The sequence below is a fragment of the Corythoichthys intestinalis genome, chromosome 2, assembly GCF_030265065.1.
Source record: "Corythoichthys intestinalis isolate RoL2023-P3 chromosome 2, ASM3026506v1, whole genome shotgun sequence".
In the NCBI taxonomy this organism is placed as follows: Eukaryota; Metazoa; Chordata; class Actinopteri; order Syngnathiformes; family Syngnathidae; genus Corythoichthys; species Corythoichthys intestinalis.
In genome coordinates, this window is record NC_080396.1 from 52,871,441 (window position 1) to 52,942,678 (window position 71,238).

At 40.2% G+C, this 71,238-nt stretch overlaps 4 protein-coding genes and 1 non-coding gene across 12 annotated transcripts; 2 read left to right on the top strand and 3 right to left on the bottom strand.

The window, feature by feature from the left end:
• Positions 1-4,672: 4,672 nt before the first annotated feature.
• ncoa6 (nuclear receptor coactivator 6) lies at positions 4,673-28,706 on the bottom strand. Of its 2 annotated transcripts, XM_057829388.1 has the most exons (17): positions 28,603-28,706; positions 26,496-26,814; positions 26,023-26,178; positions 24,143-24,265; positions 20,896-21,015; positions 19,984-20,784; positions 19,706-19,837; positions 11,206-12,502; positions 10,986-11,104; positions 10,104-10,456; positions 9,763-9,996; positions 6,155-9,080; positions 5,970-6,020; positions 5,844-5,874; positions 5,352-5,393; positions 4,987-5,123; positions 4,673-4,902 (listed from the first exon to the last, which is right to left on the bottom strand). In XM_057829388.1, the coding sequence occupies exons 2-17, from the start codon at positions 26,773-26,775 to the stop codon at positions 4,856-4,858; spliced, it is 6,849 nt and encodes a 2,282-aa protein (XP_057685371.1). In that variant the 5' UTR covers positions 26,776-26,814; positions 28,603-28,706; the 3' UTR covers positions 4,673-4,855. The 2 variants fall into 2 exon arrangements, with proteins under 2 accessions (XP_057685371.1, XP_057685372.1); XM_057829389.1 differs by lacking the exon at positions 5,352-5,393.
• Positions 28,707-29,255: 549 nt separating this feature from the next.
• Positions 29,256-43,733, bottom strand: LOC130912110 (glutathione hydrolase 7). Of its 6 annotated transcripts, none has more exons than XM_057829943.1 (17): positions 39,399-43,733; positions 39,226-39,288; positions 38,216-38,702; positions 37,864-38,090; positions 37,599-37,750; positions 37,411-37,528; positions 37,148-37,215; positions 36,668-36,741; positions 36,389-36,582; positions 34,707-34,794; positions 34,471-34,598; positions 34,307-34,395; positions 34,081-34,233; positions 30,990-31,104; positions 30,768-30,905; positions 30,530-30,629; positions 29,256-30,326 (listed from the first exon to the last, which is right to left on the bottom strand). In XM_057829943.1, the coding sequence occupies exons 3-17, from the start codon at positions 38,430-38,432 to the stop codon at positions 30,157-30,159; spliced, it is 2,031 nt and encodes a 676-aa protein (XP_057685926.1). In that variant the 5' UTR covers positions 38,433-38,702; positions 39,226-39,288; positions 39,399-43,733; the 3' UTR covers positions 29,256-30,156. The 6 variants fall into 6 exon arrangements, with proteins under 6 accessions (XP_057685926.1, XP_057685925.1, XP_057685929.1 ...); XM_057829942.1 differs by having other exon boundaries at positions 39,386-43,733; XM_057829946.1 differs by lacking the exon at positions 39,226-39,288.
• Positions 43,734-44,534: 801 nt separating this feature from the next.
• On the bottom strand, positions 44,535-49,602 carry LOC130911132 (tumor protein p53-inducible nuclear protein 2). 2 transcript variants are annotated; one of them, XM_057828880.1, is made up of 4 exons: positions 49,337-49,602; positions 46,477-46,826; positions 45,080-45,236; positions 44,535-44,998 (listed from the first exon to the last, which is right to left on the bottom strand). In XM_057828880.1, exons 2-4 carry the CDS (start codon positions 46,598-46,600, stop codon positions 44,743-44,745), a joined length of 537 nt encoding a protein of 178 aa, XP_057684863.1. In that variant the 5' UTR covers positions 46,601-46,826; positions 49,337-49,602; the 3' UTR covers positions 44,535-44,742. The 2 variants fall into 2 exon arrangements, with proteins under 2 accessions (XP_057684863.1, XP_057684855.1); XM_057828872.1 differs by having other exon boundaries at positions 45,080-45,605.
• A 6,683-nt stretch (positions 49,603-56,285) lies between these two features.
• Positions 56,286-56,357, top strand: trnaa-ugc (transfer RNA alanine (anticodon UGC)). Its single transcript has one exon. It is a non-coding gene; the product is annotated as a tRNA-Ala (tRNA).
• A 10,537-nt stretch (positions 56,358-66,894) lies between these two features.
• On the top strand, positions 66,895-68,747 carry snai1b (snail family zinc finger 1b). The gene is made up of 3 exons (XM_057829677.1): positions 66,895-67,232; positions 67,444-67,959; positions 68,037-68,747. The coding sequence occupies exons 1-3, from the start codon at positions 67,151-67,153 to the stop codon at positions 68,219-68,221; spliced, it is 783 nt and encodes a 260-aa protein (XP_057685660.1). The 5' UTR covers positions 66,895-67,150; the 3' UTR covers positions 68,222-68,747.
• Positions 68,748-71,238: the final 2,491 nt, after the last annotated feature.

The following is a 71,238-nucleotide window of genomic DNA, read 5'->3' on the forward strand; positions in this document are numbered from 1 at the left end:
ACTAAATACTTATTTGCCCCACTGCATGCTTTTTACTCAGACACTCCTTGGTCAGCCTGGCTGTGTGCTTCGGTTCATTGACGTGTTGCCAGATCCAGCCACGACTCATCTTCAAGTCTCTTAGTGAAGGAAGAATTGAAATTTCAGACCTCTACCTATTTTCTAAGTGGGTGAACTTGCAAAATTACAAGGGGTAAAAATACTTCTGTTCCTCACTAGGAGTGGGAACCTCTTGGTACCTCACGATATGATACGATTTGCAATACAAAGCTCACGATAATAATGATCTCACGATATGGCTGTACAACGATTTTTGATACGTCGGTCAGGAAATCATTCTAGGATATTCGACAAAACAACTAATGACAGAAAAACAACATCCTTCTGCTGTACGTTTATTAATCCATTTGACCTGGGAAGGTGGCAGCAAATGAACCCATACCTCTTCAAACGGTCTCCACCCAATTCCATGGTCGTGAGTGGCAGCCAATGCCAGGCAACGAGGTAATTTTCGGCCATTTCAGGTAATTACCTTTTGATTTTTGGTCACTTCATGTTGATTTTGGGGCATTGTACGGGTAACTTCCTGTTGATTTTGGAGAACAGGAAGTGGCCTGTAAAGTCCCCGAAAATCGGAAGGAGAGACTGTAAATGTTCTGGTTTTGAATAAGCATTCATTCGACCTTCCCAGTCCCAGTGGATTGGGCGTTGGGCGCTGTCAATGGCAGCCATAGAGTTAAATGAGACACTATCATGGTGGAAGATTTTGGTTGCAACTTGCTGGTTCCTTATTTATTTATTACAAAAAAAAATACTTTTTTGTAATATGTTGATTCTTGGCATGAGCGTATCGATAACCTTTTGGAATGCAAAGTTTACGATATGTCACCATTTTGATATTTTGTCACACTCCGACCTCACTGTATATCCATCTTTGGTGACGTTGAGCTAGAACATCAAAGAGGCTTGCAAATGCAAAATTACCTGTTTTTTTCTTCCTCTCGCTCCCCTGCTTGTGTGCGTTCTTTCTCCCTCTCTTTCCATTTTATTTTCTTCTTTTTCTATATATATATATATATATATATATATATATATATATATATATATATATATATATATATATATATACTTTGTAATGGAAGTGTTTTAAAATGTAATGGAATAAATTGATTCCAACAAAATTTGCATAAGTGCTGATTTAAAAAAATACTCCCAAAATTACAAGTTATACAAAAAAGTAATTCACAATCATAAGACAAGTTTTTTAATTTCCACCTCTGGTCCCGTGTCTTGTTGACCTCTTTTATTTTGATTCGCACATGCTCAGCTACATTACACACCAGTTTCCTTTGCACCACCCTGAAAGGTGAAAGCCTTACGACCGGGCAATACACAGAACATTCCTTTATCCATTGTGCTACAGGAGGAGGTTCTCCATAAATAGCAGTGGGTCATCGGTTAGGGAGGGTGGACCACCTGACCCTGCAAACACCAAACAGGCAGCTTCACACTGACTTCCCACATGGAGGATGGAGCGTAGTTTGGTGAGTGGATGTTCCCTGGCCCCGTAAAACTATACAGGTATTTGCTTCAGTCAGTTTTCCTCCAGCAATCAGCAGCTGTTCTCATCACATGTACTGACCCTTTTGGGAACTATCCTTCCCTCTGGTCACCTAAATAAATGTTGTACAACATGCAGTGAACATTGGTAGATCCAAACAGGTATGTAGAGTGGGGCTTCAAGGTTGGTTTCCACAAGAACAACTGCATCAACCTCAAGTGACAACTTGACAGGCCTTCAATTGGTAATAATATAAAGTGACCAATTTGCCATATGAGGTTTTGGCTGTGTGGCACTGATTTGTGACAGATAGGGATATATGAACACTGGCTGATTGTTCTGAGCAAACTGTGACTAACACTTTGTGCTTATTTATGACGATTCCTTACTTTTTGCTTTTCTCATTATGGGAAACCTAGTGATCAGCCTTAGTAGCCTACAGCTGCTTCCTGGCTGCGGAAAGTTGATTCTGTTCATCAAAACATTGAACAATATTGGGCCTAGTCATTACCTCTTGTTGAGGAAAAGTAAAATCAACAGACAATGGCACTGGGAGGAAACAGTGAAAAACAAAACTGTGAACCTTATGTGCTGAGGTTTTGCATGGACTTGACAAATGCTTTTTGTGTTGCTCGCTGATGGTTAGAGGATGGCCACTGTTCAACTGACTCAGTTGTACGACAGGATTTTTTTTCTGACATGTCTCCCAGACAATGGTGTCATCTTGAATCTGTCCACAATGAGAGGTGAAGATGAAGTGCTTGATATTTGCTTCTTAATCAAAAAGAACTTGTGACCAAAAATCTAAATATTGACTGAGTCGAAGTACAGTAATTGTAAACTGCACCTAATCAATGTTTAACTACTTCTGTATTAATGCATTCATTTCTCTGCTGTACCTTTGCTTTCTTACCCCCATCTCCAGGCACTTTATTATTTACCTTATTTACATTTACCTGCAACTCATCAAATAAATGCTCATCATAAAACTGTTTGATCTTCATCTCCTTTGATTCCCAGTCCTCTTCGTACCGGTTGGATCTGATAGTTATTTGAAACTGGCCGTGTATTATCATATATTGTTGTTTGCCAGTTCTCCCTCTGTGCAGACACATTGCTGAGATACTGTAACTTTCACGGGGTCAGTTTGAATGATTGTTTTGAGAAAAAGATGCAAACTTCTAAATGATTCAAATTGTATGGTCAGTATAGCAGGGTAAAAAAAAAATTTTTTTTCAGAGAATGTAATCTGTGGTTTAAAAAAATAGAATGTTTTGCTTTTCATGAAAATATTGATGTTTGTGTTAGTACAACAAAACTTTTGAGCATACCAATATGATGAATAAAAACAAATGAATTCCAAAAATCAAGGAAATGCAGTATATATATATATATATATATATTTTTTTTTTTTTTAAACACAACTAAATCCTCATGGTCAGGTTTGTTTTGGCGAGTAAAACAGGTTAATTTATCACCAATGGACATTATATATACTGTGTGTGTATTAATACTGTGTGTGTGTGTATGTAATATATACACACTCACCGGCCACTTTATTAAGTACACCTGTCCAACTGCTTGTTAACAATTTTTAATCGGCCAATCAAATGGCGGCAACTCAATGCATTTAGGCATGTAGACATTGTTTAAGACAATCTCCTGCAGTTCAAACAGAGCATCAGTACGGGGAAGAATGGTGATTTGAGTGACTTTGATTGTGGCATGGTTGTTGGTGCCAGAAGGGCTGGTCTGAGTATTTCAGAAACTGCTGATCTACTAGGATTTTCACGCACAACCATCTCTAGGGTTTACAGAGAATGGTCCGAAAAAGAAAAAATATCCAGTGAGCGGCAGTTCTGTGGGCGGAAATCCCTTGTTGATGCCAGAGGTCAGAGGAGAATGGCCAGACTGGTTCGAACTGATAGAAAGGCAACAGTGACTCAAATAACCACCCGTTACAACCAAGGTAGGCAGAAGAGCATCTATGAACGCACAGTATGTCGAACTTTGAGGCAGATGGGCTACATCAGCAGAAGACCACGCCGGGTGCAACTCCTTTCAGCTAAGAACAGGAAACTGACGCTATAATTTGCACAAGCTCATCGAAATTGGACAATAGTAGATTGGAAAAACGTTGCCTGGTCTGATGAGTCTCGATTTCTGCTGCGTCTCGATTTTTGCTGCGACATTCGGATGGTAGGGTCAGAATTTGGCGTCAACAACATGAAAGCATGGATCCATCCTACCTTGTATCAACGGTTCAGGCTGGTGGTGGTGGTGTAACGGTGTGGGGAATATTTTCTTGGCACTCTTTGGGCCCCTTGATACCAATTGAGCATCGTTTGAATGCCACAGCCTACCTGAGTATTGTTGCTGACCATGTCCATCCCTTTATGACCACAATGTACCCAACTTCTGATGGCTACTTTCAGCAGGATAATGCGCCATGTCATAAAGCTGGAATCATCTCAGACTGGTTTCTTGAACATGACAATGAGTTCATTGTGCTCAAATGGCCTCCATAGTCACCATATCTCAATCCAATAGAGAATCTTTGGGATGCGGTGGAACGGGAGATTCGCATCATGGATGTGCAGCCGACAAATCTGCACCATTTGTGTGATGCTATCATATCAATATGGACCAAACTCTCTGAGGAATGCTACCAGCACCTTGTTGAATCTATGCCACGAATTGAGGTAGTTCTGAAGGCAGAAGGGGGTCCAACCCGTTACTAGCATGGTGTACCTAATAAAGTGGCCGGTGAATGTACAGTATGTCACTAGATGCGCGTCAACAACTACAGGAATGAGTTTTTCAAACATTGCTGAACTGACACTTTGGATGAAAGTAATTCTATATGGTACTGACAAATTCAAAACAGCACCTTTTCTAATAGGAGTCAAGATGGCGGTTAGTCCATCGAATGTAGATTCTATGGAGAAGTGCGTTAGTTGCCTTTGATGTACAGTTCGCTGAATATCCATTTGATAAACTGGTTAAAGCCGTAGAAAATTTTATTCGGTTTCAACATCATTTTGCAAACATGACAAGCTTCATTATCAGTCTAAACATGATTAAAATCCAGCATGTCACAAAAAGACAACATATTATATGCGCCTTTTAACTACAATCTCACATTACAGGATAACAATACATTATTATTTTTAAAACAGTCTGTACATGATTTCTTGGGGGCGGGGAGTGGCACAGAGAAACTGAAATCAAGTCATTCACAGCAGAAAACAAACAAAACAGGATCGTTCATAAGTGGTCAAGAGACATTTGCTCCTATTTTGACTTCCTTCGCTTGGCCTGGGTGGGGCTGGCTCCAGTTTCTGGTAGATAAAACATGCCAAGTAGTTTAATTGTAGTGTGGCTGCCAACATTCATATATAATGGTAATTTATGGTATTTATTACCTTTGACTGCAGCAGCAGTTGTTCCAGGTCTCACTGATCTCTTCCTAACGCTGCTTTCTGCTGCTGGCTCTTCCTCCACCTCTTTGTCTGCTCGGGAGCTGCGCCTACTGGGCCCCTTGGGTTTCTCTACAGGAACTCTGGGAATTGTAGATGAGAAAAAAAACGAGAAAGAAAACAACAAAAAAGTCTTATTAAAGCGAAGGTTAGTTCATCTCTGCACTACCAAGGAAGACAAAATACCACACAGGACTCTGCTGTTTTTCCTCATCTACCACAGATACTGTCCATCTTCATCCCGACAGCTCCACTATGTCAACATGACCACTGCTTGTGTTTTTGCAGCGTAAGCATGTTAAAATACATACCTTGGAACTAAGTTGATGGGCGTCTTTCTTTTCTTTGCCCATCTATGATAGAAGTGGAAAAACAGCTGTAAACTATCAACTGTGCTGAACAAACATGGCTTCACTTCCAAACCATATTAATACATTCCCCAGAAAAGAGATGAGGCCATGTAAGTCAGCGGAGTTGTACAACTCTGTTGGCGATCCACTGTAATTGGGTTTAAACTGATACATGCATTACTCTTTGTTAGTAGATTGTTACATGCTCATCATACATACCAAGTGTTGAGACCACGAGGTTCAGTGATTTTCACCATGTACCCCCTTGGCCAACCACATGACCTCCCTGAGTTTCAGTAGAGTTAGAAATGTCTAAGCATTTCTTCTTCAAGGCTTAGGCCAATTTATATAATAAATCATAAGGATTATTTTGGTTAATCCCAATGCCTTCAGTAATCAGTTGGCTATCTATTTATAAAGCAAAGACGACATTAAACATATGAGGAATCTTACCCCTGATCAGGACTTGTCAAGACCTCTTCGGCTGAAAAAGGACAGAAAAACAAATGACACCTAATTCCAAAGAGTTCACATAGAATGAATATCTGAATAGGAACGGACATATAAAATGACACTCACTCATCTTCTCACCAACAGCAGGCTCTTGAGAAGCATCTTGCTGGGCAAGTTCTAAGGAAAGACCGACAGAGTCCTAGCTTATTCATATATACAAATGAGTTACAATTAGACCAAAATGTGGGCTACAATTTCAGGGCGTAGATGTACATAGGATCTCGTACAATATATGCAAGACTTGTGCTTACCTGACATGGTCCCAATATTTTCAGCGGGAGCCATTGTTTGTGTTATGGCAGGCTCAAAAGACACAGGTCCAGTCTGAGAAAGAGTAACTCTGCTGGTGTTAGCAATAGATGCATTTGTGGTTATAGAGTCTTGGATTGGTGAAGGCATGGCAACAATTGGAACCACAGATGCTACTGGATTTTGAACTGGACTGACTGTAGAGAGTAAGGTTGCAGAGGAGACTGCAGTAGTAGTACAAACTTCACCAGAAATGGGATTTTGAGACGTTGCAGCCTGGGTGAAGATTGACAATGAAGCTGTAGGCAGCAATGGAGCCTGGGTGGGAGCAGCAATCTGACCAGGAGCTGTGATAAAGGAGGAGACCGCAGGTGTAGTAAGGTTCACATTGGCTATAGTTGAGTGGGCCACCGCTGCTTCATTTAGAACACCAGGACAAGCAGAAGGATTGACATGTGGTGGAACGGCTACACTGGATGTATGAGCGGGTATCTGGTTATCGGTTGTTGTAGAGCGAGCTATGGTAACCTGCATCGGCTTACTTTTTAACTGAGCAGCGGGAGCAGGAGACATGAGGCCCTTTCCAAGTGTGTTCATACTGCTGGGACTTGAGCACGGTGGAGGCGCAATGGAGGAAGGGTGAAAGGGAGAGGATGTTGAAGGGCTTGGATGAGATGGCTGGCTGACCTGGGGACTTGAATTCTTAGCTTCAATTTTATTTTCTATTTTAACAGCACTTTTGTTGATTTGGTGAGGAGCTGAATTAACACTTATTGGTTTGGAAGTTGACACACTGGTGACAGTTTGAAGATGTCCAACAGTGCTTCGAGCAAGTTGAGATGTGCTTATGTTCACCCCTGAGGACTGGGTGGAACTCAAGGCAGTAGAAAGCTGTATATTTGTAGTTGATACCTGAATCGGTCCCATCATAGTCACTGACTGAGATACTACTGTGGTATTAGGTGACACAGTTGTATTTGGGACCTGAAAAATTGGATTGATAAAAACAGGGGTGGTGGTGATAAACTGAGGCGGTCGAGTGATTGGTGTTTGATGCCGGATTTCCTGTGTCCGAATATTCTTGTTTGGAAGATTCACCATTGTGGATGCCATAGAAGCAGGGACTTGAGATGTGGGTCCAGATGTCACTGGGTTAGGTGAGACAAATACTGTGATCTGGTTGGGAGATATTGAACTAGAAGAAGCAGGAATCTGTATGACTGAGTGAACACTAGTTATTGGTTTTGGTCCCATGCCAGGTTTGAGTGTCACATTGGCTTGGCTTGAACTACAGCTCGTATTATTAGAACTGCTGCTAACAGCTAAAGAATGACTTCCCTGAGTGGAAGTTACTAGGTTAGGACTTGCACTCTGGACAACAGTAGTAGTAAAAGCAGAACCATGGGCACTAGTTGTACTTGGACTACAACTGATACCTGGAGAGGGTAGGCGGTTTTGGTTATTGTTGGGAGTAGTATTAAAGGTCACGTTCAGATGTGTGCTGTGACTGCTAATAGGCGTTGCAACAGGAGGCTTGGGGTTAGCTTCTGATTCATTAGCAGTGGTAGAAGTAGCAATAGGGGTTGACATATCTGTATTCTGAGAATTAAAATGATGTTGTCTCTCTGGATCCATAGTCGACTTGGGGCTGTCTTTTCCCATGACATCCTTAACCATATTACCATGCACAGGCCGAAGAGGCTTGTTCGGGACGTCCAGGAGCTGGTTAAGGGAAGTGGGAGCAGCCCTGACAGGAACTGGTCCCCCAGAGTCCTGCAGCGAAGCTTTGTGTGTTGGCTGCCTATTTACAGTTGCAGTTTGCAAATCTAAGTCCGATTTCGGCTGATGAGGAGTAGGGAGACGAGGACTTGTAATTCTTGGAGTGGCTAACTCCCGCAAAGCCTGAGGATTTTGCTCTGCTGCCATCATTACCTGGCTTTCTCTGATGCCCTCAGGAGGATTACCTTGTAAACCATGGAAGGGATTCTGGGTCTGTTGTGTCTCTATGCTCCCTCCTATCTGTGGTCCTAAAGAGACTGGATTTGATGTTACTGAAGTGGGGCTTAGGATCATAGTTTGCCCCTGAGCACTGACAATCTGTTGAGGTTGGGGAGGGCTCGTGATGGCCAGTTTTGCCCCTTTTTGTCTTCCAGGACTCGGTGTGGTTGATTTGCGACTTGAAGCTGGGCTTGACCGACGACTATTGCTTGGGCTTACCCTTTTATTCTGTCCTCCAGTTTGCTTGTCCAGTTTATTGCCTCCCCCTCCAGTACCAGTAGTGAAAGGTTGTTGACTGTTGCTAGTGTTACTTCCACTATTTCCGCTGTTGTTGCTGCCTGGTAAAGTTAAGTTTGGAGGTGCCTGCCCAATGGCTTTCAAAGTTGTGGGGTTAAGGCCCTGTTGGTCAAATCCTCTGTTTAAGTTAGCCTGTCTCGGAGGCAGAGGAATGTTGATTTTAGGTGGAAATAACCCTGCAATAGAAGCATTGAGCCTTTCTGGTGAAAGGTTGATTTCTGAGGGCTCGGTGCTGGGTGGACGATTAGTTGGTGTGAGAGGGTGATGGTATGGCCTGGGGCTGGCCCTGTTGGGAGTTTTTGGTCTGGAACTCTGTGATGTGGTGGGGACGTTTGGAAAATGAATGCCGGACATGGATCCTCCTTGTTGTGGTTGAGTTGACAACTGTTGTTGGGGACTAGCTCCAGTGTGCTGGGCCACTGAAGGTGGACCAGGGCCTTGCTTCATCAAATGCGTCGTAGAACTCTGATTGCCCATCATCTGTTGGGAGCCATTTCCAGTCTGCATGCTCATTTCTGCACCACTTGGCCTATCCTGCTTTGGGTGGATAACTGAAGCTGTCTCATCAGATCCAGAGCCTTGGGGACCTTGCCCTGAATCAGGAAGTGACATTCGTCTTGCAGCACTTGCAAGCTAAAAGGCAAGACACAGCAGAGTTGATCGAGTTAGTATTATTTTTGAACACTTTAAAGGTGACCAGGAATAATTATTTTTCTTTACATTATTTTTCATAAGCTATGATGTCATTTTTCCTCCAGGATTGTAAGACAATTTGTATTGATTTATTAAAATTTGTTTTTTAAAACTATTTCAGTATGTCATTTTGCTTCCCTCTGGAAATATCTGAATTCTTAGTACTATGTGGCTGATTGGATCAAATTAGGATACTTTACTGTATATTTACTTTTAAACGTACTCTTCACTCCAACTGGCCATTGTTCTTCACTCTAATTGGTCATTTTCAAGTCGGTGTGGAGGAAGCACAAAGTGGGCCATTACTTACTCAATAAGGTGCAGTGTGACATCAACATTGTCACCAATTTCAAATCTGCTTGTTTGCTGTTGACTAACAAAGCAATCACAATCAAATCAAAAACCACAAATGATAAAACTCAACCAGGTCACACACTCATTTTGATCCATCTTATGAATGAAACAGGAAAAGAATTCTATCCAAGGTCACCTTTAATATAATTAGCTCTTAAAGTTAAAATGGTGTTTTTTTTTTTAAATATGATGACACAGGGTGAAGCTTTTTTCATCTAGGCATTTTTTTTCTTACAGAAATTCTCATCAATTTACCACTTGTCCTCACCTGAGGGTTTATGATCAGTGGCATCCCCCGAGCTTTGTCAGATGGATGTGCTAAACCTGCATGTCCTTGAAGACTGATCATCACTGGCATGTTCCCTTGCTGAGAGACTGGCAGTCTCTGTGCTTCAGGTGGATTGCCAACGACACGAGGAGGAAGTTGACCTCCTGTAGTGACGGACATGCGATTTTTCTGCTCTTGCTGCATCTTAAGCATCATCAACATCTGCTGCTGTTGCTGTAGTTTGGGGTTTAAATTGAGCATAGTTAGTTAAATGGATATTAATTCATTATTACATTATTATACATAGATTACAAAATGTCCTGGTACTTTTCTAAAATTACCTGATGTTGTAGATGTTGCTGCTGTCCCTGCTGTTGTTGCAGCTGATGGGGGACTTGCGGTTGGCTTTGACCTGTGGTCTGTTGACCTGTCATGCCCTGTTGCCCTTGAGGATTCTGGAGACCTTGCATCTGCAACTGTTGCATCTGCTGTTGCATGTGCTGTTGTTGCATCTGCTGCTGTTGTAATTGTTGCTGCATTTGTTGTTGCTGCTGCTGCTGCTGTTGCTGCTGCTGCTGAATTTGCTGCTGTTGTTGCATGTGCTGAATTTGTTGTTGCTGCTGTTGTTGTTGCTGCATGAACTGCATTGGTACCTGCTGCAGTATCCTTTGATCACCGGGTTGACCTGGGAATACTAGCAGCCAGCAGATACCAAAAAGAAACATGTCAACATTCGTAAAAACTGAGAAAGTTGCTTCAACTGCACAAAGTTAGAAACTTATCATAGGCTACATAAAGCGTAAAAAACCTTTTGGTTATCTTAATAAAAGCATAAGTGTATTTACTGTAACTGTGCATAACTAGCATTTGCTACACACTCACTCATCCCAAAAATGCATTATTCCTAACATCAAAATAATAAATATATCAGAAATCGGACCAGAGCGTATAATACATCAGGACAAGCATATTAAGAAAATCAAGCAAATGTCATACTGCCGAGACAGTTACTGGTGCCAATAGCTTCTGAAAAAAGGTCTACTTTCATTCATATTTGATAGGATTTGGATGTATTCATAACGACATTTAATCATAAATTATCTGATAGTGTTTTAAAGGTAATCAGGAAATATAATTGTAAGCCAGTATTTTCATTTGAATATTGACTTCATTTAATTACTTTAACAATGCCACAATTCAAACGAAAAAGAATTCCCAAATACCTGCAGGCCTATTGGTAAAGTCTGCAAGCTTTGAGCCCGAGTTATCAAGGCCCAAACTCTGATCGCCACCAAAATTCTGCAGTTCCGATTCCTCCATAGTACCAGTCACATCCAGACCACTAAAAACATAACAATAAATGAATACACTTGCATGAGAATTTTAATATACTGGACAACTTGCTTTGAAAACTGGCTTTTTGCTTCCAGTAAAATTGGTTACCCAGGTCCCTCAACTTGCTGTGGGCCTTCTCCATCTTTTGGTTTCTTCTTTCGTGGGGGTTTCTTCTTTTTGGGTTTGACTTGATTACCCGCACCTGCTTGCTTTCCTCCTGGTCCAAACTGGCTGGCTGAGATATCACTCTGCAGCAGATTTACCAGCAAGGGGCTTGTCAATGTTACATCTTTACTGACAGGAAACCCACCTGCCTGTGCACACTGTCCCCCCATTGGAACCTGAGCCGGGAATTGTGAGTTAAAGTTCATGCCGTGACCTGCAAAGTGTCCATTTCCCATTTGCATGTGCTGAGGGCCCCCCATAATTCCTTGTGCCTGCTGTACCTGCATATCAGGGACCATCTGTTGGCCCCCCAAATCTCCTGCCCCGCTATTGGAATCTCCCAATTGATGTGGGTGTGGTTGAACTGTCTGTTGTTGTTGTTGCTGCTGCAACATGACTTGCTGCTGTTGCTGTTTCTGCTGCTGTTGTTGCAATTGTTGTTGGATAAGTGGGTGACCAGCAGGGAGTCTCAACTGTTGCCCATGCATGCTAATGTTCTGATTGGGATTGCTAGGAAGTGGAACCTGTTGAGGCTGCTGCTGATTTATCTGCTGGTGGTGTTGTTGCTGCTGCTGCTGCTGAAGCTGTTGTTGCTGTTGAAGCTGCTGTTGTAGCTGTTGTTGTTGCTGAAGGTGAGCCATTTGTTGCTGCTGTTGTGGCGTCATCTGCTGTGGGCCGACCTGGCCCTGAAACTGAGCCATGTTACCTGGAACGTTTGGAGAAGGTCCACGCATCATCTGGCCAGGCACGATCCCGGGAGGAATTTTTCCTCCAAATGGCTGTTTGTTGCCTTGCAGCTGGTTTACAACTATTTGTTCCATCATGGTATTTTGCTGCTGTTGTTGTTGCTGCTGCTGCTGCAGGAGCATTGCCTGATGCCCTTGACCTCCAACCATCTGACCCTGCCCATGAATCACCCCCTGGCCTTGCTGAGGCATCATTTGCTTGGGTGGGGTCATCCCTCCTCTCTGCCCTTGACTGAGGGGCCTTGAGAGGACAGTCTGACCGCCACCCTGGCCTTGAACCATCTGGCTGGGGGAGGAGGACACGGGTTGGGCCTGATGCTGGAGGCCCATCATTGGGGTCTGAAGGCTTGGCTGCTGCTGCTGCTGTTGCTGCTGATGGGGCATGCTAGGCCCAGTAGTTGTGCTAGGGGACTGACTTGGCATGCCACTTTGTGCACCCATAACATTGGGTTGCGTATGGATTGAATTTGGTGTGGAAGATGACTGTTGGACTCCTGATGCAAACAGAGAAGGAAAATATGCAGTTTATGCACATGAAGTTAACCGGCATTGAGCACACTGCCTCTGCGTACCTTAATGTTGAATTATGTGTTTGAACATGTGAACAGCCGAGTGGCCACAATGATTAAAAATACATTTCAAAACAAGAATAGTTTAATAATATTAATGGCTTGGGCTGTCAGAATAATTACTACATCGACTTGTCTGATATATAACATTGCCAATAAGTGTTTTGTTTTTTTTTCAGCCTAATTTTCTTTCAGCATAAATTACATGTCATCAACTTTCATTTGTGCTGCTTTGTTCTCTCTCCACCTCTAACCTCTTTAAGTGAAGTAGCTCCCTGCTGGAGCCGGGATTCACTCATACATTACCACAACACGCACCCCGACAGACGGTATGGAGAATAATGGTGTGTGATACTACATGTTTTAGCACCTATTTGGTCCAATTGACGGCAGAACCAGTATTACAGATACAGATACTATTTAACGGTCCAGCAAAACCCTAATCGAATTTTTCATGACCTTCAAATGTTTCTGTGTTCATGATATTTTGTCAGGGGGGGTGATATATCGGTGACGCTATCATTTATTGCGACGGATAATATATCGTCTCATAAATTTTTTTTGTAGTAACAGCCACTGACAGGCCTAATAAAAGTAATAATAATTATATAAAAATAATAATAAGTAATATAATAGCATACAGCCTTTATGCATTAGATAGCTGATGCAAAGGGTGTACTTAAATACCAGGTATGTACTGAAATGGCATTTCTTGTCCCAAACTGAAAAGTAAATATGATAAAACCAAGGCCAAAAATTGAAAACAATTATTATTCAAAATATTTTTTTATATTAAAAAAAAAACACACAATTAAGCCAATTATTCAAATGATTAAAAAAAAAAAACCTAAAGAATTCTTAATGCTTACAATTTTTTGAGGTACTGACATTACAACATTGCATAACATGATATAAGATTTAATACCAAAATTAAATGTTGTACTTACCGTATTTTCCGCACTATAAAAGCGCACCTAAAATCCTTAAATTTTCTCAAAAGCCGATATTGCGCTTTATATATTATACATTAATCATGGTATGACATTCCCTTTAATACAGCTTCATCTAGTGCACAGGTGTCAAACCGATTCCAGAAAGGGCCAAGTGGGTGCTGGATTTTGTTCCAACCGATAACGCGCAGAGAGTTTAACCAATGAACTTCCTGCTGAAACAAGAAGCACCTGACAATGTTTAACTGATTACACATGTAAAAGATCTAATTGGTGAAAAGGTGTCCTCTTCATTGGTTGGAAAGCAAACCTGCACCCACTCGGCCCTTTCTGGAATTGGTTTGACACCTGTGATCTAATGGATGCATAATGCAACCCAAACAACTACTACTACTGCCTTACAATGCAGTGTGCCCTATATATGTAATCAGTTTTCAAATAGGTCATTCATTGAAGGTGCGCCTTATATTCCGATGTTCCTTATAGTGCAGAAAGTACGGTAATCGACAATACAATAAATAATAATCTATATGTATTTGACCTGCTGAGAAGCCAATTGTACTTTATGAGGTTAAGTGTCAGTTCCCCCCACCCCAAATGAATAGCAGATTTATCAAACAGTTCCTCCATTCATCAAGAATATTAACTGCAGCACTGAAACAGAACAGTCACTAGCAATGGTACTTTGTCCCACATCCAAGTAATGCTCTTAATAGCAGGATCTTTGTTGACATATTTTCAGCGCATGTGCAGTTGGTTGGGTGGTAAAATGTCACTAACATGATGGCAGGCAGTGGAAATGGGACAAACAGCGGGCAAAATCTCTAATATACGTATAAACACTTTAAGACTGGAAGAGGTTTAGAGAGAAGCTTAAAAGTTTATTGGCAACATTTATTGTAAGTAGTTTAAAGCTAATATGAGATCTAGGATAATGGAAAATTGTTTGTCCAACTCACCTAGATCTTTGCCATAAATCTGCTAGGGAGACATTCCTTCCCATTTAAGAGAAAAAGCCCTGGACCCTTCACTCGAGAAAAACAAAAGGTTTTCACAAGTCTGAGTGTCTGCGATTATGTAGTTTTAAGGAAAATAGGGCCATTATCTTCTGTGAAGCACAAAGCTGTGATCGTTCTGAAAGTGGATCGTATACTATGCTTTTTTTTTTTTAAATAATAAATCTTCTCTGAATACCAGATAAATATTCACTAAAACTTACCCTGAACAAAGTGAGCCTCACAAATCCTGTCAGTATCAACAGGTATCCAGGCTTTCTTCGAAGCATCCAGTGTTCAGTAAGTAGCACGCTTTGTCAGAATAGCATACCCATATTCATAACTAGCGCTGTTGCTCAAAGCGCTTTGTAATACTTAAAACACTTGTTAAATTATAGATGTAGTTGTGCAGTAACCCCATGTGGCGTACACTGCACTGCATTTGATAAAGCTGAGTGGCCTCCACTTATTTCCGTATTAAAATGCAGAACATTGATGTTGTCATAATATGCTATATACTTAACACAATGAGAGTCATCAAATTTATTTTTTATTTTTTTTACAAAAAAAGTGTCTGCATATTAAATCAGAAAAGATGGCGGCCACGCAACTTTATACTGTATGTACAGCACTCTAAAGCACTTTGAGCTACAGTTAATGTGGAAAACCTATATAATAATATTGGTATGCTAATCTGACAGAACACCAGATTTAATCTCCTGATCGCCCGCAGTTATCTCATTCATTTTACACATTCCTTTTCAGAAGGAATTTCGAAAAAACCTATCAGCCCCAAAATTGACTACACAGTAAGAATGAATCATCTGCCTTGCTAAATCTTCCTCACCGGCCAATTTATTAGGTTCACCTGTCCAACTGCTCGTTAACACTTAATTTTTAATCAGCCAATCACATGGCGGCAACTCAGTGCATTTAGGCATGTAGACATGGTTTAAGACAATCTCCTGCAGTTCAAACAGAGTATCTGTATGGGGAAGAAAGGTGATTCGAGTGACTTTGAACGTGGCATGGTTGTTGGTGCCAGAAGGGCTGGTCTGAGTATTTCAGAAACTGCTGATCGACTGGGATTATCACGCACAACCATTTCTAGGGTTTACAGAGAATGGTCCAAAAAAGAAAAAAATATCCAGTGAGCGGCAGTTCTGTGGGCGGAAATGCCTTGTTGATGCCAGAGGTCAGAGGAGAATGGCCAGACTGGTTTGAGCTAATATAAAGGCAACAGTGACTCAAATAACCACCCGTTACAACCAAGGTAGGCAGAAGAGCATCTATGAACGCACAGTATGTCGAACTTTGAGGCAGATGGGCTACAGCAGCAGAAGACCAGGCCGGGTGCCACTCCTTTCAACTAAGAACAGGAAACCGAGGCTACAATTTGCACAAGCTCATCGAAATTGGACAATAGAAGATTGGAAAAACGTTGCCTGGTCTGATGAGTCTCGATTTCTGCTGCGACATTCGGATGGTAGGGTCAGAATTTGGCGTCAACAACATGAAAGCATGGATCCATCCTGCCTTGTATCAACGGTTCAGGCTGGTGGTGGTGGTGTAATGGTGTGGGGAATATTTTCTTGGCACTCTTTGGGCCCCTTGGTACCAATTGAGCATCGTTGAAACGCCATAGCCTACCTATTGTTGCTGACCCTGTCAATCCCTTTATGACCACAATGTAGTCAACTTCTGATGGCTACTTTCAGCAGGACAATGCGCCATGTCATATAGCTGGAATAATCTCAGACTGGTTTTTTGAACATGACAATGGGTTCACTGTACTCATATGGCCTCCACAGTCACCAGATCTCCATCCAATAGAGCATCTTTGGGATGTGGTGGAACGGGAGATTCGCATCATGGATGTGCAGCCGACAAATCTGCACCAACCGTGTGACGCCATCATGTCAATATGGCCCAAACTCTCTGAGGAATGCTTCCAGCACCTTATTGAATCTATGCCACGAAGAATTGAGGCAGTTCTGAAGGCAAAAGGGGGTCCAACCCATTACTAGCATGGTGTACCTAATAAAGTGGCCCGTGAGTATATATACATATATACAGTGATACCTCAGCTCACGAACATAATTGGTTCCCAGAAAGTGTGTGTAAGGCGAAAAGTTCGTCTTCCGAACATTTATTTCCCATAAGAAACCATTAAAATGAGAATAATCCGTTCCCAGGCCCCATAAAACATAATTTTCTACTAAATAAGCCTTAAAACTACACAAAAATATACCTTATTTTCTTTAATGTCTTCTTAGGCTTAACACTAGCCTGTGGTGGTCTTTTTCGGTCCCATAATAGCAAAAGTACACTCAATATGGTCCAAAATGTCTATCAAACACAAACCACGTCCGCACTCAACGAAAGGGAGGGGACGAACTGGGACGCCGTGAGCGTGCGTCAACTTCTCGTGGCGCTGTTCGACCGCGTGGTTTGGTTCGTCCGCCGAAAACTAGTTCGTCAGCAGAGACTATATGCTCGCGAATGTAATGTTCTTGAGGCGAAAAGTTCGTGAGCTTAAGCGTTCGTGAGCTGAGGTATCACTGTATATAAATATATATATATATATTAGGGCTGTCAAAATTATCACATTAACGCGCGGTAATTTTTTTACTTAATCACGTTAAAATATTTAACGCAATTAACGCACATGTCCCGCTCAGACAGTATTCTGCCATTTGGTAAGTTTTACAGCAAGGCTTTTTGTGCTGTCTAACAGCGAACTCTTGTGGTCGCTTCGCGACATGGTTTATTGTTTTCTTACCAGTTCAATATGGCTGCACGGCGTCTCGGGCTGACGCCTACGTTGTAATGTTGTGCTTATATGATCCTTGGACAAGATTTGTCCGTAAGTATGGTTGTTGTAAAGAATGTACATATTATGTTAGTAAGCAAAATGTTATATTTTTTCTATGAGACGCTTTTTGTTTATGTTTAGTGAACCTGTATAGCGTGCTAAGCTAACGTTGTTGCTAATGCAATGCTTGTGTACTTTTTTTTGTAGTTTTACGACTGTCTAAAGAGGACAATGGTTTGAGGCCATTTTATTAATAAATCAGATGAAAAAGGACGAAGTCTGATTATTAAGGCATCGTTCACTAGCTGTCTAGCTTTGGAAAAAGTAGACGCTTCGGAGTGAGGACAGCATAGACAGATTTAAATGACAGTAGAGTGAAATGCCCACTACAGCCCTTATGTACCATATGTTGACTGTATATATCCATCTTGTGTCTTATCTTTACATTCCAACAATTTATTTTACAGAATATATATATAATTCACAGAAAAATATGGCATATTTTATAGATGGTTTGAATTGCGATTACTTACGATTAATTAATTTTTAAGCTGTAATTAACTCGATTAAAAATTTTAATAGTTTGACAGCCCTAGTATATATATATATTAGGGCTGTCAAAATTATCGCGTTAACGAGCGGTAAATAATTTTTTAAATTAATCCCGTTAAAATATTTGACGCAATTAACGCACAAATGCCCCGCTCAGATTAAAATGGCAGCATAGTGAAAGGTGTACTTGTGTTTTTCGGAGTTTTGCCGCCCTCTGTTGGCACTTGGGTGCGACTGATTTTATAGGCTTCAGCACCTATGAGCATTGTGTAAGTAATTATTGACATCAACAATGGCGGGCTACTAGTTTATTTTTTGATTGAAAATTTTACAAATTTTATTTAAACGAAAACATGAAGAGGGGTTTTAATATAAAATTTCTATAACTTGTACTAAAATTTATCTTTTAAGAACTACAAGTCTTTCTATCCATGGATCGCTTTCACAGAATGTTAATAATGGTAATGCCATCTTGTTGATTTATTGTTATAATAAAGAAATACAGTACTTATGTACCGTATGTTGAATGTATATATCCATCTTGTGTCTTATCTTTCCATTCCAACAATAATTTACAGAAAAATATGGCATATTTTATAGATGGTTTGAATTGCGGTTAATTGCGATTAATTACGATTAATTAATTTTTAAGCTGTAATTAACTCGATTAAAAATTTTAATCGTTTGACACCCCTAATATATATATATATATATATATATATATATATATAAATCGAACAACAAGTAAAATATGTTGTTTCTTGTCACACGATGCAACGTGAGAAATATAAAAATGACATTACAAAAGATCCTCCTATAATACTGTTCATTTGAGGTCGCAAGCCAAAACTGTTGGAAAGTTGTTATTTTTAACTAAAATAGAATAGTTATTCCGACAGCACTTGTTGCAGTTTGTTCATATAGTCACACAAGCACATTTATATAATTTTCTCAAACAAATAGCCATAGATTTCTCAACATTGTTCACTTTTTGGGCTTTAGGAGCAACTGATAACGCCAAAGAGCAAATGAACTACCATGAAGCTTTGCAGCCAATTGTTTTAAAGTTTCATCACATCTTTCTCTTCTCTTGGAAAAGACAGACAAGCTCTGCTGCCACCTGCTGTGAACAACGTTGTTGTTCAACATGCCTCCCATCATGCATTGTAGCGCAACAGAGTTAAATAACATTCAAAGTTCATGTTCTGTGCTAATTATTTCTTCACTGTTCCAGGTGTATCATTAATTGCTAGTTATCGTATTTAGTTTTTTTTTATTTGATCAATTTTAGTTTCATTTTGAAACCATGAGTTTGAATAACCTTTGATTTGATGACATGCTACTACTTCTCACTGCTTGTCTAGTGGATTGAAGCACATTTGAGCGAGAATTATTCGTTCCTCTCTCAGGGGCACTACAAAGTGAATGACGGCTACTCGTGGTAAAAAAAAAATTACAGGCTATCTATTACTCAACTCATGTAACAGTCATTTGCAATTATTTGTTTACAAACTTGAATTGTACAGCTCTAGTCACCTTCTGACAACACAGTCCGCTAAGGCCAGGCAGCATACTAGTATATATAGGCTACATAGATTGTCAAATTTGGGAAACATATGGTTTCCCCCCCCAGAATTTCACTTAAATATATCTTTCATTCATTCATTTTCCATGCCGCCTTTCCTCACGAGGGTCGCGGAGGTGCTGCAGCCTATCCCAGCTAACTACGGGCAGAAGGCCTTATTATCTATAATTCAGACTCAAAACATTGTTTTTTTTTTTTTTTTTTTTAGTTATCTGCTTGAGAGCATTATACCTGTGTGAGACAATGTTTGGCTGCTCTGGAGCTGCTGACTGGATCCTCCACCAGGGGCTCCTGGGGCTGTGGTACCCACCTGACCTTGGGCAAAGTTTGGGGTTGGAAAGCCCATTGACCGCTTTGGCATCCCTGTAGTGAAGATTCATGGACCTATCATCTCATACTGTGTATATACCAATGTAAATAATTTCTTATTGTAAACAGTAGTGTACTGTATACAGTAGCTTTATGTATAGCCTACATGAAATTACACCCACAGAAAAGGGGTTACTGACCTGGATGAACTTGTGTGCCAGGTTGTCCATGTTGGGGCATTCCTATGAATCCTTGTTGAATATTACCTTGTTGGCTGAGTGCTGCTCTTCCCGGTGAGCCAACACCCTGTGGAAAACCCTGTGGAGTTGTGGGTCTCTGAGCCATCACTGGGGGAGTTCCAGGTGAACCCTGCTGAAAAGGGGATGATGAGGACCCTGGGGACTTGGCAGTGAGGTTTCCCTGCGGGCCAGTTGTCTGTGGCATAGGTGGAGGAGGTCGAGGTGGCCCGACTACACCACTAGGGCCAACCTGTGGACCTTTTGGCTGGGGTGCAGCAAACTGTCCCATTCCTGTCTGTTGCTGCTGCAACTGTCCTTGTCCCATTGCATTGAATACCTGACCTGCCTGCTGACTACCAAATGGATAAGGCGGTGGAGGATGACTGGGTGTAGCAAGGGATGGAGGGCGTTGAACCATTTGGCCTTGAGGTGGAGGTTTCCTCCAGGCAGGGCCTCCTTGGGCAGGCGGTGTCTGGAGAACTCCAGAGGGGGTCCAGCCAGGAGGAATTGCCATCTGGCTTGGTGGGTTGAATGGAGGTCTGGGTCCAAGATGAGAGAGCTGGGCTTGCTGTTGGGCTTGTTGCTGTTGGTGATGTTGTTGTTGAAGCTGCTGTAAAGCGACAGGGTTGATTGGTCTACCAGCCTGCAAAGCCTGCATGTGATGGGCACTCTGGGGAGGAATTGGGCCATGGGGACCAGCCTGTTGGTGTTGAAGTTGCTGCTGCTGAACTGACAGGCTTGTCATCATAGGATCCATTACATCTTAAAGAAAATGTATAATTTTGCTAATTTTATATCCGTTTTATAGCCGTATAATTCAAAAACATTTCAGTTTCATTCAGCACCTATTTACAGTATGTAAAGCTTATACACCTGTTTGTGAAGATGGTCTTGCAACACGTGGATGCATCTGTCCACTATTGCCTGGCACTAGCGCTTGGCCTGTCATGGCTGAGCCTGGGGGAACCATTGAAGGATTTGCCATCCTTACTCCTAAATGTGGAAAAGCACGTATATTAAACCTCAGTATATATGAAAAGTTTGCATGCCCTTGTGCAAATTTTAGCTTTTTGTGAAATTGAAAATGAGGAAATTTAAAAACTTCTATTAATATGACATGTAACTTACACATCTTATCAGAAAAAGAAAATCTTTTTGAAAGGGATTAAAAATTAACAATCACAAGATCATGTGTTTGCACAAGTGTGCGCTCCATTTTAGTCTTTGAAAATGGAGGCATCCTGAATGAGCAATTTACATCCTAACCAAAGTTAAGTTGAAGTCAATACGTACCTATTGTATAAGCATATAAAGGGCCACTGATTAACACCTTTAGGCAGTGATTCTCAATTATTTTCTTATTTGGCAAATACTGGCTGCTTTCTTCATGTGAAAACAATTTCCCATCTTGTGGGCAAATGTGTTATGGTGATAAAATTATGAAAATATGTTTGAAAAACTGGCCATAATTCCAAAAGGTATTTTTGGAGTTAAATGCTAATGTGAAGTATGATGGTGGCAGCATCATGCCTTTGGACCAGTTTTCAGATGGAACTGGGGCCTTTGTCAACGTATGGTCACAGTAAGAGCAGATACAAAGCAGTGTTTCCCACCAATGAACGAGACTGTGGCGGCTCGCCACAGTCTTGTTTGGGCCCGCCACAGTCTCGTTTGCGCCCCCCCCCCCCCGCCGGAAAAAAAAAAAAAAAAAAAAAAAATCAGATGCGTCAGTCAGCCGATTACACAGCTGTAGCCCACTCCACTCTACTACCCATGTGAGCGAGAGCGCGCGCGTGCGTGCACACACACAGACACACGCGCCAACAGGTCAACAGGCCATTTTTTTGTGCGTGTTCAATGCATTTATTCAGATTTTACATTGGAAAAAAGATACATATATATAAGACATGTTTTTTTCACTTTTTTTCACCAAAGTATCATTTATAAATGGTTTTCAAGCACTTCAAAATGTAAGAATTATGGTAATGTTACTGCCCCACCTAATTATTTTTAAACAAGAAGAAAGTAGTAAGAAAATGCTTGGCTTTATTAAATGCTTCATAGTGAGTCTAATCAAACCCTCTCAGGCTTTAGTAAACGGTGATTGACACATGTGCAAAGTTTTTCTTTTTATATATTTTTTGGGGTTTGAAGCAACTTATTTGATTGAATAATAAAGACACAAATGTCCTAGCCAAAATGTGGCCCAAACGCAAAACAACATTACTTCAATGGAAAAATTTGTTTCAATCAAGAAAAATGGTTTTCAAATGCTTTTTTTGTCTCAAATTTATTTTTGCAATCAAAAACTTTTTTTTTTATTGAAGTGACTTTTTGGGGATTAAAAGTATATACTGTATTTTGATTGAAGCAACTTTGTTTTTGATAGAAGTAACTTTGTTTTTTGATTGAATAATAAAAACACAAATCTACCTCCATCGTTATTGAGAGAGAAAGAAATTAAGAAAGCTTTAAAACTAAAAGCCACCGGGGAGTCTGTTTTTTTGTTTTTTTTTTAAATATTTATATTTCATTACATAGACATGCCTCGTAGGGAAGGGAGATTGAGAGATAAAAAAAGGAGTTAGATGAGGCTGCTAAAGGCAGTGGATACCTCATCAGCTGGGGGAATAGCAGACCTGGTAAGAACAAGTTTGCAAGGATAGTCGTGTATTAAATACAATTATAAACACAATTACAATGTTATTTTTCTATAAGATTTTATGTCATTGCTTTATTAATCATTAGGTGCTAGAGTTGTTAAGTATGGATAATCATGAAATAATAGTTTTAAGAAAACTGTGCTGTTGGTGGCTCAGTGACTATCTGATGTGGTTTGTTCTCAGATGAACAAGTTGAGGAAGGAAGTTTTGATGCAGAGGTTGAAGGAAGAAAATAGGCAGACTGACTGAGTCACAGCCAGAAAGTGTTGATGACAGTTTTGATTTCTATTCACTGTTGCCCCCTCCCAATTAAAGTATGTCACAGTCGCAGCCAATTATTATCTAAAGCTGGTTAAGATTGAAGTTATGTTGTTTTAAGGTGTATTAAATACTTGTTCATGTGCCCCTTTTGATCTACGAGCACCCGCCCCTCCACCGGTCTCTGCACGGCCCTGCTGAAACACAGTGTGGGTCGACAGAGCTCAATATTTTGTTGGGGTGTACAGTGTACTGGAACATATTTCCTCCACGCCCTTCTCACCTTTTTAACCCCTGACCCATTTTCATGCCTGGCTATGAGAGTATGAGTCTGGCCACCATTAAGCAGAAAAAAATTTCAAGGGCGGAGCCAGCCACAGCAAATAGACAGCGGAGCCGGCCAATCAGCGACAGGCTGACGCGACATCGGTTAAGCGACAAGAAACTAGCGAGAGACATTTCAACATATTCAACATGGCTAGCGCGAGACAGACTGTTGGTTTTAGCGACTCGATGTGTTTTTGGTCATGTAAAACCGAATTTACCGCAGATTGGAACATATTGCCGCTGAGTCTGGTGTACCAGGCTATGGGACTACTGTCTGCTGCATTCTGCTGCATTTGGCGCGATCCGGCGACACCGGATACAGCAATTTATATTACATTCAGTGGTCTCAAAATGCCCTAAAGAGATACACCAGGCTTGAAAATGTACACACACACCCTACCCCGAGGGTCAGAGACCCTCCCACCACAGTCTCCTAAAATCCTGTGGGAAACACTGCAAAGTCAGTGTGCACAAACATATTGCCTTTTGCTATAAAGCAAAACATGTCAAGAAAAGCCCAGTTGAACAACTTGATTTTTTAAAAATACAATTTTAACATAAAATTCTGTTTACTCCCCAAGTTGAGGTTTACAACAACAACAACAACAAAAAAACACTTGAGTTTCACAGGATACACAGTAAGTCATATTTATGATGGAATGAGTTCACAAAGAATTTATCTTGGTCTATTTTTTTCATACCACAAAAACCTTCATTTCATCAGGGGTGTGTAGACTTTTTCAATCAACTGTACACAAAACAGTTTATCCTAACCAAACTAACAAAAGTCATGATGTGGAAAATTCCGGAACATAAAATATGACTAGCTAAAACAAACAATTCTTAAAAGGGTATATTGTAATAGCAAATACCTGGACCAGGCTGACCTGGAAAACCCACATCCATTCTCATCTGGCCAGCAGCTCCAATTGGTCCATTAACTCTAACTTCTTGTCCTCGATTTGGTCCCCCTGCAACATTGATGGCCCCCTCCCCTAAAAATAGAGGAAAGATTTAACACCATTCTTAAGTATAAGTGTTTGACGTCTTAAACATGTACAAACTGGATTCCCAAAAAGTTGGGAGGCTATACAAATTGTGAATAAAAGGGTTAGACAGATAGCAAATAAAAGGCTGGAAAGGTCAATTACACATACAGTATATCGAATAACTGAAATACCAAATACCACTAATTAGATACATTGGCAAGGGTATATGTCTCTCAGAAGCCAAGATAGGTAGATGATCTCCAATTTCCTTAATGTTGTCCAGAAAGATAATGTTTCCCATTAAAAATAGCATTGAGTTTTAGGTTATGAAATACACAGTGCATAATACCATGCAAAGATTAACAGAATTTGGAACAATCTCTATGTGTGCACTGCACGACAAACAGGAATGCAACTGTAAAGGAAATCACAGAGTGGGCTCAATAATACTTCCATAAACAATTGTTGATGAACGCAATCCATTGTGCCATCCACTGTTACCAGCTGAACCACAACAAAGCGAAGAAAAAGACATTTCTAAACAGGACCCAGATCACAAGCGTTTTCTCCAGGCCGGGGGTCATTTGAAATGGAGTATGGCAAAGTGTAACTGTTCTGTGGTCAGACGAATTACGATGCAGTTCTTTATGGAAAACTGGGACACCATGTCATCTATAGAGGACAAGGACAACCCTAGTTGTTATCAGTGCTCAGTTCAGAAGCCTGCAACTGTGATGGTATGGAATTGAATGAGTGGATGTGACATGGGTATCTTGCACATCTGGAAAGGCACCATCAATGCAGAATGGTATACAGTGATCCCTCGCTACTTTGCGCTTCAAACTTTGCGCCCTCAGTCCATCGTGGATTTTTTTTCCCAACTAAAAAATAAATAAATAGATACAGATGAAAAGTTCCGATCCGATCACGTAGTTTCACTTTCTCTCCTGCTACTTTTCTTGGTCAGGCAGTGCAGTGGAATTGCTTATTAAAGTTAACGATGATTGACAGATGTGAAGGTTTGATCTTGCCAGAGATGCCTGGAAGCCGAAACTTCAAAGCGCGGCATGTGTCAATCATCGTTTAACTTGTTAAACAGGCGCTGTGGCAACTCATTGTGTGTAAGTGCGCAGCTTGAGGGGATTTGAGTGGAATCACTCAATGAAGCATTTAATAAAGCGGTGGGTTCCGTTCCCCATCAACCACGAAAAACGAGGGATCACTGTATTCAGGTTGTAGAACATTTCCTCCCATTCAGACATCGTCTTCTTCAGAAAATACCTTGCGTTTTACCCATGATAAAGTCAGACCACATACAGCATTAATTAAAACATCATGGCTACGTAGAAAAAAGGATGAATTGGCCAACCTCCAGTCCGAATCATTCACCTATTGACAACATTTGATGCAACATCAAGAATGGGACAGCATTCTTATTCCTAAACTTGAGCAAATTGTCTCCTTGGTCCCCAGACAATTGCACTCTTCTAAAAGGGGATGCCTCACAGTTGTGGAAATAGCCTTCTCCCATCTTTTGGGAGATTTGTCGACACCATGAAATTTAAAACCAACATATTTTCCCTTTAAAATGGTTCATTTTCTCAGTTTAAACTTTTGGCCTGTCATATATGCTCTTATCTGTATAAAATATGAAAATTTGGCCCCTCCACATCATTGCATTATTTTTTTATTCACAGTTTGTATAGCATCCCAACTATTTGGGAATCCAGTTTCTGCAATAGCCATGCAATGTGTGTATCCACCTTCAATTTGCACTGAAAGAATTCCAAGGTCTCGTAGCTGCTGCTGGTTGTTCTGAGCGAGCAGCCGAAGTCGTTCAGCAGCATCCCGTGGAATGTTGAAGGTTACGCGCACACTGTTCCACGGCTCTACATTTTGCGGCTGAAGCGTCTTTGTTTCTACAAAAGGGCAGAATATAACTTGAAATTTCATGTTACAATCAAACTATTGACTTCTGCTTGAAAATGGATTTTTAAAAAATGATTTGCTTTGCTTCATAAAATGATGAGGCTAGCTAGAGTTTGATACTTGTGCTTGACACACATGCAGTAACTTGTGTCTAAATTTTAAGTTATAGGTTTTAATGCTATAGTTAGTAACTAACTTTACTAAAACTCATTTATCCAATTTGGTACAAGACATAACATACCAATTGTACTTGTACTTGCAGATGTTAGCCATTTTTAAGGTGTCCATAAGAGATACATGTACTAACCCATATCAAGCATGTTGGGTATACCGCTGAGAACATTGTTGAGTTTATTAGTAAAGTCTTCATCTTCCATACTGCCTTGAAAGGCAACAAAAACAGTAAAGTGTGCTCCTGCACCACTGCTGCCCTCTGTAGCATCTTTGTGGTTGTCCTCTTCAGTCTCAGGACTTCCATGGACACTTTCAGCATCATCGCCAACACCGGAGTCCCAGTCGGAGTCAATGCAATTCTCCAGATCCCCTGCCCGTTGGGACAGCTGAAGTGGAACGCCTCGATGAGCCATTCTCCTCTTATTTAGGAGTGGCGTTGGAATCGTTTTATGCTGGAATTGCACACAAGAATAGCAATAAATCTTAATCGTGAGACCCCCTAGTATTTTCAAATTGTCATTAGAAGAGTCGTCAACTAGGCAATACATGTACACGCATCCCATTTAAGTATTTGTACCCCCTTTAGTGACCACACAATAAAAGATTCCCTCATTATCAATATTTAAAGTGACCTTGTATGGGATTCCACTCCAGTTTGATGTGTAAGAGATCAAAATGAGGGTGTATGCTTGAATGAAGTTTTTTTTATTTTAATCGGTGACATTGACATCATACCACACCTTTTTATGCAAACACTGTACCACCCTCACATCCACTCACCAATGCTTAGTCGAGGTATGAAAATGAACACTTACCACACAAACACAACCTATCTCCCACAGCCAATCAGACCAAACAGTTTAAATGTAAATATTCATTCATTCATTCATTCATAAAACATTCAAATGTGATTCAGTGAGCTAGCCTTGAAGAGCAAGACAGCCCTGGCTGATTCTGATTCATCATTCAGTACCGTCTTGACAACCTCAAGTCGTCCAGCAAGCTCTCGGCCTTCTGAGGTCAGAGCCAATCAGTGGAAAGAGGCGGGAGCTGCAGACGTGACATCACAAGGAAGCTACTATCTTGTTAAATACAATCTTCGGACATACACTAAATTCCCCCATTAAAAGAGGAGCAAAGAATGCCACTAAAAGATTTTTTGATGGGAAACCATGTCTTTACTCTTCTCCCAACCAGCACACATTCTATGCGCCACACTTTGGCTTAGTGTGGATTTGGTCAGTAATAAGTGTGACGAGAAGACCCATCGTCCAAGGAGCAGCTGGATAATTTTACAATGTTCCTCCCATGAATAAAGTCTCAATTGGATCTTTCCTTGATGGACTTTTGAATTATTTCCGTGGCAGATATATGGAACAGTCCGTCTGGTGTGCCAGGTTACCAGTGAGTCTTAAATTAAAAAGAATCTGGCTATTTGCAGAGGCGAGGAAAAAAAATGACCAAATGCAGTATCTTGGAAAGGGATATTCTGGAAACTTTCATTGCAGTCTTGCAAATCTGGTAAGATTACGATCACATCGAAGGTTATGAAAAATCATGTTGATAAATAATAATACAAGGTCACTAATTTGTTTCTGTAATTTGTAATTATTAGTCATTTACTTATTTATTCTCGTGATCATTATGGGCATGTCTTTCGTCAATAGAATAGCTTATTGACAATGTTGTCCACAGTTTGTATATGTGTACGTCCGTATATAAACACCAATTTGAAATATTTTCCCTGCGTGAGCGACACTATGAAATCCAAAATATTGCGGAAATTAAAAGGTGTGGTTTTGCACTGTAAGGGTTGTAACTATTATGTGATATCAACCCCCGAAAGGCTGACATCATTGTCTAATGCAAGCAAAAAACAATGTATTGATCGAGTGACACAATTGGTCCTGCACTAGAGGGCCTCGGCCGAACACTCGGTAAAGCAAAAAGTCTAAAGAGAAAATCTACAGCTTGCAGTCCTCATTTTTGCATTGTCTGACGATGAAGCTCACAGCTTCTGGAAGATTGACTTATACATCACGAACAGTTCAAATCTATAACCAGGCGACGTCTAGGTAAGCTTCAATTAGCAAATGCTAGCGATGTGCAGGTAATTCACTACTGATGCTTTGAAAACGCACTCAATACGTCACAACTCTTTTAGGCTAGCGCATTAGTTCCGCGTTACACATGACAAGTTATTCAAAATAATAATTTTAAAAAAATCCAAAACATCTTACCGCACATAGTTTTGAGAAAATAAAATCGACCTGTCGACATCTGCTAGCAACATTAGCTAACAAAACATGGGTAAGTATACAGTAGTAAGCCTGCTATGCATTTCCGGCGCGGAATTTCAAAATAAATGGAGTTAAACATTATAGTTACATGACTCTTTGCATTTGCTTGTCATTGCAGTTATCTTTATGATATTCAAAATTTAAAAAGTCATTACAAATGAAATAATATCCATGTGTCATTGTAAAAATGATTTTAAACAAGTTAAAATCTTATAGAACAGAAAACGACATAAATGAAATAAAGCAATACATGTAAATGTACACATGTAACAATCTCAATATTTTATCAGCATTTTTTTTTTAATTTAATTTTATTAAAGTGAAAATCACATAAAATAACACCAATGACATTTTGCACAATTTAAGATATCACCAGTGCACACAACATAGAATTTATGTTCAAGTTGTAATACACATGGTCAATGGTCATGGTTTTGAGACACTTCACCATTCAGGAGGCTGAGAAAGTACTGCAGGTGTATTACACTTTTCTGCAGGTGCGATCGCTTTTGAAGCGCTAAATAAATAACAGTGTAAAACTGAACATTTTAATTAATGAAGTTAAAATTTGTGGTTGAATGCATTGTGGGGGGAAAAAAACTGTACATCTACAGTACATACAGAAACTTGCATAAATGACATTATTCAGGTAACTTATCAGTGGGTCAGACTGCATTTAACCAAAACTACACAGTACAGTAACAAACTGAATTGTACAATTGTATTTATTTTTTACTTAGGGTAGTCTAACTGAGGCAACAATTCTGAACCACTTGGTCTTGGATATCAACTTCCTCAGCATCTATACACATACCTATAAACAGAATAGTTAAAGATTGAGGGAATCATTGTACAGCAGCAATGTTGTAGGGGTTTACAGACGTTCACGGTATCTAGGCCTATCTATAAAACTAGTCACGTGCCAAATGGCGCATTCTCTGCAGTTTAAGATGAATTCGAATGCACAGAATTTTAATAGATAACTATATTTCGCTTGTATTAATCTCAGATACTGGGGAATGGAATCGTGCAGGGCAGAACAGCTGATATTCAACTGTAGTTAGGTTTCCATACCGTGCACCCGAATCAGACCAAAGAAAGTAAAAGCTTGTTGATCTGACGTAGATGTGTGACATAATGTCCGTGCTAGTCACTATTTATTTGCAAAACCTGCTTTCATAAATAGAATTTTTCTTTCATATACAGTATGAACCGACAAAAATGTACCCCCCTTTGAAACATAAACTTCATGTTAATTACCAGCCTTTTTTTTCAACTGCTTCCATTAATGTTTGATATTTTTGATTATGTGACTTAAAATAGGAGGATGGAAGCCCAACTTGTGACAAGCGAGCCAACACGGGTCTGTTTGATTGCTGTTTAAAATCATCTTTTCAAACAGCAAGAGAAAAATCTACATTGGTTTGACCAGAAACGGTGCATTCAATTTGTTCAGTGTCCAAATAATTCAGCAGGAGTGTTTTAGGAAAACACTTATGTCCTAGACATTATGAGGGCTGAGGCGTCAGCACTGCGAGGGTCCGTCACTCCAATGATAAGGTCATTTGTTCTTAGAGTGCCCTCAACCAAAGACAAAACATTTATTCTTTCAATCTTGTGTCCTTTGGCTTCCAGCAGTTCAACATCTTCATCTAGGAATTCAGCTGTAAAAGAGAATAGGGTATTGGAATCCTAATATTACTTTCAGATATCCAGTTTTAAGCAGCAATCTTACAAATAAATAGCTTATACAGTTATGACAACGGAATTAAAATGACATTTGAGGAAAGAAAATTTTACAAAATGAATTGCTATTTTCATAGAGGGTGCAGAATGTGGTATTAATAATGAAGTAGGAATCACTTACAGTCCACTAGTAAGGTGTTTCGCTCCAACTGTGGATGGAGTCTACCAAACGCTAAACTGTCACTCATGTTTTTGCGTGAGGACAAAACATTCAGCAGCACCTTTGAAGGATAAGAAAATAACGTCAGTTTGTGAATGAAAGCACAAATGTTTCAACAAACAAATCAGAAGCCTCCTTCATGTTTTGAAATACCACAACTCATTGTGAAAATGTTGGACTTGTCATCTGAGCTAATAACCTGTGTGATGCTGCTGAGAGATTTTGCTCCGTTGGAGGATCCAACTGCAATATATGTACCGCACAGTCCGTCGGATGGCCTCACTGCAGTTGGCATCAAAAACGACAATGGTCTCTTCCCAGGTTGAAGGCTGTTATGCTAATGACATCAACAAGGTTACAGAAGAGGATAACAAACCAAAATTTGAAATCATAAAATATAAACGTGTGCATGCATACTTACAGGGTTAGGTGTAGAGGTTTGGGTTTTATTAGGCCAAGAGAAGGCCATTATTTGGCTGTTCAAAAGGATTCCAGAAGGAGTCACTATCCGACTGCCAAATGGTTTATTTAGGGAACTAAAAGAAGAAAATGATTGATGACGAAGAAATGATTTAGTCTGTGACTGTGTTCTCTTAAAGGTCCCCTCGATCAAAATCCATTTTTCCCCTGAAAAATGAGTGTGACCTGGGTTAAGCTTGATATCAGTGCTGTTTTTCAATTTGTTGCATTAGATAATTAAAGTCAGAAGTAGGGATGTCACGATCCGATAACGTGATTGCAAATCGGGCCGATCGCACCATTTGTCACAGGATGGGAATCTGGTCAAAAGATTGGGTTTTTAATTTTAAAAAATATATTTATGTTTTTCTGCTTCATGCTCGTACAGCACCACTCTCTCTCATGGCAAGCAGTGCGAACCAATTGTCCAGTGCAGCTGATGTTTGGTACTTAAAAGTTAACGATAATTGACAGGTTTGTAGCTTTGACCTGGCCAGAGAAGCTTCGGTAGCTCTACGATCAAAGGTACAAATGTTTTGATCATCGTTAAACTTGCAGCCCAGTCATAAGTGTGCTGTGGCAACTCATTGTGTAATTGAGAGGCCGTTATCAGCAGCGTAAGCATCAAAGTGTAAGTGGATTTGAGTGGGCTCACTCAATGAAGCATTTAATAAACTCAAGCATTTTTCTACGCTATTGTTGAAAAATAATTCACATTCTGAAGGTGGCACAGTGGGACAGTGGTAAACACGTCCACGTTGTAGTTCTGGGATTGTGGGTTCAATCCTGCCTTCCTGTGTGGAGTTTGCATGTTCTTCCCGTGCCTGCATGGGTTTTCTCAGGGTTCCTAATAGGTCGCAAAAAACATATGCACGGTTATACTGTTTGAACACTCCAAATTGTCTGTAGGTGTGAGTGTGAATATGTGCCCTGCGACTAACTGGCAACCTGTTTAGGGTGTACCCCGCCTTCTACCTGGAGTTAGCTGTGATAAGCTCCAGCAACCCAGCGACCCTCTTTAGCGTAAGCGGTTCAGAAGACGGATGAATTATATGAATGTTATGGAAAGTAATTAAAAGTATGACGTTAAAGGTGATGCAATGAAAAATGTGGCTGCGCTTACATTTTGATCCGGTGCACCTTAAGAAAAAAAGTTTGGCGCACCAGTGCAGCCAATGCAAAAAGTAAGTGTGGAGCCTTGGGAATATACACTCACCGGCCACTTTATTAGGTACACCATGCTAGTAACGGGTAGGACCCCTTTTGCCTTCAGAACTGTCTCAATTCTTCGTGACATAGATTCAACAAGGTGCTGGAAGCATTCCTCAGAGAGTTTGGTCCATATTGACATGATGTCATCACACAGTTGGTGCAGATTTGTCGGCTGCACATCCATGATGCGAATCTCCCGTTCCACCACATCCTAAAGATGCTCTATTGGATTGAGATCTGGTGACTGTGGAGGCCATTTGAGTACAGTGAACTCATTGTCATGTTCAAGAAACCAGTCTGAGATTATTTCAGCTTTATGATATGGCGCATTATCCTGCTGAATGTAGCCATCACAAGTTGGGTACATTTTGGTCATAAAAGGATGGACATGGTCAGCAACAATACTCAGGTAGGCTGTGGTGTTCCAACGATGCTCAATTGGTACCAAGGGGCCCAAAGAGTGCCAAGAAAATATTCCCCACACCATTACACCACCACCACCAGCCTGAACCGTTGATACAAGGCAGGAATGGATCCATGCTTTCATGTTGTTGACGCCAAATTCTAACCCTACCATCCGAATGTCGCGCAGAAATCGAGACTCATCAGACCAGGCAACGTTTTTCCAATCTTCTATTGTCCAATTTCGATGAGCTTGTACAAATTGTGGCCTCAGTTTCCTGTTCTTAGCTGAAAGGAGTGGCACCCGGCGTGGTCTTCTGCTGATGTAGCCCATCTGCCTCAAAGTTCGACGTACTGTGCGTTCAGAGATGCTCTTCTGCCTACCTTGGTTGTAACGGGTGATTAATTGAGTCACCGTTGCCTTTCTATCAGCTCGAACCAGTCTGGCCATTCTCCTCTGACCTCTGGCATCAACAAGGCATTTCCACCCACAGAACTGGCGCTCACTGGATATTTTTTCTTTTTCGGACCATTCTCTGTAAACCCTAGAGATTGTTGTGCGTAAAAATCCCAGTAGATCAGCAGTTTCTGAAATACTCAGACCAGCCCTGATGGCACCAACAACCATTCCACGTTCAAAGTCACTCAAATCACCTTTCTTCCCCATACTGGTGCTTGGTTTGAACTGCAGGAGATTGTCTTAAACCATGTCTACATGCCTAAATATACCGAGTTGCCACCATGTGATTGGCTGATTAGAAATTAAGTGTTAACTAGCAGTTGGACAGGTGTACCTAATAAAGTGGCCGGTGAGTGTATGTCGCAATGTTATTTTTTTTTTCAAATTTTGTTCAGGCCTATCCCAAAAAGAGCTATTCAAGTTCTCTAGTGAAAATTCTTTTAGTTTTAATATCGTAAGATATTATTATCGCAATATATTGCAAACCCACAAAAAAAAAAAAAAAAAATCACAATGATAGTTTTGTCACTTTTTTCCAGTATCGTTCAGGTCTAATTTATACACATATTTTTTTACTTTTCAAAGGCTAAACAGTAACAAAATAATCCAGAAATACAATGGAATTGCCAAAAATATATATGTTTTACAGTCCACAACACTCGCAGAAAAAGCGGAAGAGGTAGTACTGTAAAAAGTACAGTACTGTTACATATTTGGAACTTATGTTCAACAACGACAACAAAAAAGTTTTTGGGTTTATGGCATCGGGACTCGGTATCGGCAGATTCTCAAAATCAGGTGACTCGGACTCGGGTGCAAAAATATGTGATCGAGACATCCCTAGTCAGAAGTCTGGGGATTTGAATTTCAAAGCCAAATTACCTTGCCAAATCTGATTTTAAAAAAGGACAAAAAAATAAAAACTAGTAAAACAAAATATGGTGCCTTGAACTGAAAACAAACAAATGACCAAACATACCTTACAACTGAAACAATGTGGTCATCTGGGCCCATGACTATAACCTGGGCAGCAACTGCATCATCCTCCAAAGTAAACAAGGGTGTGTAGTGGCTGGCAGGAAAGGCCTGATTGTCGTTGATCATTTGGCGAAGCAAGGATGCCTGTTCTTTGCTTAGAGATGAGACGTGGACGGCTTTAATTAACAAGCCTGACAGAAAACGTGCTATTTGAATGCCATGCGTACCTCAACATCTTGCTGACTATCTCTGAGATTGAAGTGTCAAATATAGGGTCTCCTAGGCCACTTGCCAGGGCCAGAGCTATTTTCACAGACTGGAAACAACAACTGACAAATGACTAAACTGTACTGTATTTTAGACAAGCTATAGTGAAAGGTCACAATACTACCTCTGCAGTCCAGTGATAGGTGTTCTTCCTGGGCTCCTGCTTGGTGATGTTGTAACCTTCGAGAATGTTGAGGGCTGCGATCAGGCCAATACCTGCATGAGGCGCCGGAGCCACCATCACATGGTGTCCTTCATAAAACACCCAAAGACAAAAATGTCAAATAATAAGTTTATTGCAGGCATAACATTGGGTGGCAAACATTGAAAGAGGAAATGGGGAAGGAAACTAGTATTCACCCTGATAGTTGATATGGGCTGCTTTCTGTAGGACTGTGCTGTAGTTACCCAAGTCGTCTTCAGTGAGCACCCCATTGCTTAAATGCACCTTTAGAAATTAGTACAACAGAAACAATCCCTCTTTCAGATGAATTTTGCTCTGACTTACGATAAAAAAAATCTGAGATACAGCATTAAACTCAACTTCACAACAAGGAATAGTTTGGCATAGTGAACAAAATCTTGGGAGAAAAAAGCTGTTTGGTCAAGATAGTTTGTGTGCTGTCAAACTAGACTTAAAACAAACATAATTACATATTGTGTATTTAGAATGACCACATATTATACCTTGCCTTTAAAGTCTGCAAGCGACTTCAATACTGATGTACAATACGAAACGCTGTTGACAGCCTTAACAGGGAAAAACATTTAACTGTATTTGGCAGTGTTACATTTATTTATTTAGTTTTAGATACCACAAATGGTGCAGCAACACATCTAGACGGGCTATATAACAATACCAGAGGTGGGAAGCTACGCATTACTGTACTTTACTTGAGTAACTTTTTGTGAAAAATGTGATTTTAAGAGTACTTTTATTAAACCGTACTTCTACTACCATAGAAAAAAATGCTACTCTTACTCTGCTACACAAGTCATTAAATTTTTCCTTTTTATTCTTCATATTCGATTTTTTTTTTTTTGCCAGGGATGCCAACAGTAGCCCAATCAATTTCACCAATGAGACATCGCAATAATAATCACATGACTCTATTATACCAATCACACGCAAGCTTGCCGTTCTATGATCACGCCAGCCTGTTCAATCATGTGGCATCTTTAAAGCACCGTAAAAAAATGAAATATATGACATGGAGCACGGCCCTCAACCTGACCCGAAAGTGCGGATTTTAACTGCTCTCCCAGTCTTTATTTGGCACCGATTGACCACGGATAACGGAGATATGATCCTTTTAAGTTCATAATAGTTACTCTGAAGGACCTATTCACTATTCAAACTATGAACTATTTTCTCCACAAGAGGACACTCATGCTCTTTGGATGAATAATGTTTCATTTCTGTAATTTTTTCTCTTGCCGGAATCCAATGTTTTTGTTTTGTTTTTTAAATGTATTTCCTGGGCTTTATGTGGTTATGCAATTGATTATTGTACAGTATCATTGTAACAACAGTTTATATAGATAACTGTGCTGAGAAAAAATAAACACATTTCTAAGCAGATACTCACAATGTTACTCATTACTTGAGTATTTGTTTCACCAAATACATTTTTAGTTGTACTTGAGTACATTTTTTTATATTGCTACTTTTACTTGAGTAATATTATTTTAAAGTAACGCTACTATTACTTGGGTACCATTTTTGGTTACTCTACCCACCTCTGAACAACACTCACAGGTGCATATTCTTTATCCTCGGAAAATACTGACATATACCGCAGACTATTGAGTCCCTTATAGTAGTTGAATACAATGCTTATTTGTTTGTCCGCATTAACTGCAGTTATTACCGGTCTGTCATTAGCACGTTCAATAAAGTACAATATTAAAGTGTCCTAATTCCCTTATAATAAACATTTGACCTCATTCACTACCAAAGACGTATAACAATGTTGTTTATGATGTTCAACTGCTCATAACTAAAGAAATAGAGTAGAAATGGATATGGGTGAAATGTTTACCGCAGAGACGATTTCCTGTGTCAGGTTTCCATTGTAGAACTCTGATATCCCTTTATCTGCAACAGCATCCAAGATACTGGCCAAATCAAGGCGTCTGCTCAACAACCCAAAGAGGGGAGCATGGCCATTGGGGAGGAACAGATCCCGAAATGCATCCGAAATGTTCTGGTTTTTGATTTTAGCAAGTGCTTCAGCTAGGGACAAAAAAGATGACAACAGATGTCAAATGTCATTCTTATAGTGACAATGACAAGTCCACAATATTATTACTGTACTTACCTAACTCATGAGTGACATTAAATCCATCTCTGGCCACATCTGCTGCCATTGTAACCACATCCTTCCAGGGTAGTCTGGGAAATTCACGTCATGAAAGACTGGCTTTGTCATCCAAGGTTTAAAAAGTTCAAAAAAGGTTTACCAATTTGTCATTTCTGAATCTTTTGTGAATAAAGCAGTAAAGCTGCTCCTGTGTAGCGCTAACCAACAGCTCATTAATCTGGTGTGTTTAGTTAGCATGTTCACTACAATGAAATAATGGATTTGTGATTTGATGGCCAGCTTCAGCCAGAATAGAAATTGCCATCTGGAACTAAAAAATCTGTCATTTAAATCTAAACTTAAAATTAATACATTGCATCCATAACTATTCCTCCCACCAGCACCCAGTTAGCACACTTTCCTGTTTCATTCGAGTTCTATGTGACGCAAAACAATCAAAAGCAATTTTGAACAAAATTTAAATGTGTTATTAAATACCTGCCATAAAGTTGGTGTGCCTGATGCATCCCACTGAGCATTCCAGGTACTCCAACTAGCAAACCGGGCTGCAAGGCACATGAATCGAATCATTAAAACCCTAATGCATGAATTAACATTTTTTTATATCAAGATTTTTTTAAGTGTTTTTATTCATCATGCATTAAAAAGAAAGTTACTTTTTCGTAGCTGTCCACTGTACTGCCTGCTATACAGCTAGAAGTACCGCTTTGCTAACAGCTTACTAGGACAAAATGCCTCACTTTGAGATCAAGTTTTGTTTGAAGCAACTCCTCCCGAATGGCAGCCGGCGCCGTTTCTCTGAAGTCAATGACCCTAGTCTCATTTTTCCGGATATCATGCACCAACATGACTCCGCCTCTAAAGAGACCACAAAGACATCTTTTTACATACATTTTGGCATATGAATGCTTTTCCTCAAACAACTCACCCTCCTAATCCAGAGGTGTGAGGGTGTACAATGCCCAAACAGAGTGCAGCAGTGATTGCAGCATCAACGCTGGACCCTTGCTTCCCTAAAATCTCAAACCCGAGGGACGTACACCGAGCCACATCTGTCACCACCGCTCCCTGGTGAAAGACCTAGCAAGAAAAATGAGGCTGTCATCGGGTGGTAGATATAGTTGTCGACATTACTCGTAAGGCAATAATAAAGAAAATCAAACCTAAAGTAGCATGTTAATGCACCTTCCTACCTGAGGGTCTCCAAAGTAGATTTGCATGATAAGTGCAACGGTGACTCCTGTGGCAAAGGTAAGACATGCTGTGATAATGACCTTCAGTCCATCCCGCTGGCAAGCACAATCTTGCGTAAAAGGGTCTGTAGTCGTCTCCCTTAAGGACATGGCATCTTGGTAGGCCAGGTCAGATGCCGACGACGGAAGACGCTGGAGACGAGCAGATTGCAAAAACACACTGGGGTCTAGAATATGAAATATAAAGGAGATCTTTACTAACATTTTTGTGAAGTTATAACACGTAACATGCTAATTGAGTTTAAAACATCCTGTATGAAAGGAAGGAAGCATGAGACACGATTTTACTGACCTGACTCTGGCTCGGCCAAGACGTAATCATCCTTGCGAGATTTGAAGGCATTGTCCCCTTGCATCACCTCATCCTCTGGCAACCTGGGAAAGCTGGTAATGCTCATGTAGTCCACTGGCGAGTAGGCACTGCCCAGCGTTGTCTCAGGAGTGACATCTTTAGCCACCACAAATCTGTCAGAGTACCCTGACACTAATTCTGGGGATGAATTGTGCATGGCTATTCCTATTGCTAGAGGGTGACACACTTAGCCTCTCCTACCATTAAAATGGCATTTAAGATACAAGATATTACATTTGAGCTTCCTGTAGGTCCCAAATGACATAAAAAAAAAAAAAAAAAAAAAAAAAAACTTAAAGGCCCACCTTTACTGCTAGTTTGAGGAAATTTAACATCTATTTGGACAATTTTTACGGCTCAAATTCTCTTAGGAAACCAGTGACTTTCTCCGATGTTGGTGAATTTAGAAAACTGGGCAAACAGGGACCTGCAGAACATAAAACAAACGTGCGTCATTTCGTTGTCTTAATTGATGCCTTTAAAATGACCGCTTCTCCTTAAACCGGGCCAGTCATTTAACAATAACACTCCATTCACCTAGCTAGGACATAACGAACAGTGGGTCAAAGTGTAAACATTACCTGTAGGGAAGGTTCCGTGTGGTTTTAGCACAACCTAGCTAACAAGTCCCGGCTAATTCCGATAAATCTCAGCTAGGCCCGAACAAAGGACAAGCATACTCTTTTTTTACATACCGTCCTAAGGAGCAAAACAAGCAAACAAATACTGCATATAATATCAATATGGTTTAAAGAGGTGTCGGGGCCGTAGTATGGATTTCCACGTTAGAATTAAATAGAGTTCGTATCATAAGGTGTCCAACCGGTATAACTAGTAGTACTGTTACAGAACCAGACCTCGGCATTGAAGAGGTACAACAAAGTATTTTCATGTACGTCCTCCAACAACACAGCCTAGGTAGCGCCAGTATCCTCAGTCAACATACTTACTTCTCATGACAATATGTCGACGACGCTCGCAGGTGTCCAGTTCCTTAATGCCAGTTGTTCCGCCTAATAAACATTACCGCCATTCATAAATCACCCTGCTTCTTAGAAGAACAAGTTAAGCGGGCAACCTGACTGTGGAATCTGAGCTGATCGTGATTACCTGCTCGACTTACATCAGTTGTTGTTAGCATTTTCGGCAAATTCTTCTCCTCCCCCTTCTTCCTGCCCAGCACCGTACAGCAACTCCTACTTCAATACACTGTGCTGGTTTTTCTCTACCCTGATGAACTATCTGCCCCAACAATCGATACACACATAAGGAAAGTAATAATTTTAAAATGGAAAATTGTTAAAAATGGGTTGGACGTTTAATGCCGTCAATCGCATTGAAATCCAATCAATCACTGCCAACCCTCCCTTTTCAAATTAAATTGAAGTCTATCGCCGTCAATGGTAGTCAATGAGCTAAGGAACAGAGATAACTCATTTTGGGTGGAATTTCAACCGATTGGTTAACCAGGATTTGTCATTGAATTATTTAATGTGCATTCACGGAAACTTAATTAGACAATCAAGAAATTTGTTCAAATTCAAAACCGGTACAGTAAACATTTTATACATGCCCAAAATGATTGACGAAAATTGTACACAAAATCAATGTGTTCAGGGGGGGGGGGGGGGGGGATAAATTTATCATCAAAACAATACAACAGTGTGAGAAACATTTTGAAACCTGGTCTGCTGTGTTTATAAAAATGGCCCTTTTGCTTTTCTTCCAATATCACGTGTGTGTCAACCTTCCACTGACCAAACCAGTTTCTCTTCTTTTCAGGTAGAGGTCTAGGAGTTCAACAAATTGAATTAAGCCTATGGCTTGGGTGCAAACCAGCCAGCGTTGTTCATGCACTTATATCGAGAACATCCCGCCCTCTTTCCAAAGTGCAGGGTTGCACATGTACGGACATGGAATTATCAAAACTTGGTCTAAAATACCACTTCGCCAGATTTATACAGTTTACAAAAATGAGGCCCTGTGTGAGTCTGAACATACGCGGAACCCAGGTTAATAACCACTGTTTTAAACACATTTTATTGTAGAAATCCAATCCAAGTGTCCTACGGTGCCTTACATAGATTAAGTGATAGTAGAAAGTCGCAAATATAATAAAGTTAACTATTATTTCTCAAAAATACCTAATATACTTTTATCCTTTTAAAATTTTTGTGAAAAAAATACAACAAAAGTATATTCCAATGTCCTCAAGTCTTTGAGCTTTGTCTATCGCTAGTCATTTTTCATCCGTCTGGATGCTACAGTACTTCATCCTTTTTTTTTTTTTTTTTTTTTAATCTACATTAATGCATGTTTGCACTGTGAAAACACATCTGCTTAAAGCCTCCCGGAGCTGGAATATGCCATACTGCATTCCTATGGCTCTTCATGGACTTTTCCACACTACAACGAGGCACGCTTGACGCGCAAAAAAAAAAAAAGCCCACACACACTTGCTTGCTCACACTAAATCTTATTGTCTTTATTCAGGTGTTGAGTTTGAAACGTGTTTAGATGAAAAGCTCTGAATTCATTTATCACTTTTAAAAGGGAAACTGAGATGAAATTACCTCCCTTCAGCATGAGCTCAGGCCTGTTAGCACTTTTCCATCTGGTGACTTTGACTGTAAAGTTATTTTTTTAAAACATATACAAAGTTGTACTTTTTCTTCTATCACATTGCAGTCACTAAAAAGACTCAATCCCATGCAAAAAAAAAAATGACACGAGATTCAGGCGTTAACCTGAGCATTTATTGTGTTGTTTCGAGTGTGAGTTTGTTGGTGGATACCTGTTTTCTGAATGGATGCTGTAATACCCATCAGTTCATTTTGCATAGGTTTTGCCTGTCTGTGAACAGGTGTCCACATTAGGGATGGAAAAAAATCACAAAAACCATGCAGAAGTGAAAGGCACAATCACCATAAATATCAGATAACCACATTTTATGTGTCTAAATGTTTCATTTCATGGGGAGGTGTGTACGTCTTGAGATGTAACATGAGCCAAAGCCCAGGTGTTGGTAAGCTGCCATCATTTCAGGGCACACCATAAACATCACATACTCCCCAGACATTCAGTGTTTTTCATTTAAACATCCTAACACTAATTACTATACAAGAAAATACAAGCATATTATTATTTTTATACATATACATCATTTGCTTTTTTTTTTTAATATAATCTGTCTCATATCTAATCATTTACCCGCCCACGTCTTTTCAGCATAGGTGTTCAACACATAGTATGTCCACTCCCTAAACACTTTGTCTTTTTCTCTAAACCCACAATTTGCAATGCTTACACACAACACACTGAGAACACATTTCCTTACATGACACAGGTGAGGATAAAGTAAAAATAAACAGAAGTTTTGCTGACACATAGCTCGATCTTTGCAAGCATGCACACCCAATCGCAGACTCGCATACTTATATATATATGTTGCCTAATCAAGAATTCCACTGAGCATACCATTTCATGTCTACCCTGTACAATATGAATAGAATAAACAAAGGGGGAAGAAATGTAATAAATTAATAGATATTTCTACAAAGGTTTTTTTATATTACTTGGAGAAGCAAAACAATTTTATAATGAAATTCAAAAGGAAAATGTAATTACTTGCAAAAATTTAAAAACACACTTATCCCGTTTCCAGTGATTGTGAAAGCATCACCGGTTCCCGACTAATTATTTCGAACTCAGCAGCTTGGATTGTATTACAACCATGTCACTGTCCTCACAAGAGTTCAAGTGGACCCTCAGCCTATGGCACATGGACTCTTGAGCTTTGTATGATTTCCTTTGTGCTCCTCACTAAATATGACTCAAAATGGGGCAAACTTGCCTTTTTGGCAAACTAGAAGCACAATCCATTTTGTTAAGGAGCACCAAAGTGATGCAGAGGACGTATTCACCTTAGTCCCATTGAACTCAACAGTGTGGACTCAGGTCTTAAGAGGCTTTGACATTTAACAGAGCACAATGAATTGTTTTTAGAACATTTACAAGAATAGTAAAGGAGTATCATAATGAATGTTTTTGGGGGAGGCAAAATGGAAACGGTCACAAAAGAAAAACACAAGCACATAGCACACCACTAAAACTTTTGACTCACAAAAATGTATGACAGTGCAAACATACATCCGTGTCTCCAATAATATACAAACATTTGTTTACAATTCAGCACCATTGTTTACTATTGTCATTTAATACATATCAGAGCTGAACTTCTAATAGGTAAATGAGAGTTTGGGATGGATGATGAAACTTAAGTTGTGTTTTCATGTTAAAGAAAAAAATGACTACCGGTAATACAAGTTCTTCTTTTATATGAAAACGGCTGATGTTTAAATTAAATCCGTAACACCTCAATTTTTGTTTTGTAAAATCGAAAAAAATCACAGTACAGACAGTGGCTGGTGTGTACTGGGCACATTTCTTCATCTGGCAGATCACACGTTATCATGCTGTGTGCTATCTGAAAAGGTTTGAACATATTTACCTTCTCTTCATGAACACTTTTTATTAGCAGAACAATGCAGAGACTGTCAATCAAAACTAAACAAAGAGATATACCATTAATGCCGATCTATACACTTACTGTAATCCAATCATATGATGTTACCCAATGCACTGCCTATTTGCGACAATTTTGCTTGCATTCATGAGCTTTTTTAGAATAAAATGCTCATGGAAATTCTGAATGCACTTTGATGAAGTAAGAAATCAGCCTGCTTTTATGGGTCCCTTCACTCTCCGTTAAGCTCTTCTTCTTAATCACAGTCACTACATCGTTTCATTTACTCTTTAGTTTTGTTTTGCTCACATTCTTAGACCAATGTCTACTTGCCAGCTTTCTTTCAAACGAGGTGTGAGGAATCACACGACGTTGACTTCCTATGTTGCAATTGCTTGCCCCTAAGCAAAAGCAATTGGTTTTTGTGCTTTTCATCTCACAATCATCATACACAGTATATATATCTAAAAAGATTAATGTGGATTTATTAACACAAAACTGCGAGGAAACGATGGGGTGATTTTTCTGTAAATAAAGTTCAGCTTTATCACAGTCATGCAAAGTTCCCCAAATTTTCTGTTCAGTCAGAGAAGAGTAATTATTAATTTTAAATTAAATTACTGCCATGAAGTTCATCTGTGTCTCGTAATTGAGTTCAAGGTTGTATTTGGTGATGGTTCAGTGAAACACGGCTATAGGAAGGACTTAAAGAGAAGAAGAGAAAATGAATAGCTTTTTTTTTTCTACTTTAACTTTTCTGAATCGTTTGTTATTTGGGTATTGCAGTAGGTATAGTTAAGTCATATCTAGCAGATGTACTCTGAGGGCTTATTGGCAGAACAGTGCGAATACAGTGTATAACAAAAGTGAGTACACCCCTCGCATTTCTGCAGATATTTAAGTATATCTTTTCATGGGACCACACTGACAAAATGACACTTTGACACAATGAAAAGTAGTCTGTGTGCAGCTTATATAATAGAGTTCATTTATTTTCCGCTCAAAATAACTCAAAATATAGCAATACTATCTAAACCCCTGGCAACAAAAGTGAGTACACCACAAAGAAACTACGCACATCCCTAAATGTCCAAATTGAGTACTGCTTGTCATTCTCCCTCCAAATGTCATGTGACTCATTAAAGGAGTGCTGTCAGCATTGCTACAGAGATCGAAGAGGTGGGGGGTCAGCCTGTTAGTTGTCAGACCATACGCCGCACTCAACATCAAATTGGTGTGCATGGCTATCACCCCAGGAGGAACCCTCTTCTGAAGATGGTACACAAGAAATCCCGCCCGTCTCATCAGACCATAGGACATGGTTCCAGTAATCCATGTGCTTTGTTGACATGTCTTCAGCAAACTGTTTGCTGGCTTTCTTGTGTACAGTTTTCAGTAGAGGCTTCCTCCTGGGGTGACAGCCACGCACACCAATTTGATGTAGAGTGCAGCGTATGGTCTGAGCACTAACAGGCTGACCCAACACCTCTTCAATCTCTGCACAGCACTTCTGTAACGAGTCACATGACATTTTGGAGGGAAAATGACAAGCAGTACTCAATTTGGACATTCAGGGATGTACGTAATTTCAATGGGGTGTACTCACTTTTGTTGCCAGGGGTTTATATATTAATGGCTATATTCTGAGTTATTTTGAGGGGAAAATAAATTAACTCTATTATATAAGCTGCACACAGACTACTTTTCATTGTGTCAAAGTGTCACTTTGTCAGTGTTGTCCCATGAAAAGATATACTTAAATATCTGCAGAAATGCCAGAGGTGTACTCACTTTTGTGATACACTGTAGAATGTAATCAAACCTCAATGAAACAGAAAGGGGCAAAATGGATCAAGCTGCTTGAATGCACTAAATGCGTACAAAGTTGACGATGCTCTTTAAATGCCCTCAGAGTAAACGATATCCCCAGTATTTTGGGGGTCTAGTGGCAGAAGTTACGCTTGCTAGGCTGATGCAAGAAGGTGTTTCTAGCATGACTGGCGTGGCGAGGAATCTGCTCCCGGGCGCGGTTTTGCCGTTGGATACGGTTGCGGCTCAGTTGACGCCTCTCCATGCGAGCTTTGCTACGCTGGACTCTTGCCACTTGGGCGACCTTAGGCTGGACATAAGGTCCAAAACTCACCCTGAATGGCCCAGGGGTGTGGGTGGCCGGTGCAGCAGCTGGCTCAGCCACTCTGCTGTGAGAGGGGAGATAAAACAAACTAGTTGTTAAGATACTCATGTTGGTGCTTGGGGGGAAAAAAAGTTGTGTTTCTCACCTCACACTACTCGCCAAGCTCACAATGCTTTCCTCGCCAACCACAGAGAGGTTGCTGTTGGACACCATGGACAGGTTGCTTGGTGAAACATAAACGGACATGCTGGGGTGCTCGATGAGCAGGTCCTCCATTGGACTCGTCTCCGCCGTGGCTCCCTCTGCAGTGAAACAGGGGGGAGGGGTGACAAACCAGCTCTCATCCATGCAGCCTCTCTCCGAGCCTGCCCTACTGCTATCCCCACTGCCCCCACACTCGCTCCCAGCAGGAGAAGTTGACTGGGCGGAGGAGGCTGTGGACAGTCTGGCCCGTCTTGACAATGTTGCCATGGAGTCTGGCGTTATTGCCCCATGCGTCCGGTCGTTACGTGTCCTCCGGCGCTTATTTGGTGGGCGTGCAATAAAAGTTTGGCATTCAGTCCGAACATGAGCATCTTCGAGATTTGATTTATTACTGTCTGGAAATGGATGTGCAATAATAAGTTGGGCCTGTGTCTCATGGTCAGCCTGCATCATGCAACCAGATTCATCTGAGCACATGGCACACATGAGATCAGGGTTGGGAAAGCCAATTAGGTGTAGGTGGACGGTTTGGATGCAAATGTGGTAGATTTTGAGATGGCATGCAGGTGTAAGGGATCATTTTGTGGCCATCACATACACACGCGCACACATACCAGTGTAGAGGATGTAAGGGTGTATACAAAAATTGGTGGGGAAGGGGGAGAAGAAAGGGCAAGGAGACACAAAACATAAAAGAGTCACATCATTAGTTGTGTTGACCCTCTTGGGTTTTGACTGCTTCTCCTATTTTTTGTCATTCGATTAATTGGCTTCTGAAGGCACGCTTCTTTAACAATTCACTTTGTCATGACGGAGATCATACGTTAACAAGGAGCAGTGATCTATATCAGGGGTCTCCAAACCTGTCCTCAAGGCCCGCTTTGGGTCCTGTTTTTTTTTCCAACAGATCCAGCACAGACATTTGAACCAATGAGGTTTCGGCTAAAATAAGCAGCAACTGACTGCAATCAGCTGATTGCACCTGTAAAACACCAGATTGGGTAAAGGGTGTCATCTTGTTTGACTGGAATGAAATCCTGCGCCCACAGCAGGCCTTAGGTTGGAGACCCCTGATCTATATGTTTGAAATTAATTGGGTCTTTTCATTGTCAGTAGAAAACAACTCAGACAGGTCAGCCATCTGGGCCTATATCTGATCAATTTTGGTCTACACCCCATCATGCCCTTCACGTCGCAACATTATGTTTATTCTAAGTGGGGAAAGCACTTGCACTTACTCTTTAAACTTGATTTCTAGAGTTTTCACATCTTTACTGGGTTGCTATTTAATTCACCAAAGATATACTATTACCCAGTCAAAGTACAGGTGAAACTCACCGGGAAGGTTGACAAGCATCCATCCTTCCTCGTCCGCCTCTGTCACACAGGGATTAGGTCCCTTCAGTTCAGCAGCCACTTCTTCGACCTCCCCAAACAGCAAGTTGCTTAGACGTTGAAACATGACGGCTTGGCCTTACTTTTTGAAGACGGAGTACAAAAAAAGCTGTAGCTGCCTTTGAAAGGTTTTTGTTTCAAGGTAGGACTGAATATTATTATTATTAATTATTATTATTAGGCTTTGCTTTCTTCCAAAGCCCTTGCTGGATCTTGGTTTGGACAAGTGGAGGGTGGGCTTCAGTAGTGCAAAATGTAAGGTTTCACGGTTTCACTTGGTTTGGAACAAAGGCCTGAAAAACGCAAAGAGATCATGGTATTAGAACGTTGTTTAAAACTCCTTCACTGGCAATACAGAGTATCACAATAACATAAAGCTGCTTTCCATCTCTTTACACTGGCAGATTTTGAAAATTGGTAACGGATAATTTGTAAATCGGGGAACATAATGGTGTAATTATATAAAACTCATACATGAAATTGAAATTAGATGAAATTACATAGAGGCAAGGGACACGGTCCGACATAAATTGTTACAATGATGTAATAATGTTCAAGTGAAGTTCATAAAGTCTGCTGACATGGGCACATGTCCATGAAGTATGACGCCCAGTCCTTATTTGGAGAACACAATACTGAAAATGAACTACGGTACAATACAGAGGGACACCTAATCATATGAGGAATTCAGATATGCACTTAGATGGAAGACGTTTAAAGTTTACACTCAAGAGGAAGGCTTCATGTCTCTTGAAAACACTGGATGGACACTGAAGCCTAAGTCCTTCATGCAGTCATTGCTGTATGCAGAAAAATAGTGATCATGGCTACTCTTCATGTAATTGTTGGTTCATTTTGATTTGCTACTGTACATCCTTTTTTTGGAGTTAAAAGCCTAAGTCCTCAAAGATGAGTTAATGCTATCATAATTAGATGCTAGTTTTGGTATGCTTTGATCTGTTGCTTAAGAACTGCTTAACTAACTAGCTGTCAACTCTCTGCCAAACTGTGACTTGTTTGAAAGTGACTTTTCTGTCACCCTTGAGCATTCATATCCCACATTTTTGACCACAAGTCAAAGCAAAAAATGACAAAAATACAACTCGTAAATTGGGTCACTCGTAAGTCAAGGCACTTCTTTACTTTCGTACCTATTTAAATAAATCAAATTGACATGATTAACCCTTTCATGTACAAATTATAACTTGTTTTTTTTTTTTTGTACCTTTAACTCATTGGCTACCATTGGCAGCGGTAGGAATCCACTCCATTTTGACTGGGAGGAGCGGATGAATAAATGTTGAATTGGACTGAACGTCTAGAAGAGGAGCATCAGCGGCCAGTCCTCCCTGTTTTAATGAATTAGACATCTATCGCTGTCAATGGCATGCAAGTGAAATACTAAAAAAGAAACAAATCAACTTAAGAGTGTTACTTGGGGCTCTAACCAGAGTGTATTTCTGTTTTTATTCATATTAATTTCATTAATTTAGCTTTAATTAACAGTGAATTAATTAATGTATGTATAATGTTATAAAATAATATAAAAAATACAATAATATTAATAATTTGAAAAAAAATATATATATATTTCTAATATACATTTTTTTAATGACCATAAATAGTCACTTGCACTATAAAAGGTTAAAGCTCCTATGTGTCAACTTTTGTCAACTGTAAGGACCACTGTATCTTAAAAGGTCAATTACGATCACAATTTATTATAAATTTACATATTAGCATTTTTTTTACCTTGTCTACGAATGACCTTGCCCATTTCTGCCCCCCCCCCCCCCCCAAAAAGAAAAAAAATCTAATGTGGTCCTTGACCACAGGTTTTCCCACCTCCTTAAGGCCTACTATGGTTCTGTTAAAAATCTGAAATTTTCCGACTAATAAAATAGTAACAAATATATATACAATACAATACAATATAATACAACCAAGAGGATCTTGTATTTGAGATGTAAAGTGGAGCTTTGCATAAAAGGGGCCGAGCCTGGCTTGTGGGCGTGGTCTAAGAATGAAAACAAGACACTGTGACGTCACGGCTTGGTCAGCCAGCCGCAGTAAAACAGTGTCTGAGGCACAAATATAGGGAATTTCTAGGACATATTAGGCGTGACGCCACAAGAAAGATTTCTACGCTAATAATAAAACTGTGCACCATCGAATACTATGAACGGGAAAAATGTTACTGGCGTGATGTTACGTGCCAATATCGCGTTGGTCTATGAAAAATAAGGACAACTCGACGTCAAAATGCGAAGCCAGCCAGCAAGCGGCAGACTATGTGTCGGTCATGGTATCCAGGTTACATATGAATTATCGTGTAAGCTCTCGAGCTGAAGGGTCAAAGCAATGACAGTCGTGGCTCGGCGACGCGGCGCTCAAAACAAGACGTCAACTCATCTGGCACAGATATAACGCAAGGGCAGGGAGAAAAATTATAACCATATTAAGAACGAGAACTGTCTCCTTCGCCTCACATGAAACGTCACAACATCCGCCGTCGACTCCACATCTAGCTTTTGGTGCAGTTTGCACAGCAGCGGCTGCTGGCGTCCCGCATAATGCAGATCGGTGTCATCTTCCGAGCAAAGGGCGTCGCAAAACATTTGACAAAACGCTTTGAATCGTACACGACAGTGAGAGATTTAGGCTGTGCAAATGACGAGACGCGATGGAATTTTTCGGTCATGACGGACGACATTTAAGGCGTCTACACATCCACATATCTGGATTAACTCAGACTACATTAAAAAAAAAAAAAAAAAAAAAAAAACAATGAAAAGATGCTTACCTGCCTTTGCAATATTATATTCAAGTTGTAAACGTAATCACACACAGTAGGAAGGAGAATTCTTAAAGCATAGCTTTAGATAGCCTTTAAGAGAGGTAGTCAAAGCACCATCGTATAAAAATAAAAAGGCTTTCTTCTCAGAAGAAGGGCTTCGTGTAATGTATTACACCGATGTTTCAGATTATAACATCTGCAGCTTTTAGAGCCTCTCGTATCGTTTGTCCTCCTGTTTATTGCTGCCTCCAGCTGATCCTCAGATCAGTATGTGGAACGTACAAAACAGCTGATTGTGAGATCACAATACATAGGGACACGCCTTTGCTCCGCCCACAAGGAGCCAGCTAACCAATCAAAATTGTACACAAGCCACAAGCCTGAGCGATGGGAAACTGCAAGGGTGGGGGCTGGGCCACAGAGACGTCAACCTCCACCCAGAGAGAAAGGAGGACATTGGGCTCACTGGCTGATCCGTAATCAGCTGTTATTCACAACAGTCGCTGTTAAAATACACAGCTGGGGGATGGTAAACTGATTCTGGGTCAGCATTTCTTGCCAGCAACTATGAGGAGCCGTGAGGGACAAAATTAGAAACTAACAAATTTACCCCTAGTTTTTTATTTTCATACTTGAGTCACGTGGGATTTAGATCAGGGATGACAATGTTTTGTTATTTTTATTTACATATTTAAGAATCTATTTACTTACTGTCAATTGATGGTCTGTAAAGCCTATCTGTGATCTGTGGAAATAAATGTGACTGAAAATACTCTCATGCACTCAACTGAATTAGTTTTCACGCATATACACAAATAAAACACTTCCAGACACACAAGTAAAGTTCTCTCAATTGCTAATTAATCTATTATCTATAGCTGAATTTTCAGAAAATTTAGGAGCGCAAAATGTAAATCGACTCACAAGTAAATTCTGTATCCACATTTCCACTTTGGGACAGATCATTATTGCCAACAATTCACCTTGAAATATTTTCATATTTTCATTTTTTTAATCTCGATTTTAGGTTTTAAAAGGAGGTAAGGCATAAACTTGTTAACATTTTGTTAAATTTTAGGGGCAGTTTGGAGACCTCTTTCTTGTGGTTCAATTAATATTTTCTGTAATCTAATCCATTAGTAAAAACTGCACACACTACTGAAATGCACTCATAATCACAACTGCTTTTTCCTACACAGAAACAAAAGTGACACACTCTTGCATGCACAACTTAAAACGGTTTCATACACATCACTGAAATGCTTCCATCCATACATCCGTTTTTTATACTGTTTATCCTCACCGAGGCTTTGAAGAAAAGTAGTCTTACGTCTACTTTTCTTCAGCATGTTGGAGCCTATAAGGCTAGAATCATACTTCAAGTCTTAATGTACAATTCTGATTTTTTTTGTCATATCTTTTTTATATTTTTCTGTGTGCCCGTTCAGACTGCCTTTGTCCATTGAGCCCGTTCAAGTATTAGGCATGCGTACTAATTCACAGTCTGACACGCGCTGAGCAAACTGACCTGCATGCGCAGAAGCATCAAGACAAATAACTACACATTCTAGCTGTATGTCATTCCAGGGTAATCATATTTTGAGTTCCAAAAAGAGGACACAAATAACAGACATTAATAATCCCCGTTTAGTCTTATATTCAAAGTTTATATGGACTGATAGAACGTATATATGCACTGTGCATGCATGACGCATGCACATAAGCCTTACGTGTGTGCATCAGTTTGCCCCGACTCAGCCATGTAAGCAATACTGAAATACTGCTCATTCGGCCCACAGAAAGAAGATCGAGCATTATCAGGCATTTATTTTTTTTATGACTATGATCAAGCCCGCTTCCTGCGTAAAAGCCGAGTTTCAGCTAGGCGCTAATGCTAATGCACAGCTACATTGCTGCCGTCCTGCCTACCACTCTGCTTCTTTGTTGATGTAATTGCTGCATGAATTCCGACTTGGGGGACATGACAGTTCAGACCGCCGACACATTCTGGAAAAATGTGGCCCAGATTGGATTTAAATCACATACAAAAGTGATCTAGATCGGAAATGGTCCACTTCTATGCAACTTGTCATGTTCAGACCGTCATGTTAATTCCTCAATTGAGTCGGGAAAACACGAAAAAATCAGATTCGTGCATTAAGACCTGTGGTCTGAACCAAGCCTAATATCGCAGATGAGTTTGCGACTGGTTCCCGGACAATGACAGGGCACATAAAGCCTATACAGCCTCAACATCCTGAATCAAGTCCCTGATGAACTTGTAGAGAACACAGCAGACTAAAAAGTGTCCCCTTTGCAGTCTGTCACATTCTTTATGAAACTGGTGATTAACAAAATACAGTGTCATTGTCATTATTACACAATTTATAGGCCAACATGTGTTAATCATTGTTTAAAATAATTACTGTATACAGGTATGTTGATAGGTAGCATTGTCAAGCAATTTTTGGGTTTGTTGTCTCTTCTCATTGCTCGCTTGTAATGACTCGTACGTTAAACCCTAACCTTTACTAACCTAAATGCGTTGTGTTTATGTAACTTGTTCCTAATTTGAGTGAATATAACGTAATTAATTTCAACATTACTAATAATATGCATGTTCATATAGTCATAGTGATGTGTTGGATTTTAGATCAGCATTGTCAGCATAAGGAGCCGAAAACGAAAAGATGGAAATAAGAATCATTGTAGATTAGACTTCAGCATTTTAAATTAAGCCCTAATCTCCTGCATCAAGGAGAAAAAAAAAATTTGTACACACCACCTCGTTTGTAAGAAAAATATCATCCACACCCATCTGCATAAGTGCGATTTTATGCACATTTCATGTTAATGCCAGACCTTTCAGATAGTCTAACTTGTAAAACACTTTGAGCAACATTTGTTGTAGCTACCACCAGTGGTGGAACAAATGTGAACAGGGCCTTGGTGCGATGAGCATAAACAGAGCACCCCTGAGTAGACTATAAAGCAGGTATGTGAAGCTGCATGCGTGGTCATCCATGCACTTGTGTTCTCACAGTACTTACTGTGAAATTAATAATCCCCTAAAAAAGATGGGGGAACACAGCAGCCTAATTGTCCCTTCCAATGTCCAAGAAATTCACCATGACAGCCTGTGACAGCGGGTTTGTCTGCCAGCAGCTTATTTCCTATCCAACTCCTAACATGGATTCTTTTTGCCTGTTAGTTGTTGCCAGGCTGTTATAGCTCTGCAGAGAGATAATGTACATGGCTTTAGCTTTGTTAAGGCAAGATGATAAGGCTTCGGCCTATACAGTTACCAGGTGCTAGGCAACTCAAAGACACGCTATCACCTCACTGCCTTCAATATGTGCCTACTAGAACATTTTGTGGAAGTGCGCATGTTTTTGTACTCTAACACAACAGAAATTGTACACATGGTGAAATTATCCAAATAATGTACATACAGGTTTGGTTTGTGGGTTCCTTTTTTAGAGCTCTTCAACACAAAGCCAGAGCTTCGACAGGATTCCCACAGTTTCCCAAGTCAGCTGAAGAAATAGGTGAAAGTTCAGATCCGGGTCTTGCTCCCTGTGCGCATGTTGAGGTTCACGAATGTGACACAATGCTCTATCGGCATGCCAGTCCTTGCCCCAGCTGACTGATAGAAAAACAAAAGCTCAACTTGTAAGCACTTGAAGGTTTAGGCGTTACCTGTAAACAGGTTGATTCCGACTTTAGAACTTTTGCAATCAAAACTTTGTTCTTTGTTTGGCACAGATTACTTGCTTCTTTTATTGGCTTTCGGAGTTTGAACAAATACAGATAACATTACAATTGGCCTGATGTCTGACATGGAAAAGTGTTTGCGGAAGTGTATTTTGAAACGAGACCATTTGGAAGGATGCCAAATGTAAAACGCTGCCCCCTCCTTTAAAGATGTTATGTAATACAAGTCCCCATGAATGTAACAGCACTGCATGTCCTTTTTGACCATGACGACCTTGTCATGTGTTTTGATTCCCCTGCTGTGTTCTGCAGCTTTTATTTTTGGTTCCTCTCCCTCTCCTTTCCTCTCTGGCCTCTCCGTTGCAGTACCGGCTGCTTGCATACGATAAGCATGTATCAAGTGTGGCAAGCTAGATGAGACATGAAGTGCATCAATCCATATCGAGGGCCTGCACACTACACCATTGTGAATGTCCAAAGGCAAAGGATTTGAATGCAAATAACATAAAGGCATACCATGTATCATAGACTTCATAATATATTGACTGGACACGGGCGCGTGGCCGATTAATAGGGGGTCTACTGTATGTCCGTCAAAGCTGACCGAGTGGGAACACAGACAAAGATCTTTTTTCGTTGAAAATTATTGTGGATAAATGCTTTAATCCCTGAATTCTTAATAGATATGGACGTAAAACAGTCTTGATTCTTGGTTAAAAGCAAAAAAACGGGCAGTTAGCATTTATTTTACGTAAATATGTCGAATGTGCTGCTAGTCTTTAAGCCACTGTGGCGCCGCCTTATCACAACAAAGAGCTTTTTACATTGAAAATTCTTGTGAATAAATTCTTAAATTCCTGAATTCTTTATAGATATGGACGTAAAACAGTCTCAATTCTTGGTTAAAAGCAAAAAACAGACAGTTTGCACTTATTTTACATAAATATTGCGAATTATCACGCCAATGCCGTAGCGGTTAATTTCTCCCATTGATTTTTTTTCACAACGTTTCAAAAATCATGCATGGCACGAAAAATATAATAATTTCCACAAATCCTCGAACAAATCACTTCTGAGACAATCATTCCTGTTTGTATGCGGTACAGCTTTCGTACTTTTTCAAACTAAATCCAGCATTGGATCGTTGCATGTGTTTGAGAATAACTGTGACCGACTTCGACCGACTGAAGCGGAATGTAGGACGGCCCACTACTTGAAGGCGTGGCGCAGTGTCTGGAGAATGTGTCCCGTCAATATGATTATGAAGTCCATGCATGTACTAGTATATAGTAAGTTTATACATTCCAGATCAAATGTCAATTTTTTTCTGATCTAAAAACTACAAGACCAAGGTAAATCATTTCCAATTTTTCATCCATTAATTTGCCAATCATGAATACCATGTGCAACTAAATTATATTTTAAAAAATCCTTTCAGAAGCAGAAGCATGAAGGTTTTGTGCTTTTATTTTTCACCAACTGTTCCAACTTAATGATGGCTCAGGTCCAGCTGAAGAAAAAGTGCCGTGATTCCAAAGGGTATGTTGGGTGCATACACAACTACTCATCTTCCAAAAAACACCAGACTTACACTGAAATATGGTAGTCACAGCTGCTTTTCTTCAGCTTGAATTGAGCCCTTAGACAAGCTGGAAGGAATTGTGAACTGTTTAAGATCATGTTCAATGTTAGTACTAAACTATAAGGCATTGGCTTGTATGAAAAAATAAATGTCAGGAAATCCCTAAAAGGGCAGCCAAACTTCAGAGATAGTACACATTTGTACAACAACTTTTACAAAGGTTTTGAAATTAGATACTGTACCCAAAATTTGAACAGGCACAGGCTTAAAAAAAAAAAAAAAATCAGCTGTACGACACACGAAATGAGCACATAACACATAACTAATGTTCATTGAAATATGATACACAAAGGTGAACCTTGAGAGGGTTTATCTGTTTTACACCTAGTTTTTGCTTTGAGTAAATATCCAGCAGACGCAATGCACTGCTGTAGGTATCGAGTTATATTCCGTTTATTTGTAAAGGTTATCCTCAACTGCACTTCGTGGTCCCAAGATAACCCTTAAATACACATAATACTTAGCCAGCTCAGACTCCACATGATAGCTTTCTGTCTTCCGTCCAAATTACACAACGCAACTTATATCAGGCAAGTACGCTCTTCCCATATCTGGGAGATTCCCTCTCAGTTCATTTAGCAAACAGAAGGGGAGAGAAGGAAATGTCTCAGCTTCTTCTTCTCACCTTCTCTCCTTTCCTTCTATATATCCCACCAGAGCTCTCTAAAAGCCCCAATGGATCTATTCAGTCTGGCCCTACAAGGCTAGCGCAGACAGTGTCTGAAGGTGTCCTTGGCAAAGGGGAGCTGATAAACACGGCAAAAAGTGAGGACAGGCTGTTCCCCTGAGGGATAGTATATAAAAAAATCAGCTAAGGGTTATCTTGAATTCCTGAATGGAGGATAAATAAAAATTGGGCTCTGAGGATTGATGTGTGTTGATTTTAAATTTTTACTGTTTGTTTTTAATTCTATGAATGGCCAAGCGCCTTTTTAATTGTCAGAGATTTTAACCCTCCATAACTCTAACAGCGCTCTTCGTTCTACTGGCCAGCTTCTTCTGCGAGTTCTAAGGTCGAGACTTAAACAGCGGGGTGACAGATCTTTTTCAATTGCTGCCCACAGGTTGTGGAATAGCCTGCCCCCTGAAATCGGCACCAGTACGAATCGAGGCCTTTTAAAATCGCGGTTAAAAACCAACTTTTTTAGACACGCCTTTTCTCCACACTCGGGTAGCCTGGTTTTATTTCTTAAGGGCTTTAATGTTTTTGGATTTTATTTATTTTATTGTTTTATTTGTTGTTTTGACTTTTATCGTGATGCATTGTTTTTTTTCTTAATGTCATTGTATAATACTCTACTGCGGTTTATTTTCGCTGTCGTAAAGCACTTTGAGGACCTTTTGGGTTTTTGAATAGGGAGATAGAAATAAAGTTGATATGATTTTGTATATATCCCTAGAATACACCAACCTAATTTCAATGTGTTCCATCTACAAATAATGGAGGAATAGCTCAAAGTGATAGCAAGTGAAGCAAGGTTAAAGTTCAGGCAAACTAAGCAATAAACAACTTTTTTTCCTTCCGTCTTATACTGCCTGCCTGGCTGTGACAGTTGGTGCATATTCCTCTCAATGAACATTACATTACAGATGGTAGTTGGGGATGTAGCTCAGTGGTAGAGCGCATGCTTTGCATGTATGAGGCCCCGGGTTCAATCCCCGGCATCTCCATGCATGTATCTTTTCATAAATCCATCTTCATTTGCAGTATACAGTATAGACAACTTTCCCGAGCGAAACATTGGCAGAGCAATCTTGGAAAATTTCTGCACCGAACTTCCGGTTGAGAAAGAATGACATGAATTGAAGTTGAAGTAAGCAGCATCTTGAGAAACGGCAAAATCAAACCAGAGGAAAACCACGGAATCTCCCTAAATGGATTCAGCATGACGTAGTTGAGACTCAGAGACTTTCTGTTCTGTGTGTGACCTCCTAGAAGCGCCGATGTGGTTTGAAGTGGAATGTTTTGAGCAGCTTCAAAGCGCAGGTGTGTAACTACCTCGCCATATGCCTTAAATGGAAACCAGCTGCAGACAAGAAGTTATGGATGTGATTTTTAAACCTAAAGATATACCTAAAAGATTGTATGATTGTTCTTATCACTTCGTTAATCATTCATTGGACAAAATTATAACAACCTGTTTGCCTGTGTTAACGTGAGGTATAGATTGATACGCCAGCCACTTGTGTGACCGAAACGAGGTGAAATTACAAATACACACGGATTTTGTTATTACAAGGAAATACTACAAGGTATTTACATATAAACAAAAATAGTATGTCATTCTTTTTTTATTGCAGATATTGATCGCAATAAAACATTTCGACAACATGATTCCATTGCTTGTTTTGTTTAAAACATGCATGTGCATGTGCAAAACAGGTCAATAAATCACAATTTATAAAATAATTAGAAATATACCATACGAGAATGTGATATTTGACAGCAGAGCTCCGGAGCGGCTTAGGAGAGCCTTGCCAAACTTTCACCCAACATTACAGAGACCCTTGGTGGCATCCAAACAGGCTTTCTCCCGTTACCATCTCCCAGCCTCTCGGCCGACCCCGGGTGGAACGTATGTAGCCTTGATATATGTCCATCAACGTACAGTAAGTGTTTTTGTGAGGCACATCAACTTGTCTTCCCTTGCCTAACAGCATTTTCCACCTGTAAACAAACGAACAGAAAACTTGTAACACTTGCATTTATGTGTTGACATAATTGTGCCATCTACATGTACTGATTAGCGACAGGCTAGCAGCCACAGCAGTACAATAATTGTAGTAAATATTATGAGAGATCATCATAATTACAATCATCATCGTGATAACAACATCAAAGGCAACAAGTCGTTTCATGCGCACGTTTTTAGCTTTAGTATTTTTTGAGCACCGGACACATTAAAATTCAGGGATAGGAAGAACATACCTTCCACAACACAATGGCAATATGGCTACAAAAACGAGCTTGGTGCCACATCTGTCTTCATGAACATGCTGTCCTCCCCTGTCGTGATGATGGCAGATGGATGCAGTATTTCCAAATTGTCTTTTTTAAGGGATTTTGATGAGTAATGTTACTCCAGCACCACTGTTGTTTTGGATGGGGAAATTGTAAAACTGAAGTTACGAGCAGAAAGGCGGCAGTTAAGCGGAAGTACCGCGGAAACTTGTCTATACGCAGCGCACATATCCAAAGAGAATTCGTGTTAATTATTCTTTAAATGATTGATTGACAAACTCAGAACCATCTCTTTATTATTACCACTGATAAACATTCGGTTCTGTTCATAACTTTTATGGACAGAATATCTAGGCGCAGCTGAGGCGTTGAGGGGGTCCGCTTTGGTGGCTTCAGTATTGTTTATCTGCTTTTTGCAGATGACCGTGACCTTCAACTCTCACTGGAACGGTTCGCAGCCGAGTGTGAAGCGTTTGGGATGAGAATCCGCACCTCCAAATCCGAGACCATGGTCCTCAGTCGGGAAAAGGTGGAATGCCCTCTCCGGGTCAGGGATAAGGTCCTTCCCTAAGTGGAGGAGTTCAAGTATCTCGCTGTCTTATTCATGAGTGACGGAAAAATGGAACGGGAGATCGACAGGCGGATTGGTGCTGCGTCTGCAGTGATGCAGACAGAGCCGAAAGGCGAAGCTGTCTGTTTACAGGTCGATCTACGTTCCTACCCTCACCTATGGTCACGAGCTGTGGGTCGAGATCGAAATACCAAGATCCCGGATACAAGCGGCTGAAATTAGTTTCCTCCGTAGAGTGTCTGGGCTCTCCCTTCGAGATAAGGTGAGAAGCTCGGACATCCAGGAAGGGCTCGCAGTAGAGCCGCTGCTCCTCCGCATCGAGAGGAGCCAGATGAGGTGGCTTGGGCATCTGATCAGGATGCCTCAGGGACGTATCCCTGGTGAACTGTTTCGGGAACGTCCCACTGGAAAGAGGCCACGGGCCGCCCCAGGACGCGCTCCTGGCTGTCCTGGGAACGCCTTGGGATCCCCCAAGAAGCGCTGAATGAAGTGGCTGGGGAGAGGGATTTCTGGTCTTCCCTGCTGAAGCTGCTGCCTCCACGACCCGATCTCAGATAAGTGGGAGAAAATGTATGTGTATGTATGTATGATAAACATTCATAAGTTGCGCGAATTAAAAACGACACATCGAAATGATAGATTTGATAGGATGACATCTCGAGCAAGTTGCTACTTTGTTTTAAAATACAATTGTAGCCTATGGCTGGTTTCTTGTCATTAAAGCGCCGCTGTGGTCCACACTAAAAGCTGGTGCCCGAGCACATAATAATAATGATGATAATAATGATAATAATATTTCTATATTTTGTCACTTGCATATCATAATAGGAGGATCCTGTACAAAAATGTTTTGTTTTCTAAAAAGTAGTCACTGCCTCTATGTATTATAATAATAATTATTATTATTTCTGTATTATTATTGTCATTATTCTTATTTTAGCAAGTGCTCACTTAAGCAATTGAAAACTGAGCTTGTTTACTTGACGTTCTTATACTCTGATTATTTGCATATAACACAACAGAACAGCATATCTAAAATTTTGATCAATGATCATTCATTTATCTTTGGCTGCTCTCTTGCGGTTGGTTTGATATTTGTTTCTGTGGACGCAATATCCTATTAGAACGCTAGGTGGAACTAGATAGGCACACAATGAATATGCGGTAGAATTAATTTCAAGTCATTATTATTATTTTTTTTTAATCAATTGATTGGTCTTATCGCTTGTTTTTCTGATGTCCAAGGGTGTTGTCAAAATATAATACATTTAATAAAATGCCATTATTATTATTTGTTTTTTCTTAATCATGTTTCGCTGCCCTATCACCCCAATCTTGTTGACCAGCAACGGAACACATAGAAGACTAGCCCACGCTTTTATTTAAAGCCACAAATTGTAACAACATAATTGAGGTTGTAGATAGATAGGACTGACCACTAAATGACCTTTAATGGTGCCATATATTACATCATGGGGAGTGCTGTGGTTTAACAGTAGGGGTCTGCACAGATAACGCTTCTACACTAAAAAGACATACCAATGCGTTAAGATTAAGGTACGGGAGGCCATCAACATTCTACAATATTACTTTGTAAGTCATTCACAACAAAAATACATGTCATCACGTTCTTAAAAGGTCTTCCTCTGAGGACCATGATGAACTATGATGATGATAGCTGCTCCAGTGTGTAGCAATCAATATTCCTGTACACTGTTTGTTTTAGGACTCATGAAGTGGCAGAACAATGACCAAATAGCAAACATTGGTTCACGTCATTAATGAGCTGCTGATGGTTGACGTATTGAGAATAGGAGTGTGACAAAATATCAAAATGGTGATATATCGTGATACATTGCATCCCAGAAGATTATCGATATGCTCATGCGAAGCATCGAGATATGGTTTTGAAAAGGTGTCAATGTTTAAAATAAAAGGAACCAACAACTTGCTACCAAAATCTTTCAACATAATAAATGGTGTGTGATATAAGAGTATGAGACCAAGATAAATTAGCTCAAAACTTTTGTAAAGACTTATTTTTAAAACTTCACCTTTCAAAAATATTAAAAATAACAATTCAGATTACAGATTACAGTTTATGCAGCAATAACATACATATATTTGCAGGGCCGGCCCAGCCTATACGCAGACTATGCTGCTGCTTAGGGCCCCTGACGACTAGGGGGCCCCCAATCTGGCAATTGTTTAATTTATATTGTTTTGTTTACTACAGTTTGCTTTATTTGACTTTTGTGAGTTTTGATACTTGATTACAAGCTTAAAAATATATAAGTTCTTCCTTTCTTTCCTTTTAGAAAAAGGTTTAGCGCTATCTACTGTAAGTACTGACAATCATTTGGGGTGAGACGTTTAAAGTATGCAGTGCAACAAAATCTATTTAATATACAAAATATGGACGTGTGGGTTGGATTTCATGTATGGGTTTCACAGTACACTGTGACGAAATGGTGGGCCAAAAATATGGGCCCCTTTGCATTTATTTGCTTAGGGCACCCAAATGGCCTGGGCCGGCCCTGTATATTTGACTGTGAATGTTAGCACCACATGTCCAGAGAGAATGTAACTAGGCTCACAATACTATATTCTTTTGCTCATGGAAAAATTGCTAATATTGCAGTTTTGCATTCGTTTTCTTCTGTGCATATGCTTTGCTGTATTGCTGCATGATGGCAAAAGTGCACACACCAGAGGGAGTAGCACAATATCCATGAAATGATCATGATGTAGAAATCATTATTTATGCATGTTTGACTAAGTACAATACTGTACTGCGTCCCTATTATTATTATTATTTATTTATTTATTTTATTTTTAGAAAAAAATCACACAAATATTGATTGCTGTTTTGGGTGATGCTGGGACAGATGAATGGCATTTTATTTGTATAAATAGGGTTCATGATTTTACATAGAAGTGTTTTTAGTTCCACGTACTATTAAATGTTACAGAAACAATTCGGTGAGATTTTTCTGGGTATAATCCAATAGTTTGGTGGAAATAACTAATCTTAGAATGATGTTCATATTTTGAATAGACTTTCATTTCAAACTCAGATAATTTTCAATTCAGACCCCCCCCCCCCCCCCACACACACACACACACTTGTTTGACTAAAGATGGCTGCACTCTGCATGTGGGAGTTTGTGTGGCATAGAGCGAGCGCCACATTCCTCGGGGATAACCTTATCTTGCTCCTGCTGGGTTACCACGCCTCTGAACTGTGGACATACCATCATATATACTAGTACATACAGTATGTAAAAACAACAAATATTACCTACTGTGAAGCAAACACTTGTCCATATACAAGCTTATACTAGCTTACACTGTATGTAAATTTGACACCACACATATGATTGATAGCGTCCAAATTGTAAGGTTGAACATATAACCAAAAAGAAGTCTTCATATTGACATGTGAAAACGACTGAATACATACACTTTTACAAACGTACAGATTTTCTTTCAGATTCAATGAGGCAATGAGGGCTGGCTATATAAAATCTGAAAAACAAGTTGTCAAATGCAAATGCTGCTGAGTGGTCGTTACCTGAATCGTCTGAATGTGCTGAAATGTTACAATGGACTTGATTATTCAAGAGCCATCTGTTTTACATGTAAAGTCTGCTCCTTTTGAACTGACCTGTGACTTTGCAATCTGCACATAAATTGTTGTCCCAAACCAATGTGGGTGTTGGCTACCTTTTGAATAGCAGTCGAAGTGGCAGGTAATGAAATGTAAATGTGTCATTTAATTGCATGACAGACTACACTGCTACAAATGCATTGGAAAAAACTCCATATTAGTTTTTGAAACATTTACTGAATCTCTTTTGCGCTGTATTTTATCTTTTGTGATTCCGTGGTAAATCTCCACAAAATTGATCAATGCTGAGGCTTCAGATTCTTGTGAAGACTAAAAATCACACACAAGTATACAAATAAAATGACAATGTGTTGCAGAGAAGTCTTCATTTGACACTTTTAGTAGAGATTGTATGATAACAGATGGTAATTATTCTGCCTGTCAAGTCACTGTATGCAAAACTTTAACACATTTAACATAAATAACTAGGTGTAACCTCCTGGCAGCCATCTCTTGTCATTAACTTTTTTCCTTAAAGAGAGGAAATCCTTATAATAGTATTTATAGGGGCATAGGTGACCCAAATTATCCCACTTGTTTTCAAAAGCATGGGAAATTTGTATGTTCATTATGCATGCATCAGGAGAATGGTCCACTAATGTTCTAAATCCAGAATAAGGGCCATTTGCAGTATGCTGCAGTTTTTTTAATGGCCTGTTACTTTTTCTAATAATTTAATTTAAACAACCGGCATGAAAAGGATACAATTATCAGTACATTTTTAGCTAGTATTTGTTTAAAACAACAATAGATATGACAAAAGATTAATATAAAACTATTTTGAATTTTGTCTTAATACGTCAATACGCCTGCAAGTGACAATGATAAATGTCCAATTAATCTAAAATGAGAGGACCGCTTGTGAATTCTCACATTTCACTGCCATTGAAGGCTTTACAGCAATAGCAGCCAATGAGTTAAGTGAGTGCCTTTTACAGGGTTAATAATAATTGAGTTGACTTGAGCTTTAACTTGTTGCTTGGGGCTCTTATGCACCCTAGAGAGGAAGAGGTTAATGAAGAAGGTGTGGAAGACAGACTTCTTCTTCTGTTCTTTTTGCACCCCCCAATGCAAAACCCAGCGGGGAGTGAGACGTCTCAATAGCAGAGGTGCGGTTTTTTACACTGGTTGCTCCTAGTGCAGTTCGAATGGACCCAGAGGGGCAATCATTAACCCGCTTCAAAATACTGTATTCTGATGTGAGACAGCATGAAATGTGACAAGGTGGCCACAATTGGAAGAAAGAAGTGCGAAATAGACAGCGATTTCTTAAATAGGATCGGTCAAAAAACTTATCAGAGTTTCTGATTTGTGATTGGGAACATCATGTTTAAGGCTTCAAATCAGGTGCCCACATTTTCAGCATGCCGGCTGTTTAACATTGCATTGAGAGCCCATAGATCCCCACTGGGTAAGAAGGGGGTGGTGAGCATGTGTGCTTTGGGATTGGTGCACCTGTCTATGGGCGCCATTGTAGTGGCATGGCCAAAAAGTTCACACGTCATTAGGCGCTTGTTGACGCCGACGCCACAGAGACTGGAGGTCAGAGGGCAGCACACTAATAAAAATGAAAAAGCAAATAGCAGAGACGCCGTGAAAGAAATCCGAGTAGTTTGCATTATGTGATGGTGGAGTGGCTAGCCTGTATGTGCATGACGTGAGCCAAGTGCGTATTTTGACATCCAAAATAGAAGGACACAATGGAATATTCACCTGACACACATTAAGAGGGAGTGAAAGCAGCTGATTACACATTGTTACATCTGCTTCAATTTGGCTGCAGGCAGACTGCAGGCAAATTTTACAGCAATCAGGTCAAAGTGAACTCTTGAACTAGAAAAGATATGAAGACTTCAAGTTTCCTGCTCAGAACAGATGTTTGGCTCCTTCACCTCAGGGATCAAACATGACAACGCTCACACGATTGGCTGAAACAGGTGAAAGACTAAATTATAATTAGGTATCGCTGACATGATTTACTGAACCAGTACAGTAGGGGGTGAACAACGTTTTCTACTTTCCTATTTCTCATGGCTTTTTTAAAGTTGCTTTTCAAATTCCTCTTAATTTATTACTATTTAAATGATTGTGCCTCCCCTCCCAAATACTGTATATATTTTGTCCATGGCAAAATATATGCAGGGAGTGGTTAAAGTGGGATTTGAAAGGTAGGGCAGCAAAGTATTCTCAAAAGAGAAATGCGGGCCGAATTAACAGGAAAACCACACATGGATATCTAACGTGGCTAACTAACACAAAGAATCAGCAAACTAACATCATAACACACCGTTTTGGACAAAAACTAAAGTGAAAACTAAACCTATATAGACACACAGGTGAGTCTGTTTTCTTAATGCTCCCCCATCCTTAAAACCTAAATGATCAGATGACACTGGGACAAAGTTCTCCAGCAGTTATATAAATATTCATAGCATTCATAAACAATCCAGCCAGTCACAGCCTCTACTTTTAAACTAACTGAGAAAACTATGAATGTTTTGCCATTACACAAGGCATATAATCTAAAGAAGCTAGCCATTTTAAAATATAAATTATTTTTATTGGACTGCTGAATTGTTGAATATTATATAATTTCTTCATCTAAGTACATTTTTAATTCACTTTATTCACACGTTATTCACTTCCTTTGGTTTAGTCGCCATTTTGGACTCCTGCGGAAATACTCAAACCAAAGATGATTCAAACTATCACTGGTGGTTTGACTGACTCTGTAGATGCTGCGTGTTAAAGAAGGGGGGATAACAGAGGGTGATGCTGTGCTCTGCTCTTGTTGAGCATGTCAGCATTTACATATAAAAGACTGTGCATGCGAAATACGTAGATATCTAGCCCGCAACACTACCTTTACATACTGTCTATTGGCGCTACTGCCAGTTTGAATTGAATTTTTTGTATATTTGACTGAGGAGGCAGGGCTCCAATACGGGGTGGCAAAACTCGACTCCGAGGTCACAGAGCTCAGCTCCGGGGGGCTCCTGCCCATTTTAACCCCTGCATGCGGGCAACACTAAGCCCCTTTCACACATACCTAAACACCGTTACAATCCCGGGATTTAAACAGGTCGCCCTTATGTGTGAAAGCAATTTCCCGAGTCGACTGACACGGAGATGAGGCGGACATTTACCCAGTTGTATCTTAGCATAATGTCTGGGACTTTCCCGGGAAGCGGTATGTTTGAAAGCAGCCGTTAAATTCCCGGGTCACAGCGCGATGGCTGATGACGTAAATATCATAGCAGGCTGATCGTCATTTCCTCTTTCTTTTTGCAGTAAGATGAAAAGCGGTAAACAAACATTGCAACTATCAACATGCTAAACTGGAAATAGCAAAATTAAACAGAAGACATAACAAAATTAAATTGCTACTGGATCGCAGAGCTGAGGAAGACATCGTCCATCTTTGGAAATGTGAAGATTATTTTTTTTGCCGATGCCAACCAAAAATGACGCAATATCCGGGTTATAAAATCACACCAGCCGCCCTCCCCGCACAGAGAGCGGCGAGTCGGCAACACGGGACAAGTCTGTGAAAGTGTGCAACGCATGTACACTTTTTGCTGGGGACACTGATTGGGTGAATGGGAGTCAGGGCTACATTTCTCACGAATATCAACCTAATCAGTTGATAGGCTAAATGATCAATGCAAAATCAATCTGTATTGACTTATGCTAATTTTCAAATGCATTGGTTCAGGTGATAAACTGTTCGATTCAAACCTTTGTTTTCAAAAACTATTAAAGAAACATTTTGAAAACATAAATGTCTGGATTTTATTAAACAAATTTAAAATTCCAATATTTGAACATAAATTTAATTAAAATACACAATAAATAAAAACTTGTTAATAATCTGTTAACTATCCAGGAATGCAAAAAATAAATAAATAAATAAATAAATAAATAAACATTTGTCTTAAGACCACGCAACATTGTCTGTCAAAACAAATTAATTACACATAACCGAAAAAACGTCTTAGTCAGGGAATAACAAAAATAAATAAAAATGGAGCCTTCCTTCAGATAAAACATTACTGCTTTTGTCCACAAGCACAGCCAAACTTAACAGAAAATGAAGGCTTCTTTGGGCTGCTTTAAGGCCACATAAATAAAACAATAATGATAATTGGGGATAAGGGAGTAAACCTCGGTTCTCTACATTTTTCACAGTTTAAGGAGAAAACATACAGGAGGACACTTCTCTCTAGGCAGCTTCCTACTCAAGTTTTGCAGGTTAGCAAATTCACACAGTTTAATGTTAACTGATTTTCAATAGCAAAATTTGTGGTGTGTTCCCCACCTCCACAAATTGATGTCTTTTTACATTACTTTCAGTGGCTGCTGGTGCTGCTGGCTGAAAAAAACCTTCTAATATCCCACCTCTTTGAAGGGGCGGAGAGGAGGCGGCATGTTGTCAAATTGTTGCATAAGTAATCAACCAATCAAACATGCGTTTGAGGGAAAAAAATGGACTGGCACGTTCAGCAAGTGAAAAGGGGTAAATGTAAATCTGAACATAATGAAAATATTTCACTTAATAATGGTAGGGTCAATTCTATCTTTTCGACATATGGGAAGACAATCTAAATGACCTATATAACTGAAGTCATTATATAAGGCAAATAAGGTTGCTTAAACGTTGGTGGGGGCAATTTGATCATCCTAAAAAGTTGGTAGTGTTATGTTCCTACCTTCCCTATGCAAACCTACGCTCTTGCGAGGATCATATTTAACAGTTTGGCAGGACAAATCAGCCTTAGAAAATGCTAGCCAATAGGGGTCGCTCGCGGTTCAAGGGTACTAACTTTACTCATGAATTTAAATAACGACCACTAATCAAATATCTTTTGTAAAACTCATTTCAACAGGTTTTTGACCGCGCAATTGTTCGCTGTATTGTTGAAGCGCGAGGGGGTGGGTACGCCTGCATTGAAAGAGTGAGCCATAAGAGGCGTGAAATGCGCAATTAGATTTGCGATTTGCAGCAAGGATTCACGCACATTGGGGCACCTGTGGTGAATGAAGCTGGTAGTGGCGCCCCGACACGCTGGGTGTGTCTTTCGGCAGGGACGCGCCCACCCACCCCGCTGCTTCTCCTCGCTGATCACTATTTGAGGAGGTGACCGAGCACTGATTCCTTACCACACTTTTTGATCCTCGCTGGATGTTGCGTGACCTCTCTGACTCAGGAGGACGCGTCACGCACCCGAATCGTGGAATTACTTTGAATTTAAAAAGACAACATGCCTCGGTCGTTCCTCGTCAAGAAGTATTTTTCCTGCAAGAAACCATGCTACAGAGATAGCCTCCTGGAGAGCCAAACCGGTATGTTGAGCTCTAACTTTCCCAAATGTTTACTCCGTGAGAACAACAACACGTGGAACAAGAGCCACAAGAATGAATGAAAGATTAATGTGTTTTTAAAAGTTGCTGTTTATAATGGGCTTTTGTAATGTGCTTTGTACTTCTAACTTATTAAGTTTTTATTCTTGGAGCAATGACATCTCATGTAATATCTTTTCTTATTTCTTGTCAGCTTTTGTCCCGGAAAGCTTCCCACGAGCTGCTCTTCCAACCCGGAAGCACACCTCTGCCCACACCTGCTACCCCTCAGATCCATTCACAATCCCCCTGCCTACACCCCTTTCCCCAATCACCCCTACATCTCTCCCTCCGTCGCCACTTGGGCCTCTGGACCTCAGCAGCTCCCCCTTCAGCAGCAGTGGCGAAGACGAAGAAGACAGCGGACGCTCCTCAGATCCCCCAAGCCCGGATTTCCTCCAACCCATCTACCACTGCGTGTACTGCACTAATAGCTATAACACCATCTCAGCGCTGTCACACCACCAGACGTCCCACCTTTGCGCTCCGTCGTTGCCCGTTGAGGCGTCTCGGCCAGCTTTCCATTGCAAACACTGCCCTAAGGAGTACAACAGTCTGGGCGCCCTAAAGATGCACATCCGCTCCCACACGTTGCCGTGCGTGTGCCCCACCTGCGGCAAAGCCTTCTCCAGACCGTGGCTTCTGAGGGGACACATCCGTACGCACACAGGTTGGCTTATTTTCTTCTGTCCTATCAGCACATCCAACATGTACTCGTTGATGCTCAACCCTTCCTCTCTCCCTCAGGTGAGCGTCCGTTCGCTTGTCAGCACTGTAACCGGGCCTTCGCAGACCGCTCCAACCTGCGCGCACACCTGCAGACACACTCCGAAGTGAAGAAGTACCAGTGTGGCTCCTGCTCGCGGACCTTCAGCCGCATGTCTCTGCTGCACAAACACAACACATCCGGATGCAACAACTCCACCTCATAGACAGAGCTGCATTCCCAGGAGCCTCCCATTGGTTTCCTTTGCACCTCATGGACTTTTCTCCTACTATTGAGTGCCTCTTTAATGTCAGAACTTATAGGTAAGATTGGGGTCCACACCACATTTTGCAAAAGGCTGCCAGCAGTGTCAGCATGTATGACAGCGGAGCAGCTGGACATGCAGTTAAATCCCAGGAAACTCCCGTTGGTGCCGGCCGGTCCGGGACTCTAGTCATGCTGCAGCTGCTTGGGTGTGTTTTTGTGCGTATGTGTGGATGCCATTCCTTTTTATGCATACACGATGTGTGTTAAGACAGCTGACTACGAAGGTGGTTAACAGGTGACCTCCACTCACCCGTATTCTTTTTGGCACCGGGTGGACTGACCACTCAAGCTTGACCAAAGGACCCAGTATTTTTTCACCCATATTGTCCTGGTGTCTTAAAGGTGTGTGACTTAATATTTTGCCATCATGTTTTTATGAGATTTTACATCGCCTTTTGTGAATTTTCCTACTCCTCCATATGATAATAAAGGCTTTTTTTGTTGAACAAAAACCTCTTTCATGTTTGTTTCAACAACTCCAATATTAATAAACATTTCACCAAGCATTGTATTGACAATTCCAAATGAGTACATCAGGACAGATGGGACAGGTCCTCAATGGGAAGATGGAGTTGTGTGCATTAGTGGGAGTAACGGTAGGTTTGTGTGATATTGAGTGATTGGGGGAACACCTGGACACACCTGCCAGGCCGACAGTATTCACTTCAAGGAACATGTGGATAATGCATGTGAGATGAGAGCGGGTGAGGAGAGCAGAAACTGGGGGGGAAAAAAATTGATCGTTTTATGTTGTTTTTAATAAAAAACAATGACTCAATTTTAGGCTTAGCTCAAGAATACAAATGTGAAAAATTTGCCATAGGTCTAAGTTGTATTTACTATAAGGGACCTGGAAGCTTGGTAAAGAAGTTTGTCAGAACCGTGACAACATTTTATCAAATATCATATAAAGTACAAATGTGAAGCGTTAATGCACTCAGCTTAATGCATAACTGGGCTCTTAAGTTTATACACCCTGGTAGATTTCGTAAGATCGATTCCATTTTTAAAATGTTTTTTCCTGGACTGTCTTATTTTATTTTTCATAGGATTCCAATTCAACCATATCAGATTAGTTCAACCAGTGTTGTTAATTTTACTTTAAAAAAGTAATTAATTACAGTTACAAATTACTTCTCCCCTAAAGTAATTGCGTTAGTAACTCAGTTACCTGAATGTAAGAGTAATTAGTTACTTGGCAAAGTAACTAGTGATAATTTTCTTTTTTTTTGTCTCAAAAAAACAAAACAAAAACAAACAAAAAAAAACAGGTCACACAATGTGAAGTTTAAAGGGTTTGGGGGACAATTCTTTACCCTCCACTTAACTAGACACAAGGGCATTGCGATAACTAGATAGTAACCTTTGCTATGTGTGGAAGTCATTTAAAGTTGTGAATCAACCGTTAAAGTTGTTAAAATTGCTCCCGTTATTGCATTAGTTCCCTTCTGTCTACTTTAAACATGTGTAAGTTTTAAAACTGTTTCATCATTTAAAGATAGATTTAAGATAAGATTTTGCCGATTTAGGAGCATTTTAGATTAAAAAAAAAAAAAAAGTTACTTAGGTTCGCTAGGAAGGATCTCTACATCAGAGCCTTCCTGAGAGGTCTACTGCTTTAAGATGGCGGCTGTTTACTAATGCATGTAGTCCTTAAAACATGTTGCCAATGCAGCTGTGTCTGTCATTTGCATCTAGTTCTATAATATGATATCTACCGTGTCATGTGGGCGTAGTTTGTCGGCTATGGCTACAGTCAGGTATAGACCCTACTCACATGATGTCACAACCACGCCCCCGCGCCATATTGTCCGTCAACTCGTCACTGTTGATGCATTACCACTACGTAAATTCCTCCTATTATGGCGTGTTTTTCTGCTCGTTAACATTAATAATCAAAATGGTGAAGGCGTGTGTGGCGGTCGGTTGCAATAACAGAGAAGATAGACGGAGAGACTTGAAGTTCTACCGGATTCCGAGAGACCCGGAGAGGAGAGCGAGATGGGCTTCTGCAATTCGACGAGAAAACTGGGCTCCAAACGATTACCACAGATTATGTAGTAGTCATTTTATATCTGGTAAGATGCATTTAATATATATTTAGAGGGTTTTGGGCTGACAACCACAATTAAGATCATTGCTAGGCTAATCGCCGACAACATACACTCAGACGTTGTGAATGAACTACCTGACAATATGTAATTATAAGGGGATAATAAGACAGTTGTCATACAATTCATTTACAAATTCACTATTGAGGTCAAAAGCCAAAAAATAAATTCAACTAGGGACAATCTGGAGTAGTGCTATCGCACTTCATATTTATTACATATTATATATGTATGTAGTGAGAGTGCTATCGCTAAACCATATAAACATTAAAAGCCCTAGCTCCATTGACAAATGACATGAAATACATTAGACTTGACAGTGGATGTTAGCAAGAACAAAAGATTTTGAATTGAAAATTTCGTAACTCACCTTCCCGAGCACAAGATAGATTCCTGCCGAATTTTCGTGGACTAGAACCTGTTTCACCCAACCAGCAACAAAGTATTTATAAGCCTCCAAGCTCTTAAAGTTTTTCAAACTTTCGTGAGAATAGGCTGATTTTGTGTGGACAAGATAGTTGTAAATATCAGGGTAGCAGATGTCAGGTAGAGACGGCGAAGACAGCGGGTCGAAAAACATCGATTTAGGCATCAAATATGGATCTGGCAAATGGATAAACTGAAGCTTTTCCACATAACGCCTTTTATCCACCGGGGCTTCCATGAATTGCTCTATAAATTGCACGACTAATTGAAACCATTGAGAATAGGGCTAAAAAATGACGGACAATAGGGCGGCCGGATACAGCGACACGTCATTTTGTGACGTAGGTGAGTAGGGTCTATTATTGGAGCCACCTAGCAT

What these genes read in the sequence shown, in the direction of transcription:
- snai1b (XM_057829677.1), top strand. Translation starts at nt 67,151, where the DNA reads ATGCCTCGGTCGTTCCTCGTCAAGAAGTATTTTTCCTGCAAGAAACCA. An exon ending in CCTCCTGGAGAGCCAAACCG is followed by an intron (nt 67,233 to 67,443) that starts GTATGTTGAGCT and finishes ATTTCTTGTCAG; the next exon opens with CTTTTGTCCCGGAAAGCTTC. An exon ending in ACACATCCGTACGCACACAG is followed by an intron (nt 67,960 to 68,036) that starts GTTGGCTTATTT and finishes TCTCTCCCTCAG; the next exon opens with GTGAGCGTCCGTTCGCTTGT.
- LOC130912110 (XM_057829946.1), bottom strand. Translation starts at nt 38,432, where the DNA reads ATGCACAATTCATCCCCAGAATTAGTGTCAGGGTACTCTGACAGATTT. An exon ending in GCACACCAACTTTATGGCAG is followed by an intron (nt 36,742 to 37,147) that starts GTATTTAATAAC and finishes TGAATTTCCCAG; the next exon opens with ACTACCCTGGAAGGATGTGG. An exon ending in AAACCTCTACACCTAACCCT is followed by an intron (nt 30,906 to 30,989) that starts GTAAGTATGCAT and finishes TGATGTCATTAG; the next exon opens with CATAACAGCCTTCAACCTGG.
- ncoa6 (XM_057829388.1), bottom strand. Translation starts at nt 26,775, where the DNA reads ATGGCTCATCGAGGCGTTCCACTTCAGCTGTCCCAACGGGCAGGGGAT. An exon ending in CACTGATCATAAACCCTCAG is followed by an intron (nt 9,081 to 9,762) that starts GTGAGGACAAGT and finishes CTTGCCTTTTAG; the next exon opens with CTTGCAAGTGCTGCAAGACG. An exon ending in AAATATTGGGACCATGTCAG is followed by an intron (nt 6,021 to 6,154) that starts GTAAGCACAAGT and finishes GTCTTTCCTTAG; the next exon opens with AACTTGCCCAGCAAGATGCT.
- LOC130911132 (XM_057828872.1), bottom strand. Translation starts at nt 46,600, where the DNA reads ATGTTTCAACGTCTAAGCAACTTGCTGTTTGGGGAGGTCGAAGAAGTG. An exon ending in GATGCTTGTCAACCTTCCCG is followed by an intron (nt 45,606 to 46,476) that starts GTGAGTTTCACC and finishes CCATGTGCTCAG; the next exon opens with ATGAATCTGGTTGCATGATG. An exon ending in AGCTTGGCGAGTAGTGTGAG is followed by an intron (nt 44,999 to 45,079) that starts GTGAGAAACACA and finishes CCCCTCTCACAG; the next exon opens with CAGAGTGGCTGAGCCAGCTG.